Source organism: Mugil cephalus, chromosome 3, assembly GCF_022458985.1.
Source record: "Mugil cephalus isolate CIBA_MC_2020 chromosome 3, CIBA_Mcephalus_1.1, whole genome shotgun sequence".
In the NCBI taxonomy this organism is placed as follows: Eukaryota; Metazoa; Chordata; class Actinopteri; order Mugiliformes; family Mugilidae; genus Mugil; species Mugil cephalus.
Genome location: NC_061772.1, coordinates 20692224 through 20753171, shown reverse-complemented (window position 1 = coordinate 20753171; position 60948 = coordinate 20692224). Strand labels below are relative to the sequence as shown.

Here is a 60948-nt window from a genome sequence, read left to right as displayed (position 1 = left end):
TGACCTTCCCTCCCCCCTGTAAAGGAGAGTCTGATACATGGCAGTTATCAAGATATCACCTTTCCGGGATGTTGACGCCCTGCAGGAGATATTTTAGATTTTAAGATTTTTTTTTTTTTTTGGTGTGTGCAGCTTGAAACCAAATTCTAATCCAAATTCTGAACGACTCATGAATCATTCGATGGCTGCGTGCAAGGAGTCTTGAACCCTCCGTTTTCCTCGGTGGGTTACAAACAGTATGTGGAATAGTAGGTGGAAATTGCTAATAAATAAATCATCGGAGTTATTCCATGTGGATCTGTGTTCGGAGCGAACCACCTTCAGATCAATACAGCTAAAACCAAGGAGATGGTGGTGGATGTGTGGAGGTCCAGGCCCCACCTGCAGCATGTAAGCATCAACTGGAAGTGTGCAGAGGTGGTTCAGACCTATTAGTACCTGGGTTTACATCTGGATCAAGAACTGGACTGGTCTGTCACTGAATGGAAGCTCGTTCTGTCTCTCTATCTATCTATGCACACAAGTCTTCTAAATAGAAAGAGAACTCTGTCTCTGAATTAATATTAAAGACACCTGTGGTGGTTAAAAATAAGCATCACACACTGACTAATTCTCACCCTACGTTGATACAGAGACACCTATAATTATCTTTTTAAAGACACAGAGCATCATTACCATTTCTTGTGTTTTAGTGGTGAATATATACACTTACCGGCCACTTTATTAGGTACATCTTGCTAGTAAAAGGTTGGACCCCTTTTGCCTTCAGAACTGTCTTAATTCTTCATGATATACTTTCGACAAGGTGTTGGAAACATTCCTCAGAGATTTTGGTTCATATTGACATGATAACATCACACAGTTGCTGCAGATTTGTCGGCTGTACGTCTATGATGAGAATCTCCCGTTCCACCACATCACAAAGCTGCTCTATTGGACTGAGATCTGGTGACTGTGGAGGCCATTAGAGTACAGTGAACTCTTTGTAATGTTCAGGAAAACAGTCTGAGATGATGTGAGCTTTGTGACGTGGTGCATTATCCTGCTGGAAGTAGCCGTCAGAAGATGGTCCACTGTGGTCATAAAGGGATGGACATGGTCAGCAACAATACTCAGGTAGGCTGTGGCATTTAAACAATGCTCAATTTGTACTAATTGGCCCAAAGTGTGCCAAGAAAATATCCCCCACACCATTACACCACCACCAGCCTGAGCCGTTGATACAAGGCAGGATGGATCCATGCTTTCATGTTGTTTACACCAAATTCTGACCCTGCCATCCAAATGTAGCAGCTGTTATCAAGACTCGTCAGACCAGGCAACATTTTTCCAATCTTCTATTGTTCAATTTTGTTGAGCCTGTGTGAACTGTAGTCTCAGTTTCCAGTTCTTAGCTGACAGGAGTGGCACCCGGTGTGGTCTTCTGCTGCTGTAGCCCATCTTCTTCAAGGTTTGATGTGTTGTCCGTTCAGAGATGGTATTCTACATTCCTTGGTTGTAAAGAGTGGTTATTTGAGTGATCGTTGCCTTTCTATCTTCTCCAGCCAGTCTGCCCATTCTCCTCTAACCTCTCACATCAACAAGGAATTTTCGTCCACACAACTGCTGCTTACTGGATATTTTCTCTTTTTTGGACCATTCTCTGTAAACCCTAGAGATGGTTGTGTGTGAAAATCCCAGTAGATCAGTCCGCCTGACACCAACAACCATACCACGTTCAAAGTCACTTAAATCCCCTTTCTTCCTCATTCTGATGCTCAGTTTGAACTCCAGCAAGTTGTCTTGATCACCTCTATGTGCCTAAATGCATTGAATTGAAGCCATGTGATTGGTTGATTAGCTATTTGTGTTAACAAGCAATTGAACAGGTGTACCTAATAAAGTGGCTAGTGAGTGTAAGTCCAATTTGAATTTTTGAGCTGTGGTTTGTCCTCCAGCAAACTTAAGAAAAATGTGCCTCTTCAGCTGCTAAATAATGACTATGCTCATTGGTCTGTTTACTGTTTAGTGCTTGTTTTTTTGTAGTTGCTGCTGCTGGAAACAGTAAAGCTCCAAACCATGAAACAAAAAGCATTAGCTGAAATACGGTGAAAAGCTTTGCAGAGCGTGGCTGCGGAGTCAAGGTGGTAATTATGTGGGTTTATCACTATCAGCATGTACCTGTGTTACATTAGTCATTTTCATGTACTTGATCTAAAAATATTTGTTAGTGCCACTTTAAACTTTTTTTTTTTTTTTTTTTGTAGGTGAAAGCACTGATTGATTTTCTTAAACATCTGCTGCTGTCACATAACTCAGAGAGAGGGGGAGGAAAAAGGACTTCCCATCCTTGAGGTTTGAAGGACAGACTAATTTCAACGGACTTTAATGCAAAAAAAAAAAAAAACGCCTAACATATCAACATCTGTTCACTGGGTGTCCTCTTGGTTTGAAGGTGATGCGGCTCTGTTGAACAATTTGTGTGACTTTTTCTTTTCACAGCAGACAGCTTGACAGTTTGTCGCAGCAGAAAAAAAAAGCACAGGTGTAATTTATAACACTTATTAATAGGGCCTCATTCCAGAGCTTTGGATAAGGTTCGTGACTCAATTAGATGTTTGTTAACATTTTTGGTGACGCATGTTCTCTTACTGCTGTCTCTACATATGCAAATCATGTGTGTGTGTGTGTGAATATATATATATATATATATATATATACACACACACACACATACATAATTAAAGGTAGAGGCAAACAGACATCCAACCTGACCTTTTTCCTACTCTCGCGGTGCTACGTGACTGCTTCACGCTGTGGTCGGCATGGCAACTAGCAGTGGTCATCACGATGTCACTTCCTCTTTCTATAGCGTTAAATAACTACTTAAAAAAAATGGACACTTGAGTACACATCGGTATTATATTAACAACTTAAAATTGCTAAAACTATTCATGAAATAATTAAATTAAATAAATTAAATTATGTATATTTTAGTGTTTTAGTTTGGCCTAAATCCCATCCACTAACACGGAAGGGGGTGGAGCTTATGACCTATACTGCAGCCAGACACCAGGGGGAGCTCCTTCGACTTGGTGCGTCATTGCTCTTGCACAGTGAAGGCTGTAGCCTGAGTTTAGTGGTGGAGGATTTCTAAATTCCTTAATGGCTATTGACTAAGAAATAGCTGCAATGTGTGGACATTTCCGAGGCACTGGGGAAGCAGCTGAGAGGATAAGAGGTCCAGTAAAAATCATGTGAAATGATACAAAGAGGAAGAGCGATTTTCTGGACTGATTGCAGCTGAGTTTAGAGACATCGCTGGTGCTGATAAATCTTTAAAGGCTCTGAAAATGTATTATTAAAGAGGCGCTGTACCATGAGCAAGCAGCTTTGGATTTTTTTCGGTTATTTCTTTGCGTCTTTGTAGTTGATTTGCTAGAAGAGTTAGAATATATACATTGGCATGTTTTTGTCATGAACTTGGAAGCAGATTGTGATAAATATTTCCTGTTATCAAGTTTGCATGGGCTGAAAATCTTGAGAATAAGAAACAGAATATCAGGACGTAACCAGATGGAACCACTTTGGACTGTATCTTCCCTTTGAGATCTATGTGTGAAATGTTAATAATAGATGAAATATGGTCATGGATCTGCTGTTTAACTACTGTTTGTACATGATGCTGTGTCAAAAATGAAGAATAAATGCTGTTTTAAACAGTCCTAACACTGTCCTGTTTTCCCTGCTTGGTAGAGCAAAGGTGTGCACACTGATCAGCCATAACATTACGACCTAAATTAATAACTCTGATTATCTGGTTATCACCTGCCTGTGAGTGTGATGCATCAGTCAGCAAGCCAAACTTTTATCCTCAAAGTTGAAGACTTCGAAGCAGGAAAGTGGAAGGATTTGAGCAACTTTTTCTTTTTTTGACAAATTGCGATGGCTAGATGACCAGGTGCTCTCGTGGGCCGTGCCCGGTCTGCAGAGGTCACTGTCTGTCAAAAGTGGGAAGGAAGGAAAGACAGTTGACAGGGTCACGGGTGAATACTTGTCACCTGTCTGGAGAATACATGGTGGCAGAATGCAAAGAACATCCCTCTTGCCGTCGCCATGGGGACGTGTTTGGGCTTCAGCAACATTCAGGCAGCGTACCGTATCAGAGCAACATCCACATCAATGCCTCCGGTGTCCCAGAAGACACCTGAATAAAATCACTAATGTTGCTCACTTCACTGATTGGTGGTTTTAATGTTGTGGCTGACTGGTGTAGAAGTTTCTATAGTTTTCACAGGGAAAATCGTAGCAATTTGAGCCGTGTTGTTTTCCTTTTTGAGCTTTTATAACAGAAAATAAATTAAAAAAAGAAACATTTTACAATATTTGCAGACGCACAAAAACAACTCAGCATGAACCCGGCCTCTAAATTCATTAGATCCCAAACTAATCAAGTATCTGTGGGATGGATCCACAGAGGCCCGTCCTCCCCAAGGACCACCACTAATAACACTGTGTTACCAGACACCACGGGACTCTGATGAGTCACACCTGTTTCGGCCGCACAAGGGAGACCTACACAATATCAGGCAGGTGGTCATAATGTTCAATGCACCTGAATGTTTTGTGTGTCGAGGTGTTCGGCTAAAAATTCCAAGAACCAAATTTAAATAGAAAGAAAATTGGAAAAAAAATAAATATTCAGTGTAAATGTCAAACCAGGGCTCAACAAAAGGCCCGTGTGCCTCAGGAAGCCGACGGGAGAACAGAAATAGCTCAGGAGAACTGGCAGAGGACCGCAGCTGCCAGTCACTGACCGGTCTCCTCCGGGCCCCCGGTGGAGAGAATTGTTACCGAAGCTGGTTTGCGCTGTCATCCTGCCAGCATTCAGGACTGTAACACCTTTGATTCCCTCAACAGAAAAGGGACCCCTATATTCCAATCTGACGTTGTTTACTGCAGATGAAAAGAAATGCGCGCACGGCACAAATTAATGAGGCACTCGAGAAAAACGGAGCACAAGTAATATTCTGCATTTACAGCAGGTGCGATAAAGGAACGAGGAGGAGACCCCGCATGCTTAGTGCGCACAAAGACTGATTTACTGACACATATTTACCTCCCAGTTTCTTTCGCTTTTTTTTCTTCTTTCTTTCTAAAGAGATCTGTTGTAGCTGTGTGAGATAAAATTAGCAAGTTTGCGATAACCATAAACCGGGCCTGAGATGCCGTTTTAATTTGATAAACGAGGTCAACTACAGCGAGCGTGGAGGGCGGCTTGTCGAAGAATGTTTAAATGGTTGCATAACAAAACAGAAGGCAGGATTTGGACGCTAAGCTCAGAAGTAGTATAAAAAGCTTTCACTTGAATGGAAGTACTAAGGCTGTAGATGCTTCACTGCATTGGAAATATTACTTACTTACTATTTAAACATACGCCAATCAGGCATAACATTATGACCACCTTCCTAACATTGTCCAAGTCTCCCTTGTGACTATTCTCGGGGTGTCCTGTGGTGTCTGGAAGCTGAATGATGTTAGTGGGGGCCTTTGGGTCCTATGTGTTGATGGGAGGGGCCTCTAGCGAATTTGGAGGCCAGGTCAACACCTTGTGCTGTTTATTTTATTTTTTTTTAAGTTGCTCCTAAAGTGTTTTTGCTTGTCAGAGTCAGGCTGCATCCTGCTGGGGATGGCTGCTGCACATCAAGGAGTGTCACTGCTATGGGGTGGGTGGTACATGTCTAAGTAACATCCACATGTTCAAACATTGAATTGTCACAAGATGGTCAACGTCATTCAGTGGTTTTAATGTTGTGGCTGGTCAGATCATAAGCATTTAACTTTAATTAACAATCCTCTTAAAATCGTTACATTTTAAGATTATAAGGCAGCAAATTCTCACATTTGTCATCTCAAATGTTTGGTCTTATTATCGGTCATTTGTTAATAGATTAACCTTTGACAAAAGATTCATATAATATCAGCATTTTAATTGTAAAGTAACTGAACCAGATACATTCACATTAATGACGCAGTTGTAGGCTTCGAGCTAAATACTGATGTCAGCCTGCTGCTGTGCTGGTGTTTAGCTGGGTCACTGGTGCAGGTGTAACTCATTATAGTGGTTGAGGATATTAGCGCGCTAACAATTTGTTCATTAGCACTAAACACAGTTTGGCTGAGGAAAAAAAAAAACCACAAAAATAAATTTAGTGCTTAAAGTCATCAAGTAGTAGTACATATGGTACCTTTGAAAAGATTTCACCTGCTTAGATGTTTTCACCTGTTATAATTAGAATCAGTGGATTTGATATAATTTGGCTTTTTTTTTTTACAATGAAAATATTAAAGCAATCATCAGATGCCATAGAAGAAACTGATCTCTACTAAGAAATACCAATTAATTAGAAATATATGAAGTAAATAAATGTTTATAAAACCAATACAAGGTGAAAACATCCAAGAGGATGAATAAATGGGCTAAATGTGTCATTTGAGAACTGTGGATGTATGTGAAAAACAGAAAATGCTAAAATGTTACATAGGGTTTCAAACTGTTACCAGACAAACTTTGGAGACTTTAATACAAAAATCAAGTGAACATGTGTAGAAATGGTTCACAGAAATGCATTCATGGGCTAAAGTGATGCAACAACCAAATGTGCAGCTAAAAGAGAATTAAATGAATCAATTCCCGGTACATTGTGAGATTAATAAAAAGGTCCGAATCTGAGACAGCGGCGTGAACGGTACTAAAGCAAACTTTATTAGAATAAACAAAGAAAACATCACAAAGACAAAATAGCTATAAATCTATCCTCTTCCTCATTTTGTTTCTCATACAGTGTGTTTACTCCGTACTTCAATAATAAACGTGGAAACAATAAATCAGTCAGAAATGACGGGTGTGGAGAAACTAACCTGCCTGCAACTGTCACAAAACTCCCAGAGAATTCTTCTGGCGAGGAAATTTTTCTGTATTTTTTTCCTATTTATAATCGCGCATTATTCCACACACGGACACAATCGCACACACACACTCAAGCACACTCAGACCAATGTCTTTTACTTTGGTCTTTTTGTTGTTCAAACAGGATGCTACGCACTTCGCCTGGAGACTCTTATCTAAATGAAGGCCGCGCCGCTCGACATGGGGCACCTTCAGGGTCTCAACAGTTTATAAATGACTGAAGTCTGAAGGACGAACATGCACACACTGTTTATTTATACGTATTTACAAATCTGCAAAACCCCCAAACCGTTGCCTTCAACGTCGCTTTCACCCGTCGCTCCTCCTCTCGGCCGAGCTCTCGGGCCAGCGGGGATCTGGACGGCGGTCGGGGCTAGTGGATCCTCGTCAGCTCCTCCACGATCTTAATCACCTCGTCCACTGTAGCTTCACGCTTCATGCCGCTGCCGTCATCGATCTGAAACGGAACCACACCGAGCAGTGAGCCTCCGCCGCCGTGACAAACCGCAACGCCGCCACTTACGTCACATTAGACGACAAACGAAGAGAGACGCGAGGCACGTGCTCCAAGACCATTCTGACCTTTTTGAGTTTGTTTTCAGTTGTTTTAGAGATAAGATTATCCGGGGTATCTTTTGTCTCGCTTATGGACATCGCCGATTGTATCTTACTCCCTCAATTTTCTTCAGAGACTGCATTTTATCAGTGTATCTTTGCATCGCTTTCTTCTCTTTCACGTGTTTAATCCTAGAAACTAAATCGTCATCTAGTTGAGTTTTTTGCTGGACAAAAGTAATTCTTTTCTCTCAAGCTGTAAAGCTGCGACATTAATCATGTGAGCAATCAACAGAAACGACAAATATGAGGTTATTCTGCTTTTTCTAATCTTAACATTTGGTCAAAAATTTGGCGTTTGATGGCATCTACACTAGAGATCGGCCGATATTTGCATCTTTTACTGGTATCAGCATCGGCCCGATATGTAGCTGCGTTTGTATTGCAGCAAGATTTACAGGCAGATGCATCCACATGCAGCCCTGTGATGCTGGAGATGCTGTGGACCCGTGCAGCCCATACATTGCCCCTCCCCCACTAGCAGAGTACGTGCAGCTGGAAACTGGAAAATGTTTGTGCTCTACCTCTTTTAATTATTTATGTTGTACCCGTAAGAGCGTTTTTGCTTAAACTGGCACTTGGTAACTGGTAACATTTGTTATCATCGTGTCATTTTTATCATGTAAATGGAGGCAGAAAAAGTGGTAATATCGGCTCCAAATATCGGCCCAGAAAAAATTGTGCGGCCAGCATGTATCAGCCATCAGCCAAGGCTGATATTAAAAAAAATAAAAATAAAAAATCTGTATCTATCTGTCATCTATACGAATTATGTGAATCGATAAAAAAGTTACCAGATCTTGAAATTAACTCATAGTTACAGCCTTAAATTCTTCAATTAATGGGATGGAATAGAAACCGTCTAATGCAGCGCAAGTGAGACAAACTTTTACATCCTCTGTTGAGTTCACAGGTGATTCTGAATGTCCTCCAGAGGAAAGTGGTTAGAGAAAATGAATGAATTTAATTAATGAAATGATCTGAAGATTATGGCATTATGTGAATCGATAAAAAAGTTACCAGATCTTGAAATTAACTCTTAGTCACAGCCTTAATTTCTTCAATTCATAATTTAAAACATGCATATTTTAATTGCAAATGAAGTCCGGATGCAGCAGCATATTTTTAAAGCAATGTTCCAGCTCTAGTAGACTCCTGGCAAAGAGACCATTCAAATATTTCAGTCTGTCTTCATCAGCTTTTCTTAACAGGCAACCTGGGAACAACCTTTGTTCACAAGCTGAAAGTGTGCTTTTCTTTTTTTCTTTAAATGCAATGAGAGCAAAGAGACACAAAGCCTATTAGGGCTATTTGTTTACCTGCCAAACGTGATTTTACCACCTGTTCAGCAATAAATGTTTGTCCCACTCAGAGCACGGGAGCAGTTAATAAAATCTGTCTTTCTAGGTTCAACACAGTTCTAGGCCAAAAACACAAATGCCAGCACAGACTGTTTGTACACCTTCTGTTGAGCCTCTGCTCTAGCAATATGTCTATGTAAATCTCTGTTAATAAAATAGCTTAGCGCCCATCGCAGGTAAACACCAACTGTGCCAACAAGCCGGCAATGAGACCAAGAGTTGAGAAAGCCTTAAGGAGACCGGGAGCGATGACGCAATCTTAACTGATCTCAACTTTGAGACGAGTTGTAGTGTTGACAGACAAAAAAAAGCTGCCCACAATTTTGGTTCCTGTCTCCAAATTTATAGTCCTACAGCAAATAAACTGAGCAAGGTTTGTCTGTGAACTAAAACGGGATGAATTGTGCTCAACAATGCGTCAGCTGACAGGTTCCATACACAAGCAATGCTGCTGGGTTCCCATTGTTTCAGCTGGAAACATTTAGAGGTGGGAAATTAACACCTAGGCAACGAGAGCCTTCAGGTTGTTACATACTCCCTGAGAAGTGAGAAATTATGTCATTTTGTTCTCACAGCTCGTTCTCGACACATGAACCGGGCAGAACCTTTTTCTTTTGTGGTGTCTGGATGCTAACATTCGCAGCTAATATCTGCTAATGTGTCCTAATGTCTCTTGGGTAGAGATACATAATGACTCGTCAAAACTACTGGCTGACATTGGAGAATAATAAGAAAAGTGCCTCTCGTCGTCTCCCACAATGCTTAGCACGTGTATGGAGCAGTGAAAGGGCTCTATGAGGACTTCACCGAAGTTCGGCACTTGAGCTTCTCATGAAGTAAAAATGACCTGGCCAAAACAAACTTTTTTCTTCATCTTACAGCCCTAGGAGCGAAAATACATTTTTATCTTCTGGCGGAGTATGTATCGATTATTAAACAGGATGAGATGTGCCAAGAGGTGCTAAGATCTGAGGCAAAACATGTTTAGAAGCCCAGTTCATCTGAAGACCATCCAGCAGGCTAGCCGTTAGCTACTAGCTAGCAACCAACAAGGAAAGACCCGATACCTAGCCTAGCCAACAGCAGTAAGCCGCACATCATTGGGGTTTTCAAGTGGTCACCTCTCTTCACTGATGTTTTAAGTTACGGCCACGAGAAGAAGACTTCATAGTGAGTTCTTGCATCCTTGACTCCCACTTAAAATCTTTATCTGTCAGGATGTTAGGGAGGTGGGAGCTAAAAACCAAAGGAGGGGTACGTAAATCTTAAGAGAAATTACAAGAAACGACAAACTATTGGGCTTTTTGGAGAAACGGTTATAAAACTTTGGTCGCATTAGTAGTTATCTGAAAAACACACATTAATAAATTTATGTAGACCACTCACCAGGATGTCAGTTGGCATGATTACGAATTTACATGATTTACTCACAGCGCCGCACTGTCCTGCAGCTAAAAGCGCGTAGATGTTGATGAACTCGGAGTTCTCACCTGAAGAGTGCTGACGACCTCCTGCATCTTCGCCCGGCCGAGGTCCAGGAAGCTTTCAATCAGGTCCCCGTCGATGAATCCCGTGGCTTGCTCTGTCTTCCGCTCCGTGTGGAAGGACCTCCAGGTGCCGTGCAGTTAAGGCAAATCAATACAAGGCTGCAGCCATCGCCTGAGGACTGCACCTCAGGTACAATAACACATATTTTACCTCAGGCACAGTCAACAAATATTCGGCCCGACGTGAAAGGAAGCCTAACGAAAACGGCACAGCTGGTGATGTGGAGACCCGGTCGGTCATTCAGGATGGTTCGACTGAACCGACAAACAACTGGAGTGTAAACTGTAGCCGGACTGCAAAACAAAAAATTACTTTTTAAATCATTTTAATAAAGGAAGTACAATAAATATACCACAGATTGATTAGAGGTGAAATAACCCTGAATTCTTCTGTTTTTAAATATCTGAAGTCTGCTACAGCTTTTCTGATTATTTTACCCAATTACTCTCGCATTCAACAAGTGAGAAAAAACAAAAAAAAACGAAACAAAACGCCCCTCACATTTAAATCAGGTCATTAAATGCATTGTTTTGTCTGATCAGGGGTATAAAACCTACTGGGTTCAATTTAACTACTGCAGACTAAAGAAAACAGTTGACATTTACACTGAAGGATCTCAACCGGATTTTAACTGAGTGATCATCAAAATTAAAAATGAATTCGCAAACAAATCATATCATCACATAATGTAGCAGAGTGGCCACAAACTAATTAGTGCAATATAAGGCAATTACCAACTGCTTTTTTCAGGATTTACTGCGTAAGAGACGACCCGGTCCTGTCAGTGTGGGGTCACCTCCGTCGTCACAGATGGCGAGCGCATTTATGAATATATATATATATATAAAGAAAAAGGATATAAGCTGTGCTCGATCTTGCCCACGCTCTTGATGACCTTGTTGAGGCGGTTCTGCAGGTCCAGCAGGAGGCTGTACCAGCCCTCGGACAGAGACGTCACCAGACCTAACACACACACACACAAACAAACAAACAAACACACATCAGAGTCGGCAACACAACTCCGTCTTTTGCTCTGCACCTCACTGCAGCAGATGGCAACGACTTGAGATTTACCATCAGCGAGACAGGAGGAAGGATTTTAGGATCAGATTTAAAATAGAACTCGCAACAGCTTTCTAATAAATAAATTATAAACACATCATTAGCGTGACAGCAATCCTCCTAATGTAAGTTTCATGCTTGTGCGCTACAGTGTGTTAGGTGTTAAATAGCATGATTTTAGTGGTTCATTAATTCAAGACGCCCCTAAAATTCTTCATTTTGAGTGACTTGAGTGTAAACGTTAAGAGTCACAGAGCTGCTGGGGGGGAGGGGGCTGTTCTCCCATCTGTGCTCAAAACTAAAATTTGATTAAACTGAGTGCATTATTGTGACGCTCCGGGGAAGTAATCAGCTCTCGAACTGACAGTACAGAAAAAAAAAACAAAAACAAAAACAAAAAAACTGGCAAACTTGTGAACAAAGAGTTCCACTGATTTGTGATGCAGAGCTTGTTTCTCTGTGAACAAAGTCGTGGAAGTGAGTTGGGGCAAACTGCCTGCAGGATTCAGGAGAGCAGCGGGACAGCAAACAACAATTATTCTTATCAGTTGATCTGATAATTATTTTATTGGATCTGTGGATTTAATTATTGTGTTTATAAAATGCTGGAAAATGTGATTTTTCAGTTGTTTATTTTTGTGTTTTCCCCAGTTTTTTTTAAATTTAAATATGAATACCTGTATTTTTATTTATTTTCCACTCTTTATTTGACGTCATTAGATTTTTTATTATTTATTTCCTCCATTAAAAAGACAAAACAAACAAAAAAAAGGTTGTTAATGAAAACTTTAGCAATAAGGAGGTTGTTTAAAAACTCATTTTAGTCCAGTGTGAAAACACCTCAAAGGGTCCAGTAACACAACAGCTTATTAACTTGTAAATAACGACAACCAATGTTTCCCTTTGCTTTAGTGCAAAAAAAGTACAGCTACACGTAATAAGCAGCAGCAAATTTCTTAAGAAGTGCAAGGCGCAAGTGCAATTTCCTATTTTATGGAAAATTTTCAGCTAATACCTTCAGTGTAATTTTTGTAAATTCATCCCACCGGCCAGATCGGATCGTCTGGGGGGCCCAGTTTTGGCCCCCGGTCCTTATGTTTGACACCCCTGGTTTTAAACCACCTTTGCTTATTAAAACATTTGACGTCACCCAATTGGAGAATTAATTAATTAGAATTAATCTGCATCTATTTTCACCGTTTTCTCTAAATCTAATTAAAACCTGGATAGAAACTTGACACAGGAATCCATTAATTGTCGCTTTGTCTTGCCTACAGTTAAAATCTGGGAACCAAATAATGTCAGTGATTGATGAAACATGAACGCACTGATAGTGAGAGCAGCATCGTGCATCGGTCCAACAGCTGCACGACTAATCTGAGGTCATACTTTCAAAACGAGCTCTGATCCAACGTGACACCACACTGGGGTTACGTAACGTCAGCTTCTCATCGGCTATGAGGTGTTTTCACACGAGGAAGTGTTGCTGCCACAGTTGCTGGAAATCTTTAGTCAATCTTCCTTATAGATATTCAGGTGCAGCTCCACCACCCTAGAAAAAAAAAAAGGCACGACGCTACAGCCTCTCACTGAGAATATTTGCGTTTGAATATGAGCTTCTCAATGCGGAACGGTGGACTGGAAAAAAAAGGCTCTGTTTGAAGAGTTAACCAGAAATGTGAGCTCTTGTGATGTGTTGGCATGAGATGTGTTTCCTTCTGTGGCCTTCCTTCAAAGAGTTCTGACCAAAGGAGCACACGAGAGGAGCGGGGCATCAAAACGGAGACAACCTTGGTGCGGCTGTCAAAAGAGGACTGGATTAGGAACCGTCTAATGCGGCGCAAGTGAGACAAACTTTTACATCCGCAACTGAATTCATGGGTGATTTTAAATTTCCTCCAGAGGAAAGCGGTTAGAGAAAATAAATTGATTTAATTAATGAAGTGATCTGAAGATGTACTCAAGGATATACACTGACAATTTAATGTTCGTTAGGTTAATTAATGATTCTAAATTAACCTTAGATGTGATTGTGTGTCTCTCTGCGTTAGCACTGCAATACACTGGAGACCTGTCCAGGGTGTACGCCGCCTCTGGACAGCTGGGATAAGCTCCAGCCCTCCATCACAACCCTCCAGAGGACAAGCGGTTACAGAAAACGAATGAATGAACGACTTTAATTAATGAAGTGATGTGAGGATGTACTGAACGATATAAAGTGACAATCTGAGGCCTTTTGTCTGTGTTTAAGATACTGTCGCGCTTAACCAACATCACGTAACCTCACTTCCATTGACTGTCTATACTTTGGACAAATCACCCACTGGATTCTGAACCTTGAAAATGAAGCCCGAGAGAGGCAGAGCCCGTGGGCGCCATGTTGGATGAGCTTTGCTCCGCCCACAAATATGGACATAGGGGTCAAAGGAGCTAAAGGAGCCTGGATGTTGAGACCCACCCACCCAACTCTCTGCTAACTGTTAGCTCAGGCTAAAAAACTAACAAATGAAGTATAAAAATATTTACCCTTCGTACAGTTTTCATGATAAAAATAATGTTTTGTACCAGGCTGTTAACATGTTTAATATCGCTGTAAAGTTGGACTTTTTAACATGGGATTTACTCCCTTTTGGAGCCTCAAGTGGCCACTTGATGAACTGCAATCGTTTTGCAGTTCCACACAATCTTCACCACTCAGACCAGGACTGACAAGACAAATGACATTAAATTTAAATTAAGCATTCAAGACTTTGAGAAGAGCTTTGAAGAGGATGTGATCATCTTCCTATGACACAATATTCAAGTTTTTGGGAAAAAAACAAAAAAAACAAAATAAGTTTGTTATAAGTTTGGGGCAGAAAAACTTTGTGGCCACGCAGCTTTTTCTTCCCAGAAACACGAAATAAATCACAACATCTTACAGTGCGATGAGAGCAGTAGCGGTATTTATCTTCATTAAGCCTCAGTTTACCAGGTACTGTGGAAGGTTTTTTATGCCTGAAAGTACAATGGTCGCTCTCAATTCCTGTGAAACTTTCCTCAGAGACATTTTTAAGGAATCGCAAAGGGTTTAGAGGGGAAATAATATGGACCAGGGCCAAATTACTGCCACATCCAAAAGATCTGATTGCCCTATTTTTCACCTATGTCACTGTTACTGCCAGGCTGAGAGTTACTAGCTTAAATCTGATTAATGAGGTGTAAAACTGTGATTTATTTCCTTTTCTCATCACTTTCTGAAATAGAAACATTCGTTTTGGGGAAGCTACTTTGACAGAGCTCTGTGTTCTCACTAATTGGCCTTATAGCAGACAGCTTATTATTGGAAACACTATCAACGAGAGCTTTCTCCGCACAGTGTTACAGTCATTTACTGAATGAATGGCAACTTCTTGGGAGATTTTCCAGGATTCTGAATCAAATTTTTTTTTTTATTATTAGTATTATTATTCAGGGTTTTTTTTTGTGGTCACTGTGGACTATTTTCTACCAAAAGCAAAATAAAACTGTGTGTGGTTTATGCTGAGAAACGGGGGCAGTGTGGCTGAAAACACAAGCTGCTGCTGCAGAGTCTTTAAAGCTAATATTTAAAAGCTTGGAGCCCCACCAACTAAATCCTGTTCATCTCCATTGAATCCAGGTGGAAGCAGAAGCCTCAGCGGAGGATATTAGAAGTAAATACAGAACTATATGTATGGCTGTGAGAGGGAGAGAGAAACTATGCTGCGTTTGTGATTTGGATGAGCTAAAGCTTAGATAAGACTAAAGGGGTTTAGGGCAGACTCATCCTTGAATCCCTCCTCCCTACAATCCAGTTTGGGCTTCCCTCGGTCCCAAGGTTTGGTCCAGATTATTTGGTGTTGTGAGGATACGGAGACCCCCCTTAAAACTGAGAACACACAGTTGATAATGTCGTCAAGGAATGCCAAACATCCAAGCCTTCTCATTACTGCCCCCCACTGGACCGGAGGCTGGATCAGTTAACGTAATGCATTCAATGCTTCCTAGTCTGGCACCGTAATCTAACCAGTATCCTGTAGTGTGAGTTGCTCTATTATTTCAAAACTGGCTGCAAACTCCTGTATTCCGACCCCAGCTTGACAGAAACCTAATCAAAGAATTTGAAGTTAAGCCTAGACAATTAAAAAGATGAGAAAGCTGCATGTGTCAGTTAGCATAGCATCGCACAAAACAGTTCAGCCTGTGGGTGCGTTCGAACTCCACCAGCGTCACCAGTGACACTGTTGCTGTTGGAGCGTTACTCAAGCACTCCGTGGTGCCATCAACGTGGGGCACCAAGTAGATATATAACAACAGGCGTCAAACTTTAAGCGTGTCGCCAGCCTCCATTCAAAATGTCGGTTCTGTCTCTGCGTGCGTGAACAAATTATAGGCGCTTTATAGTTCTGTGTTAAGTTAACGCAGAGTGTTAGGCAATAACGCATAAACTAGCGCCTTAGCTGATGGGCACCTCCCATGAAATGTAACCATGGGAGCAGTGACTGGTTCGCTTGGTATTATTTTATTTTTTACCTTACCAACACCTTATTTTTTTTAATAAAGTATTGGTAAGGTTAACTGACAGAGCACTTTTCGCCAAAACCATCCACCACAAAAACAGTTTCTTCCCCCAGGCTGTTGCTCTGATGACCATTCTCAGTAACTTTTGTAGTAACTTAGACTTTGAACGTGTTAAAATAACAAAATAAAGACACATCAATATAACAAAACAAGTTCATTAACAGTAATTAACTGTACATATTTACTTTTCAAGTTTACTGTGTATATCTACTCCTGACCTTTATTTTTTTCTATTTCTTCTAATTTATGTTGTACGGTTTTCTAGATTTCCATTTTTTTTAACGCTTTTATTTTTTATTTTTACTTTGTTCTACTTTGTTCTACCATTGAGCAAAGAGACCCTTAGTTAAACTTCCAACAAAGCCGATTCCGAGGAGGTTTGAAGACAGACATCTGTATGACTTGTGTCCAGTGAAATTTCAGCAAAAGTTTCAGCCGCTATTGTTGAAAGTGAAGCAGGAAGTGCAAACAAAAATTAACCAGACTGGTGTCGACTAGTGTTTGAGTTGTTGTGCCATAATTTTCTCACATAACTCATTCACCTAAAGCTGTAATTGTGCACAAACGTTTGTCAAGTTGTCATCGTTCCTACCGATCATGCCGTTAACGGTGCCAAAGAGCACGGAGCCCTGAGTGGGCGTTGAGCTCTCGCCCAGGTTCTGCAGCACCAGCGAGCCGTGGCAGAAGACGTTCACAAACTCCCCGAGGTGAAAGACCCCGACCTCCTGCAGGTGCTGCCGCTCCTCGTCTGTGGTGGCCGCACTGTCCGCGGGAAGGGGCAGAGGGAGAGAAAAGCAGAGGCAGGGATTAGAAACATTAAGGGATGAAAACAGTGGGATGAAATGGGAAGTAAAACGGCGTCGAAGGAGGGAACGGTCGGACTGGTGGGTGGGACTTGATCGATTAAGTGAAAGAAAAACAAGAGGGGCAGAGATATCAGAAGCAGTAGAAAAGGTCAAAGAATGATGGAGAAGTAATGGAGGAAAAAGGGGGTGAGAGGGAGTGAAGAGAGCAACAGGGGGAAAAACGTGATACAAAAATAAAGGTCAAAAGCATTGAGAGGTCCAATTTGATGTATTAGGAGAATAATAAATGGAGGCATAAATTGAACACACTATTTTAGAGGTCTCATCTTTCTTCTTTTACCTTAAAGTCGACACTTCAAAAAAATAAAAATAAAAAAATAAATAAAAAGCTCAGAGGCAAGATGAATCTTAATTTCCCAAATAAATGCAAGGACAATGTTCCTGCGCCGCATTTATATCAATAATGCTGCTCCAAAAAATTACCGTGGGACTGTGTAGAAAGCGCCTCCTAATGAGGTAACGTTGGCTCCAGTACATAAATACTGGAGATGAATTACACACTTTTGTCAGTTTGACTGTAAATGAGCAGCTCGGGGGACGGCGATGATTACAGGAGAGGCTGGAACTCGTGCGCAAAAGACACGAGCGCTTCACGGGAGCGAGCTTTCATGATTTCCTCACCTGTCTTTTTGGCAAACGAACAGGTTGAAGGCGTTCTCCGCCCCGAGGAAGTTGTCGTCGTCCAGGATTTCAACCGCGCTCATCCAGTTAGGATTGAAGTCACGAGCAATCTGAGCATGAGACACGGGGACGTGCCGGAGAGAAACCGTAAACACAGAGGTACTGGCAAAAAAAACCAAAACAACAACAAAAAAACAGACGCTCTCTCTTCACCAAACAAATACTGCATTATCTACGAGCGAACAAGTGCTGAAATCCAATATGTTTCAAGGGCAACAGGTTTTCAAAACGCCCTTGGAGACAGACACATTCAAAAGCACAAAATCTGTTCATCGTGTTCTGAGTATGTAATGGAAACCACTTTGTACTGTTAGGATGTGTGAACAAACAGTGCAGACTATCGCTCCGTCACTGCCTGATATTCACTTGAAGCGTGGAAAACGGCGGAACAGTAATGAGGCTGCCAGAGAAGATTGATACCGCTCACATGTCTGAGCATTAATTATCGAGCCGATGTCAGGAAATGATAGTGTCTCAAAATCTGCCAACCAGCACATCTAACGCTCGCTGTTTAAAACGTGTACACCGGTCAGGGAAAACATTATGACCACCTTAGGAGTGTCATTTCTACGTGGTGGGGGTGTGTGGTTTGGTCTGGGTGGGTGTTACGCTACATGTGTAAGTAACATCCAGATGAATGAATGCCAGGTCCAAACGTTTCCCAGCAGAACACTGAATTGTCACAAGATGATCAAAGTTATTTACTTCTCCTGTCAGTGGTCATAATGTTATGCCTGATCGGTGTTTTAATCTGTAAAAAATGTTTTCGCTACTAACGATTTACTCATAGATTTTTTGTTTTGTTTTACGGACAATGAACACAGATGGATGGATTGGTATCGATCTCATCATCTAACTCAGCAAGAATAAAATAAATGCATTTCTTAATATGTCGGGCTATTTCCCCTGATATTATAACCCTTCATTACCGTCATCTTAAATATTGGCAAACTGCCAACACATCAATGCAATTAAATGACCTCTGTTAAATAACGTGTCACCGTATCACGATGCTTATGCACGTTGTCGATTGCACGGCCTGGCACGGTGGAAATAAACAAAATAAGGATGAAATCTGATCTTCAAAAGTGGAGGACCAACGCCGTGCACGAGCATCTTAACACAAATGATCAGACCTTAAAAGACGAGAAGACAACGGTGCTAGTATTTGGATTACTAAAGTGAGTTTTGTCCGATTCTTGGCTGATTTGATGTTAAAATGTTGTCATTATGGGAAACAAAGTAAAGAACTTTCAAAAGAAGTTTAAAAGTTCACGCTAGAAGTCCTATTTATTATTCAGTGGAAGGGGGAGTTTTTGAAATCGAAAAAAAAAAAATAAAAAATCCTTGATTTCACCCCTAAAGCTGTTTGCTATTTAAGAACATTGGCATTTTTGGAGGATATTCACTCTTTAAGCTTTAATTTTGGCCTCTTTTATGATTCCATGCAGGTCTGGTAACCTTGCAACGTGTGTCTGTTTTAATGTATACTGTTCTTAGGAGGGATGAACTATCTCGTTTTATGGTGAAGTGCAATGACAATAAAAAAAAAACTATGGTATTCTGCTATAAATATCTGGCTATTTCCTTCACTAGCTAGTGACAAATTTAACTTGGTGCTGGACAAACAACTGCCTGGTTTACAAGAATGAGGAGAATAAATCAAAACTGTGGAAAGATAAACCAAAATGAGCCACAAACCTGAGGGTGACAATGTTTTTGTTTCATTCTTTTACTCATTTTCCATGCAATATATTGTTAATATGCTATAAATCAATGATTATTTTCAATGCAATATTTTTGCGGCGATTGGAGGTGCGCTCCGTTTCTGAATAAACTCAAGCCTTTTAAGTCTCACACAATTGTTACGAGGAGCACAACGCCACAGCGTGCGCTCAAAAGGGTGCGTGACTTGTCGTCAGATCTCTTCATCTCCCTGCAACAAATCAATTTCAACACTCCACTTATCAAAAGGCTGGGAAATGTATGTCAACACTCGGCGTAGAGAGACAAATAACATTTATACTCCGCAGACAGAGGTAAAAACATTCAAGTGTGTGTAAACAGACACCCGACAAAAAAAATAAAATAAAATAACAGCTATCGCCCACCTTTCAACCCAGCAGCCTATTTTCCTACCAACACTTCTCACCTCTTCAAAGTTGCCCTCCATCGGTTTGTAGGCCAGCAGGAGGACAGACCTCATCAGGTCTCCCACCAGGATGAAGTCTCCTTTGGTCTTCAGGTACAGGGCCATGATGTTGTTGTAGTGGTTGCACTCGGTCCTGAGCTCCTTCTCAGCCGTCCACTCGTACAGACGGACCTGAAACGAGCGGCGTGTAACTGTGTTGTCATACAAGCCGCCAAAGACGGGAGCGTCGGCAATTAGATCCGACGGAAGCTGATGAACTGTCTGACATTTTTACTTCCACCTTGCCGTCACCCTGAGCGCGCCGTGCCCCGGCGACTGCGAGGACGAGGAGCTCATTAACAATGTGAGTTATCGGCTGCCACATTAACGAACAGTGAACGGCTAATTACACTCGCCATTTCACGCTGCTTGCACCATCTAACAAGTTTCAAAAATGGGTTTGAGGCGAGAGACTGATGGAGGAGCGGCGGCGTTATTTCTGTTTACAGGATGGCAGAGTGATAACAGGAGGAAGTTCAAAGTTCAGCAGATTTAACCTTTTAACCCTTTCAGGCATATTTCTTTTTCCTGTGTGTTTTTGTTCCTCTTCCTATTTAAATTTTTTTTCAGGAACCCATTTTCATGAAGTTACAAAATTGTCCACTCACATGATTAGTGACAAATATCTCCTAGTACAAAATAAATATCCAAAAACTTTAACAATTTTATTAATTCTTAGACTCTTTTTTTTTTAAACTTTTTTTTTCATTTGGTGGTGCCCTGCTACTGAAGTATTTACAAAAAATTCCCCAAATACTTTGGATTTCTAGCTCTGTGTCGGCCATCTTGATTTTGAGTAAAAAAAAATGTTTTAAAAAATTGTACTTCCACCGACGGGCAAATTGGTGGAAATGTATGGAGTGATGCACAAGCGTCGACCGTGCTGGTTGATATGCACTTACAACACCAAAACCCATTCATATACAGCTTTTGAATAGTGACCACTATGCATGAAAGCGTTAAAGCCTGAATGTGTCTCTGCTGATACGTTAAACAAATCCCTCCAAACAACTCTCTCTTCCTGGGGCTCCCCGGTGTTGCATCGCTCCCCAACCTGCAGCCGACAGCAGCGACGTGTCATCATAACCGTAATGACACCTTTTTTTTTTTTGTGCAACTTCTCAGCGTTCATCCACACTTAATATAAATAATAATAAATAATAATTCTAATATACATTTTACTTTTGTTTTTGTTGTTGTTACTTTTCTGCTGGAAATAATGCTGACCACTGGATCACTGACCATTTTAAAGACTTTTTAAACGAATTTAGTCGTCATCTTGGCTGATTTACTTTTTTTTGAAGTGCCAGCTGAATTTATTTTATACTAACAAGACAGATTATCTTAGCTAACCTGGTTAAAAAACACAAAAAAACAACTGTAAGCAATTGGACCTGTTGTGTTTTATGTACACAACCTGGAAAAACACCAGAAAGAAATGAAGGCAACTGAAAATACACTGACCTACAAAAATGTTGAGTGTGTGAATTTTTCAGAGCCTGGTTGGTTACCCATTCACCCATTTCAACGTCTGTTTGCTAAATTAAGCCAACCAGCTTCTAACTGTGGCTGCAGAGAGGCACCGGTCTTCTGATAAAATGTACGATAAGAAATAATTATTATTTCTAAACATATCCAACCTTCAAATACGGACACAGATTTAGATCTAAGGTCTAATTATTTTAGTTAATGAGAAAACTGAGGGAACAAAGCCACTCAAACAATGTTTTAAACGATCAATGAGTTCACATCTTCCACTGGAAACGACCTTTTTGTGTACAATTTATTTGTCTATTGCTGCCTTTGAATGGGATCGTGTTTACTGAGCGTCTGCACTCACATGCTCACGTGGACGTTGTGTCGTTTCCAGAAATGCCAGAGATGGAAATCTTTAAAAAAAATACCTGATTCATTTAAATTCAGGCATTTTAGAAGCTAATGTCAAATTATGTCTCTGTGTCTGTGCTGTATCAAAGTAGGAAATTAATATCACTGATTCTTTAATTACTGTTTGACTCAGGTGGATAAAAAGTGAGTTTTAAAAGGGAAATTTATGATTTTGATTGAGTCAGACAGACTAATTAAATGTAACACAACCCCCGTAACTCCACCCAGAAATACAAGGTTACAGCCCCGACAGTCATTTTGAATTATCTCCCAACTAATTTAAAGCAATTACGCTTCTTAAAAGTTAATGAAGTGGGTAAAACTCTGTGGTGAAGTCGAGAGTGAGGCCGCTGAACTGTGTGAAGAGTTCCAACTATACGTGATATCTTAGGATGAAGCTGCCTTTGGAGCTTTTAATCCTTTTTAATCTATCTGCAGCTCAGCGTGGATGAGCGTGATATTACAGGACAACGGGGGCGATGCTGCTTCTTCTTTCACACGGTACGTGTAAGTGTTTTCACATTTATCCACTTGGGACAAATCTACAAAAAATATAGACGACGTGGTTTTTAACCAGTCAAAGAAAAAACGTTGGTGAGGAAAGAACTCTTTTTTCCCCTCCAAGTCCAACATAAATGGGACAAGTCAAGAGGGTCGAAGGCCTCGTCAGACGCCACTCACTGTGCTGTTTATGCTGGCCAGAAGTTTTCCATTGAACTCCACCATAGAGTAGACGGCTCCTTTCACCTCCTTCTCAGCCACCGTTTGCAGCTTACCTGCAGGAAGGAGCACAATGTGTGTCAGTCAGCTTTCGGTTAGCATGCAAAGCTTTGCGCGCGCAAACTTAAGTCAAACTAGCACCTACAAAATCTCTGCGAGCGGCGCTCGACGACTGCGAGAGAGACGTGTGTGTGGGGGAAACGCGTTCGGAATAGGGATGAGGGGTAAAAACGAAGAGTCGAAAGAAGGAGGATAAATGAAAGGCGAGCGATGCACCTTGAGAGGGACAGACTGTGAAAGGAAATGAGGAGTATCGGTGGCGGTGAGGAGAGGATCATCTGATATGGAGCGATAAGAAAATGATTAAGTGTGGAGAGAAACAGGAGCATGGCAGGACACCGGGTCCGTGCTCAAAATAAAGGAACGGAGGAGGGTGGGTGGTGGGGGAGAGAGAAATGAAACCGGGTGAAGGATAATGGGAGCGAAGCCAAATGAGAGGCCTGAGAAGACAAACAGGACAGGGCACAGGAGGAGGAGGAGGAGGAGGAGGAGGAGGAGGGATGAGAAGACGGGAAAGTTTATTTGTTCGCTGGCTACTGACCGTCGGTGTAGTGGAAGACAATGATGCGTCCCTGCTTGGGCTCGGCCTCCTCCGGGTAAACCATGGCGGTGCCGACGATGAAATACACCGACGGGTCCTTTCCCAGACGACACGACACCATGCTGAGGGAGTACTCGCTGGGGAGGAACTGATGGGCATGGAGAACTGACAGACACACAAAACACAAAAGCAGTTTAGGAACGTGAGGGAAACGTTAACGGCTTCCACTTTTATCCGTTCTTAAAGACTGTGGTTTATTACAGTCGGAGAGTTTTATTTCCGGGAGCGCGTCAACGCTGCTACGATAAAATCTGACAAGGCGCAGCGACGTGCCCACAAGCTCTGAAAGAATGAATCTTTTTGATCGATCAAATCAATCTGGACTTTAAAGATCTGACATCAATTCATAAATTGCTCCTTAGATTTTTATTTTTTTTTGTAAAATACACACACTTATATTTTGCTCAGCACCAACCACAGCGGCTGTACTTGTGCATCCTTGGGAGACACAGGAGGACACCTGCGTGTCACGGTGTTATTGTTGATTATTGTTGAGTGCTGGCTGCTGTCCTTGTAGGCATGGGCACCGCTTATTGCTGTCAAACTGAATTGCCTTCGGGACAAATAAAGCTTAATTGAATTGAATAATCTTGCGAGACCACGCAACCAGATTAGTCTGCATGTGTGTGTGTGTGCGAGATCGGAAATCAGCTGCTTTCCTAACGAAGCAAAATAGTTTAAGAAGTAAAACATCCTTAAAATGATATTTAATCAAAATCGAAAACTGAATCCATTTATTAAACCAGGAGTAATACTTCATGGAGAGATAAATAATTTGACTGGGTATGAGTCTGCTCTCTGGCCCCTATCGGTTTATTTCTAATTAGTTGCCAGATTCCCTGATCAATCCAGTTAAGTACAAGTAGATTGCACACTAAGGCAATTCAAAGTATCTCTAAAGATTTCCTGAATCAATTCTAACTCCCGATTTCACATCAATTCTGTGTTTAAGTTTTGAAATGACTTTGCTTAGTTATGAAAGAGATTTACACAAAATGAATGTCACTGGTTTCTGGAATTTGTCGTGTTTCTACAAATGTTTTACCTCCAGTTCTAACAACCGGCCTTGGCTTTGCTTCTGTGCAGCTCTTTTCTGTCGTCACACCCCAAAAAAGAAGCCCAGCCACACATTAGACTTGCATTGGCCGGCGGTGCTCTGAGAAGTTGTGGCTTCTGACGTGCTTTGAATCTCCCTCACACGCGTGGACGAATCTAGTTATGCGCCAGGCTAGTTATGCGAAACCAGACTTTAGACGGGAGGGAGAGATTTCTAATGAGAGGATGCAGGGAAATGGGGCTTATTCTGAAATTCAACCCAAGAATTTTATGAATCAGTGTCAAGTATTTTAACTTGAGACTTAAAAAATAAATAAATAAATAAATAAAAAAAAATGCTCTAATTAGGATAATACAGTAGGACTGAGATGTCCAGGAGGTCGTTTGTCCCCACAGCCATCAGACTGCCTAACGCTACTGTTTAAATGCTTAAATGCTAACTTGTAAAATTGTAAATGGGTCCACTGTACATAGTTTTACATGTTAATATATGTTAATGCATGTTAATTCAGACTTATACATATTTCCAGTCCTCCTCCTCCTCTTGCACTGCTGATTTTGTTGGTGTGTTAGGTTGATGTCTGTGGATGGACAAGCTGCTGGACACTCAAATTCTCCCCAGGAGATGAATAAAGTATTTTTCTATTCTATTCTTCTACTCAATTTGTTTAAAAAAAAAAAGGGGACTTGGACTCGTCATTTTTTATCGCTGTTTTTTCTTATTAACATTAGCCTGATTACATTTCAGAGCCACGCTAACTAGCAGCTACACTCAAAGACGAAAAGTATCTAAAGAAAATCTCACATCTGAATGTGTGGTTTATCTGGTGGAATAAAGTGCACTCAGCTGTGCACATAGTACGCTGAACTCCTTCCTCATCTACATAATATTAACATATAACATGTCCTAATTTATGGCTTGGCGCATTTAAAATCTGCATTGCAAAACAGGACGACGATAAAAAAAAAAAAAACTAGCCAAATTGGTTGGGCTTCGTCATGGAGACGATGCCCAACGCGTTGTTGCCGTAGTTACAGACAAACAGCGCGTGAGATTAAATTAAAGACAGTGTTGAAACAGATGAATCGATTTGTGAAATTGTTTCAGGATTGAATGTCTCCCCCCCACCCCCCACCCCCACACCCCAAAGCTCTGCAAATAATTTCACCATCAGAAGCACGGGGTGAAATTTCAAACGAAAATGTACATTCAGCCGCCTTCACCTTCAAAGGTGTGCTGATCCACGACCAGCAGGCTGTGGACCTCCACCTCTTCACCGAAGGAGGTCTCGTGGGGAGAGGTGCTGCTGGGGAAGAGCTTGCTGGAGCTCACGCTGCTGGAGAGAGCCTGAAAAGGACAGGGGGGGGTTTTATGAGACGCGGAGATGGAGGCAGAAGTAACGCGGGGCATGAAACTATCGGCATCTTCATTTGCGCGTGAGCTGTGAGCGGCGCAGTCGGCGCCATCTGCAGCAGCAGATGCGCGGCATTTAAAATCAGGTAAACATCATCCTGGTCATCACGTGTGAGAGGCTCCGCAGCAGTAAACACAAACACAAATAAAAGCACACACACACACACACACGTGCCCTTGGGGAAGTTACAGAGCCGAGCTAAGGGGCTACAACGCACGCTGCCGCTGTAAAATTGTAAAGGACTTTTTTGATTAGCTCTCAAAGTGAGCTTCGCTTTTAATCGGTGCTACAATTCCTCCTTGGCAGCTTAAACCTCGATTTCTGGCTCAGTCCTCGGCAAATCAAACAAATGATGATTACGTTAAATGCAGTTTAACTTTTACAGAAGCTAAATTTAGCTTGAGTAAGTGAAAAAACTGTAACACACTAAAAAAAAAATGTCCCGTTTCCTTTAATAGCGCTCACATTGTGCCACATACATGCCTCTAAAGGTCTGTGTGTGTTTTGGTCATTGAATTTTCCATTCAGAAAAGAATATTAAAAAACAAAAAATGAGCAGTTATTTGATTTGCATTTTAAAATTCAAAAATTAAAATGGAAATTCAAGGCATTTTGCCTTCATCAAGGTGGAGAAGGGATGAACAAAACTTTAATAACTGGTGGATTTTCATTTTCTGCTTCTAAAAACAAAAAAATAAAATCGTCAGGAGACAGAAACTAAATTTATTTATTTATTTTTTTCATATTTTGAAACCAGAAGTTTCCTGTTTTCAAAGTAAGAGCATGTATGAGGACGTGTTTATGGTAAGAGCACCTAAATATATAACTTCTATGTGATTTCCCTACACAGGCTAAAATGTCTCTGGAACTTTACTATGGCTTGATTTTTGACATGATGTGTAAACAAGGCTTGTCATCTGATTATCAGAGGAACGTTAGCTAGTAGCTAACCCCTGATTATATGTAGTTATTTTTAGCTTTCACCTAAAATATGCAGCTTAGTTTTCCTGCAGTCATGTCCTCTTCCCTGAGACAAACTCTTTTATTGTTTCGAAAAACAACGTACTGATCCATGTCCATCAAACTTCTGTTACACAGCTCCGTCTTCATACGGGCTCTTAATTTGAAAACTTCAACTTCCGGTCGCACAATATGTAAAAACAGGACCTTTTTTTTTGTTTCTTTCTTCTAACGATTTTATTTTTAGAGAGGGAAAATGAAAAACTTTTTTTTTTATCCATTCTCGATTTTAATTTGTGAATTTTAAAACAAAAATCATTTCATGTTTTTTAATGTCTATTTCTGAACGCAAAATCCAATGACCAAAACATGCACGGACCACTAAAGTAGAGCTGAACTGAAAAACTGAGATCTGAGGCTGAACTTTGACAATGGTTACACGTAAATTATATTTCTGAGCAGGTTACAGCTCAGTTATGCTAAAATCATGATTAAAGAGATAAACTTCAAGATTTAAATCCTACTTTGCAATATATTGCTCGTGTAGACTTGCTGGGCGACAAAAAGCACAGGACATATTTTTTCTAGACAAGTCTCCTGTCTCGCGTTGTAAATAATGTCCTTAGTCAGCATGTCTGGCTCGATACGAGCACAAAAATAGAGAAGCCCTGGGGTGGTTATTATCCGAGCACAGCCCCGGAGCTCTGGTACCTGAGTGCTTGCACTGGGCCGCACGGCAGATGTGGTGCCGCTCACATCCTGCATCTCCACCCTGCTGGACAGAACCCCGAAACACTGGGAAACCTCCTGGTAACAAATCCGCCTGACGTGATGCGAGATGAAAGGAGAGAGAGATGAGAGGGTTGAGAAAGAGCAAAGGGAAGACGCTGGTAAACAGGAGTAAGCTGAACAAAAGGCACCTCGGGGAGATTTTTGTTTTCTGACTCGATAACACCAACAGTCCACCTATTAATAACTTATTTAACAACGCAGAGTCACGGCTTTCACATGAAAGTTTGAATGTAACAAACACACACACAAAAAAATACTGAGCAAGATGTGAAATAAAACTAACAGGAGAACGTAGCTGGAGTGTGAGCAAATTCAAACATGGAGAACTAGCAGCACATTTGTTCAGATAATGGATTGGAAGTGTTGGGTGTTTGAGTTAGAGACTGACCTGGGAGACTCGTAAAGAGGAACGGTGCGAATGTGAAGTTTCTGAATCTCATCAATGGTACCGATAGTCAGAGTGCTGTTGTTGGCCAGAGCCAGACTGTGTTGGAAAATGAATAAAAATAAAAAAAAAACACAAGAAGCAGCATTAGTAACAGGCAAAAAAAAAGAAATACGCCCACTTCCTGGAAATCAGAACAGTGTAAATGTCTGCATTTCTGGAATCAAAAGAGAACTGGGTGGAGCGTCTGAGCTCCAGGATCAAAACAAATCGTTTGTGCTTGTGGTTATGAACTCGTCAGAGAAGAAAGAAAGTGATAAAAGCTGAAAAATAAAGAGAGAAAGTTTTGCCGCCGACCTGTCGGGGTAACCCTCGGAGTTGAGTGGGCACATGTAATTGACCTCCTTGAGGTTGACGTTGGAGAACACCAGCTTGTGGTTGGAGGAGTAGATGACGGTGGGCCGGTCGGAGCAGGCGAAGACGTTGGACGTGGACAGAGACCTGAAGGTCCTCAGCACCGTGGGCTGGGTGCCCAGGGTGACCTTCTTACGCTCGCTTAGGGCGCCTGGGAGAAAGAAAGAAAGAAGATTGAATCGCAGGATTAACTCCAGCTCAAAGGGCGGATGTACCGACCGTTCTGAGTCTTTTCTATAGCGCTTTTAGCCAACAGTGTTAGTAAGACCTTGAGACGCGTAAAGAAATGTTTACTGTCAACTTTTTCCATTTGTAAACAACCATATAGTTACAGTAACGTGCATATATTCTGGCTACACTCACTGATCTTAGAAAATTATTAGCACATTTCTAATCATTCTAATTTTATGGTTGTGCTCCTCATACAGATTATTATTTTATTACTTTCAACACTGCCAGGATACGTTACTTGATTATAGTCACATTCCCGCACACACGATTACAATTTAACCGTTGACTTGACTTAAGGGGAATTAATCTGCAGCTACTGTATTTTGGCAATTAATTAATTTCCAACAAATTTCAAGCACAAATTAAAAACATTCTCATCCTGCTCCAGGTTCCACAGCGGCTCACTTGAGCGAAAAACACTGAATCCTAACAAGCTGTTGTGGATAGCAGGCTAGTACGGAAGATCCATCACCACTGGTGTGTGTGTGTGTGTGTGTGTGGGGGGGGGTGTGTGTGTAAACAGCTTTGAGTATCATTAAAGGAGAAAAACGCCAAATAAGAAAATGTCAGTTGAATTTAATACATCATCATCATCATTTAATCTCATCACTTGTTGTTTGGACGTTATATTAGATGAGACCAGCTTAGACATCTTCAGTGTTAATCTAGAAACGTTGAGTGGAAAGGATGGACAGTCATTATATTCTCCAACGATAATACAAACACTGATAAAACTGCTCAAACATGTTGCCTCATGAGTTTGTGTTTATGCATCTATTTAAACACCTAAAAGTCGGCTTGAGTTTGAATAGAAAGTCATTCGGCTTCATATTGAAGTAAACTGCACAGCCGTGCTCTTAACTGACTTTTTTCCGACCGACGTGACTTCAGCCGTTATCTCGACCTGAATGTATAATTTCAGTCGTGTCCTGGCGCTTGGAGATTACACACTTCATACAGAAAGCTTTTCGTAACAAGCTGGAAGTGTGGAGTTTGAAAGAGCGTTTTCGGAAGGCAGGCAGCCTCTAACAAAAGACACTACTGACCCACAGAAAGTGCAGGATCAAACACTTATGGAGCCTGACACATACTTGGACCTATTTTATTGGATACATATAACAGCCTCTGGTGCTTCCGTTTAGACCAGCTACACAGAGAAAAGAAAAGAGTTACTGGTGGAAACTTCAGCTGCATTTCTGCAGGCGACCTTAGAAAAAACAAAAGTTACCAAACAACGCGCATGATTTTTTAAGTGCTAATGCAAATATAATGTTACCACTAATGAACCTGCTTAGAATAAGACAGACACCTGACAGGTGAACACGGTGCAGAATTTCTTCCCAGCCGTCAAATTTAATAAAATCTGCAACAGATAGCTGGTCTGCGAACCCTCCGTCGGGAACCGATTATCCTCTGGCAACGATCTGCCCGGCCAATAATTTATGTTGGACGGACTTTACGTGGCGATGGAAGGAAAGGTAAAAGCCATGCAGTCATACACGTGTTTGAACACCGTGGTGCTGAAAATGGTTTAGAACAAATTGTCTTGGCGGAGTTTTTTTTTTTTTTTTTTTCCTGTGCATCGTTTGACACTCGCCCCAAAATAAACTCATTATTAAACTCATATTCTGATAAGAATTCAGCCGTGAATTGGCCGTGCCGGGGAAGCATTTCACACCGTTGCCAGAAACACACCTGAAATCAATGATTATATTTTTTTAAATGCAAGAATATTTAATATTGTTTCTGCTGCCCTGGATTGGCAAAAAATAACCTGTTATTGCAAGTTTGAGTCTCTTAAAAAAATGGTAGTTGACCACCATGTTATATAATGTACTTCAAACGACTGAAATAGTAATAAAAAATAAAAAAAAAAAACAACAAAAAATGACTACCTACCTATCAGAAATAAAACGGTGATGGAGAAATTACCTACCTACTATATGTGTTCTGTATTAAACTTGGCCTCGTGCTATTGATAAATATACATTATTACTATAATTTTGCATTCAATATTAAGGGAAATAAAAAAAAAAATGTATATAACAATTTCTAATCAACCAAAGATTTTGCAACCCCCTCTGCAGTGCCTCCCCCTAAGGGGTCGCAGACCTGTGTTTTAATGTAAAACATATAAGGCTATCAAAGGTTTCACCACTTTTATAAACAAATATGATCCTGACAGCAAGGTTGGTCCGATAAACGACGCCATAGTCCACTAACGATGTCTGCAGTCACAACAATCCCACCATCCGTGGTGATGTTTCACCGTAGACATTGTCATAATATAATTGGGACCACACCCATCGAGCATTCATGCAATTCTCCAGTAAGTCTGACTTTTAAAGACATGGCCTGGAGGCCCTCGTCAGCCGGAACAGCCCGGGAGGCTTTCATCTGACAGGTGTAGTGACGGACGCGAGGAGGACCTACCTGTCTGCAGGTCCAGACCGAAGTAAAAGAGCGCTCCGTCCCCCAGGGCACACAACAGGTAGTAGCTGCCTTCAAAGGTGGTCATTAGGATTGAGCGAGGGATGATCTCTGAGGACACACACACACACAGATAGATAGGCGATTTATTTCTGCCGCCCTCTGGAGTCAATGGTCCCCGCAGCAAACTGACGAATGTCGCAGGAAAAAAATCAATCATATCCACACTGGATGCAGAGAGAATGGTTATATTTTTTTTTTTAAACAGTAATTAATGAAAAGGAAATAAGTTTAATGTCTGCTTTTAATGCGTTTCTGTTTCCCCAAATGTTGGTTTCTCAGGCTGCAGGCCAATTACATCAGAACAACTTTGGCTCGGATTAAGTGCTTCTTGGCAGGTGCTCTGAAAAATGGCTGCATGTTTCCATGGAAATGTGGACGGTTTCTTTTTGGGCAAGCGTGGGAAAATATTAAAGATCAGACATAGAGGGACACAGAGGAAAAGCGAATAAACAATAACAACATAGCTTAGGGACGAATGTTTAACGTAAACATCCTCAGCTTCCAGTGATTGAGGTAATAATGTCACTTTAAGCAGCATATTTGATTTTTAATTAAAGTTTTCCTGTTTAGAGTGTTGAATGTTTACAGCCAGGTTGTCATTTTCAGGGGACTGAGCCGGTGAGAAAACGGTTGCGCAAAGTGTGAAGCGGCTGTCACTCAAACGCAACTGTAAAATGAAGTGTGACACTGGGGAAGAGAGTGTAGACATATTCTTCCTGATGAAACACTTTAATTGGAGAGTCAGAGTCCTGTCTGTGCCAGTTCACCGTGTTACGAAACTTTGTCTCCAGCACCTGCTGACTTTTTCATGAGTTAAACTAAAAAAAAATAAAATAAATAAATAAATAAATAGTCAAGAGCTGTCATACAGAAACGTTCCCAGTTTAAATACTTCCCGGGAGTCTGAACGTACTTGGGATAGGAGCATAGTTAATGTTCTCCAAGTACATAATGACACGAGGCACTTGGAGTGAGGTGCCACTTACATCACATATTAATGAAACTGGAGACAAGCTGTTTTACTGGAGCAATTACAACACTACAGACTTAGAGACTCATGCATTAAATCAACTACATTAAATCAACTTCAAACGAAGCAAAATCCAGCTGAACGGTAAAATACTGCGGCTAATTCAGTAAAACAGAGGGTCAGCCACAGCTGGTTGTTTAACTAGGAGGTATGTGTAAGATTATTTATTGGCCAGGAGAGATTATGGGTTTTTATTTGGAACATTTCGTGGGTGGTGGGAGCAGGTGATTAATGGTTCCCCAATGGTTCCCCAATAAGGTCCAGAAACTCTCCAGACACAAAGTCTGACTGAGGGGTAAGTCACACGTTCGGAGAAAGGTTCTCTAATTTTACACAGATCGTCAGGTCTGTCTTCTGTTGCTAAAATACCTCACGAACGCTGCCGTCCTCAAAAGAGTGTCCTTTGTCCCTTTTGGGAACAGCCGGTAAACTGCTGAGTCCTGAAGAACTCGCCGTTCGTTCTGCGTTGACCTTTGCATTTCTGGAGTGGTTTCAAGTTTACACCACCCACAGGTGTCCCAAATAAAACCTTAAACTCGCCACTAATCGTTTAGGATTAAAGAAGCCAGTGTGTAATAACAGCCAGTGTGCTAAGCTGTTCGTGTTACACATGAGATATTCCACATTTAAACTCATCTTTTCCACCTTCAGAGCAGAAGCGATCATCGTTATCGGTTCACTGGATTACAGACGGTGGAAATGATTTGATCTATTAATGTGAACAAAAATATTTTATATCTTATTTCCCAGTAACATTTCTCCTTTTCCTTTCTCTCACCTCCACCCAGCATTTCCTTGTGCAGGGTTGTGAAACAGGGCAGATTGAGCACGCGGGCCGAGATGTCCGTCCAGAGTCCGACGGCGCAGAGCGGTGACTCACCACCGGCGTCCCCCAGAGGTGTGATGTCCAGACAGGCCACCTCGTGCTCCATCTCTGTGGTGCTGATTAAAGCGTAGAGGGCGTGAGAAAAACACCGGCAAGCTGTCCTGCCCGAGCGGCGCGTACGACAAACCCTGACACTCACAGCTGACCAAATTAGCAAACAGGATAATTGTGCTTTTGCCACAGCAGACGCTCTAATTGAATTGTACATTTTTTTTTCTTTCTCGTGTGAGATGCAAATTGAGAAATGTCCCACGGTCACTGGGTGAGTGGAGCTGCGAGTTCACACTATTTAAAGTCGTCAGACGAGCATTCACTTCCTACGAATGTGTGGTGGGATCCGAATCAGGGCAAAAGAACAGTCTGAACTTTTTTGATGATTTCACATCAAGACTCGATCAGATTTTCCTTTTTTCGTGTTCTGTTGCAAATTTACTTCCTTGATAACTTTGAAAGAGAGTGCGAGGACACCATTTACTTAATTTAAATGTCCTGATAGACATGTACTGATAGAATAAACTTGGCCTTAAGCTCCGACTATAGTTCAACAGCCCCTGATAAAATGATTATCTGAGTCCAAGACATATTGAATGCAAAAGAACTATGAGGAAAAACCGATAGCTGATAACCTCATCTACTGCAGGAGTTTAGACATCAGCTGCCGCACAGAAAAGCGTTTCAGCCTTGTGCTCACCTTTAATCCGGCTGTAACTATCTAGTACTTGGCGCACATGACGCAAACTCCCAGGGCTGCAAACACAATATGTCTGCAGCCCTGGCAGCCACTTTTATTGACAGTAGTTGTTATACTGAGAAATGTACACAACAACACTGCAGATCAGGAAATAAAAAAATAAAATAGAGGTCAAATAATTCAGGATATGAATGACGAATGTGAGTCAGAGGCAAAGTTGTTCAAAAGAGATGGAGAACAATATCTTGGATCAAGAGTTTTTTTTTCTACCAAAACTTAACTAATTGGTTTTTAACATCTATGTAGCTTCAAACAAATGAAGACATGAGGTTAGACATTATTATTATTTTTTTTTTACTCCTAAACTTGCGAGCTCAATCAGTTTGTAGACGTCTCAATAACAAATGAACTAAGAGACGTGCTAAGCTTTAAAGCATAGGTCTTCAACAGGGGGTCCGTGACCCCTGGGGGGTCCGTGGAGGTTCTGCAGGGGGTCGCAAAACCTTTGACTATTTTAGTAAAGGGGTAAATGAAGTCAGAACACATCAGAGCCGCCCTACTGCTGCAACATGAAATATAAAAATGAATATTTGAACCTGTGTATTATTTGAATAACTTAACACCGAATGCAAAATGATAATAATAATGTATATTTATAAATAGCACTGGGCTTCGTTTAATATAGAACGCACATAGTAGGTAGGGGGTCCTAGACCCTGCTTTAAAGGAATATGTAGCTAAAGGCAGTAGTCGTTCAGTTTTACACTAAGACTGGAAATGGAAGTAAATTCACCAAATAGCAAAATACAGCTTATGGGTTTAATCAGGACAAAGTTTGTCCCGGTGTTCAGTCTTTATGCTGAACTAAGCTACACGATTCTCTTCTACACATTTAAGCTATAAATTAAACAAATAAATAGTAACAGTATTAAATCAAGCAGTTCAGACATCAGGAATACGATGCTCCGGGCAATTATATCTCACACATTTCAAGACAAAGACAATAACACAAAAAATATGTATTTGACTGAGTATCTGTGTCCTACCTGATCTGTTTGAGTTCCCCAGCGAGGATCTGCAGGTAGTAGAGCGCCCGTCCAACAGCGAGCACCACCTGGGTGTGGTTGCAGGCAGCCACGCTGATGTTCCTGCCCTGTGGCTCCTTCCATTCACTCACCAAGGCTTTGCTGTCCTGCAGCACCAGGCGCACAGAGCCTGATGTGATCTGTAGGAGCACACACCATAGTTTATTTATTTTTTTTTTCTCAAAAGACTGACAGCATTTCAGGTGAGTGACACAAGCTGATGGAGGAGCTGGAAGCTAGAAGATATTTCAGAGGATTTTATAGTTTGCGTGCGGTTTCTGTGCCAGGATTTCTAAAGCAGAAGATGCGATTAATCCTTCTACAAGATTTGTGTTTTCGAAATTTAAAATGCGACTTTTGATTAATACACTCCAATGGCTTAACATGGTAGGCATTAGATTCGGAGATAACGCTTGAAAAAAAAATGAGGAGACTTGCAGCAACACGGATGGAGCCGATACATATGTTCACCAGTAAATTAAAGTGGGAGGACAAAATGAAGGCTGCACGTTTTGCTCACTAGAGAATATAACCATTTAATAGGAGCAAAAATGACACGAAATATGGCTCCATAAAAAGAGAGAATAAAGGATAAATGTCCAGCATTTGTCTGATCCCTGAAATCACATTAACGAGACATCAAAATAAAATGTTTTCAAGAGCTCGTACTATCGTTACAAAAGTTTATTTGATTGCATTTGAATTGCACATCGCAGAGAGACTTGTGAATCGCTGGCAAAAGCCCCCGAGGTTATGGGGAAACACAAATTCAATATTGAAAATGTAATAATGAAAAGGGCAGAGCGGTAGAGCACTGGAGAGGCAAGACAAGACAAAGGAAAGAAAAAGAGCTGAAAGAGGCCTCATTAACAGGCTGCAGCAGGTACAAACAACAATCATACTATAAATGGAGGTGTTGCACTGGTGGGGAGCACAGGATAATATGGAGGTGTAATGAGATGTGAAACTAGCACATATTCAATATAGGATCCTAATGGAGTCCTTGATAGCAGGTATGAAGATCATATTGCCCACTTTCTACAGTTTATGTTTGCAGCGTGTTGCAAGTCGGAGCGTATTTAAGCAGGCAAAAATACTTCAACTTTGACCTTAGTTTTGTGTGTGTAAGATCTTGCTGAACGCCCACACAACTCATTATGCAGCCACGCCAGTGGTTCTGTACATACAGCACATTCAATAAGTATTCAGATCCCCTCCACTTTTTTTTTGTTTTGTTATGTTGCAGATACAGAACTTTTGAGTTTGAGGCATAGACTGTATATAAATATGGACTGCGTGTCCCCACTTCCTTGCATTGGCCAGCGTATCCAGAAATCTGAGACTTGAACATCCGTCAACATTTTATTAAGTTTTTAAAATGACTGAAACATTATTGAAAAAAAAAAATAATAATTTAGTGTTTCAGTTTGGCTTAAGTCCCATCCACTAGGGAGGAGAAGGTGGATCTTATGACCCAAACTGCAGCCAGTCACCAGGGGGAGCTCTACTTGCCTTGGCTTCACTTTGGAGGAGCTGTTCCATATTATACTGTCCATGGATCAAGGTGACAACATGTCATGCAAATAAAATGTCTGCGGAGGTGACATCAATCGTAAGTGTAACTGTTAGCATCGAGAAGCCCAAGAAGGCTAACAGTTAGCAAGCTAATGAGTGGTAGGTCAATGTAGAAAATGCAAAGACAGAACAGAAATGTGAAATCAGATTTTGAGAAACTTTCCAGCGATAAGCCTGTGAAAACCACAAGAGTTGTTCATGAGGAGTGTAATTGTTTGAAGGTGGGATTAAGAACAGCTGTGCTTCAAGCTGACATAAACATGCTAAAATGATAAAAAAATAAACTTGTAATAGGCCATTTTAGCAAGCACGATGTTTACAATGGAGTGGTTTGAAATGCTAGTGGACTTTTTCAATTTTTACCTAGTTACAGTTCATCCTGTGGCAATTTCGAGGGTCCTCAACAGTTTTCATGACTTATTTTTATTTCTCTTAAATACCCAAAGTTGGGCAAATACAAAACTAACCAGACACAAAAACAACATCCCCAAAATAAACTACACATAGTTAAATATTGACTTGGCACTGGTGCCTTCAGATGTGAACTTGTGGTTGTGGCATGGGAAGTTATGCGCACAAAATATTTAGTGCAAGTCATGAGAACACAGCTGCTTGGCTAATATTGGCAAATACTGGACGGCAAACATGACCCCATTGGAAGAGGTGTATGCAGATGTGCATGTTGGCATCACAATCATCTCTCTGAAGTTGTGTTTATGGCCAAATGCTCAGTTTGGTCTCGCATTCAGAAGGGTTTTAGCATTGCCTTGGTCTCTGATTCCCCCCAAGAGGAATATCTGGTCATTTCTAGACGCTCTGCACTGTTAACCGGCTGCTTCGTTAGATTGTTGTTTGGTTTTTTTTTTTGGCAATTTTGTGCTGAGGAAGTTTGTCTGGAGCTAAGCTTGTTTACTGGAACTGGCTGCCTACAGTTTTTATTGCGGGGTTAATTAGAACTGCAAAGCTCAAGCAGTATATGCAGGAGAATGGAGCAAAATAATGAGATATAACAAGGATGAAAGCTGCAAAGGGAGGCATTTTTCTAACCAAGTTTAGCACTATGAGCAAGGCTTTTATTCTACGTGGAGTCATTTGATTCACAGAAGAAACATATTGCCACAATTTCTAATGTGACAAGAGCGCATCTAAAAAGGATATTTAAATTGGACAGTGCCACTGAAAAAGTTTGTTGTCTTGTCGTTTTTTTATCAGCGTCCACCCCTGAAGGACAAAGTGGAATAAATATCTACAGCTAGCAGCTCGCGGACAGTTGTGTAATGCAAATCCTCATTCAGTTTAAACTCACCAGTCGAGAGGAATGACAGATTTTTTTTTTACTTTTTAAAATTCAAGCAGAATTAACACAACCTAAACAACAACCTACAACCTAAAGATTTATGGATGTGGGAGGACGTGTCTAACATTTGGCAGGATTCCTGGCAGGTTTGATCCTCATTTCAAAAGAGGCAGGCTGAAACAATCCGTATCTAAATGTAGCGCAACATTAATTGCCTGATGTAAAATACATCAAGTCCTCTTAAGCTCTTCACATTCGAGACTGCCCCTTTCAATCATGCATGATTCAGCTCCAGCAGAGTATATCTTGCTAAATGGAGAAAGGCCACAGTTGAATAATTACTTTCTATAATTAATTTTTAAATTTGTTGAATTAGAGAATATTCCTGCTTTGACTTTTACTGCAAGTCAGCAAATTCTGCGAGAGAGGGCACGGACATAAAATGTGTGTCGACTAATCAAAGCTATCAGAATATGAGTCTGGTAACGTGCCATTGGAAATTCATTAGGGGTGGGATTCAACTGAAGTACCTCCACATGTGAAAGGATGGTCCTGGAACCAATCGGAGGCATTTTGTTGTAAAATAATTCAACTCCACAGCTCTCAGGTGACGTGGATGACTATCTCACTGTTATGCTTTTGCTTCCCCAAGCCAGACCAACTAACATTATGACCACTTTCCTAATATTGTGTAGGTGTTCAATGTGCCTCCAAAACATTTGAGATCCACCAAGAGAATGGACATGGGTCTTCTGAGGGTGTCCTGTGGTGTCTGGAAACAGGATGTTGTTAGTGGGGACCTATGGGTTGAGGGGAGGGGCTTGTTCCAGTGGATCAGTTTGGGATCTAGTGAATTTTTATTTTTAGTTGTTCCTAAGCTGTTTTTGTGTGAGTGTCTGTGTCAGGCTGCATCGTGCTGAGTGTCATTGCTATGGTGGTGTGATGTCTAGGTGGGTGGTTCATATCAAAGTAACATCCAAATGAATGCTAGATCTAAAAGTTTCCCATCTGAACATTGAATTATCACAGTGTGCTATTTAATTCTCCTGTCAGTGGTTCTAATGTTGTGGCTGATCGGTTTAGAGCACAGCTGTGCATGTACGCGTGTGTGTACGAACTTGAATGAGTTGCTGGTGCGCCACGTTGCCACAGTAAAAGGTCTGCTGGTTGTCCACAAAGCCTGGAAGTTCAGTCTCCTCAACCTCCTCTCCACTCAGCATCAACACGCTACGGGGGAAAACACAGCGTTTAGAGAAAAAACATAAAAAAAAACATCCCTGCATTCAGAGTTGACTTCACACGTATTTGTCATTCTGTAAACACTCACCGTGTCTGACCCACAAAAGACAGCACCAGCATGTCATCTGTCTCTCTGCCGGCCTCCGAGCGGAGCGGCCACAAACCTTAAAGACAATTCAACAAATCGTGTTAGAAGGAAAGGTTGCCTCCTGCGCCGTTTCCACGGGATAAAAGAAATACGATACCCAGCCGGGGCTCGATCTTTAACTATTGCATCTGTCAAATGTTAACATGTTGGGAGACGTACAGGTTGTAGATTCCTCTCAGAGAGCCATTGATTGGCCCAGAGAATAATTGCCTCTCATCAAGAGGCCAGGGGCAGGAGCCAGCAGTTGAGATTTTAGGGCAGCGATGGTCAATAAACAGCTGAAGCCTAACAAGTGCAAGCAGACCTTAACTGGCCTGTGTGTCTCATTTAAGCATCAGAGTACAGTCCTTTGAGAGGAACCTAATTTTCTAGGATTAAGAGGTGCCTGCTGTCGGTAAAAGCCTGATGGGATTCTTCAGCTTGACTGTGTACTATCGCAGAGCTCTTTGGTTTACAAAATTAAAACAAATGACTCCAAATCTAACCTTGGCACTTTTCCTATTCTTTTCAAAGGGCCGTGCCAAGACCTGTGACATCTGAGCCATCTGCTCGCGGTCCCATGCCAAGGTTGAACAAGCAACAGCTGGCGTCTTGGCCGGGCGAGGCAGGCAGATGTGCGGGCTGAAGTGGCTCCACTGTCAAGTCAGTGGAGGATTAAAGTCCAGATAGGAATCAGGACTTTAGAGGAAGGCAAGAACACACAAACCTTTGATTCCCGGCAGGTCAATGCTGGCGTGCTCGTGAATCCCAATGCCATTGCGGATGATCCGAAGAGAGCCCTCTTTGAATGCACCTGAGCATGTCACCAGCTGAAAGTGGCAAAGAGAGACACAAAGACAACGTGAAGAGGACGTTTTAAGGAGGTATGCAGTTGATCCTCTTATTTCCTCGTTTATAGATTTTTAATCTCTTTCCCGTCCCTTCTTCTTCCTCGCTACAGGCGACAGCTCCAGTTTCATGCAACATGAGTCTCGTGTTATAGTTCAAGCCATCGTTCACATCGCTAACAATGAACATGTATGGTCACTTATCATTGGTGAGTGAGCATTAACTATGGAGATGGGAACCTGGAGATACTAAAAATAAATCTAATGGGGCAAAAGGAACCAGAGCAAATAGGCGTCGACTCTCCACTTTGCTTCCGAGTGAAGTAATCAGGGCAAAGGTTATAGCAGTGTCTTTCCCACTGATTAACAATTTCGGCAATTAAAGTAGTCTGCTGGATTATTTTCCCAACTACATTACATAAAAGTGGAAAAAACAGAAAAAAGGAGTGCTTGAAAAAACCTTCAAGGGGCTCTTTGATGTAGGCGTGATCAACAGCAGCAAACTAGGAAAAAGATGACTGAGGCACTCCCATGGGTCAAAGTTTAAAAAGCTTTTATTAAAAGAGGCTAATACATTGTAAACATTAAAAAGCATCTACACGTTGCGCAAAGCCTTCATCACGATGACCAACGCGTAGGAGCTTTTTAATTTCTACAATGTATTAGCCACTTTTAATAAAGGCTTTTCAAGCTTTGGACCACAAGAGTGCCTTGGTCACCTTTTTCTTTGTTTGCTACTAAATTACATAAAGGTTTGGTAAAATAAAATTATTAAGAATAAGAATTTTCTTTAGCTTCACGAAAATAAAGTTGGGTAGTTTTGCTCTAAGAACGGTTCAAACAGAGAAATCAAAAGAGTCTTGAACTTAACTTTTCAGTTTAAGGAACAGAAGGCGTTACTTTATCTTAATCTGCTGAGACCCGGCGTCCTCATATGGGGACATAACGTTTTAGGTTTGTTGCAGCTTCTTATTCTGCTTCATTTAGACCTGTTGTCCTCAAAAGGAGACGATTTTGTCTGCCATCTAAAGGCAGCAAAGGGTCAATACACTTGTTTATTTATTCTTAGTAGCTTTTCTATTTTGATATAACATGCAAATTTAACAAATTCCCAAGTACTCGTTTGAGGACGTTGGGATTTCCAATTCTGCTTTTTTATTATTATTATTATGGTACACAATGGTGACTTAAATTGCAATATGCAGTAAAATAATACCTGTGTCCACATAATTTGTTTTCAAAAACCCACTTGCTGTTCCAAGATGTTGTTTTTTTTTTGTTTTTTTTTAAAATCCCAAATACCTATAGATCTTAATCTTCAAGAAATTAAGATGCATTCCAAATAAATCCTTGGGTCTCAGGAGGTTTTGGATTCAGTTAAATTGCACTTTACTGAAATATAACTGTCTCAGGGCACATGGCCTGAAATCTGTTAGGCAGAATACTAATACATTTTTAAAAAAAATGCTGTTTAAAAATATTTAATCATGTCCTTCAGCTAATTCCAGGTTGCTTTGTGTTGGCAGAAATGCAACAGTTTGAGATTTAAAATTGCAACTAGAAAACAAACCACTTCATTCAATCTAGTATTATTTAATAAATCGATGTTATCGTTACTTATCTAAGTCGTTGGGCATGGCAACGTACGCTTCACCACAGTCTGATCGGCACATCCCCATAAATACAACAGCGCTGTACAGGTGTCATTGTTCAAAATGTGTTTCCTCGTTAACGTCTCTCAGTGGGAAAGACGAGAACAGAAAACTCTCTGTCTCTCATTCTGCCTCCTACACCCATCTGTCCAGATGTCTTCTCTCCTTCCCGAGTTGCAGTGATTTCACTAAAAGTACCTGCTCAACATTCATTAGCTCCAACTCCAACATGAGCTCCTCATGTCCAATCGCAAACTGTTTGAAGTAGACGTAAACACAGCTGACGAGGAGAGTTTTAACGTAGTAATTACAGAACGATGTCGACACACAGGTACAAATGTTTGTAACAGCTTAGGGGCTGATCCACAGCGAGAGAATAAACCGAGCTTGGTTATCACTACGGACAGTTTAAGTGGTTGCCATAAACATCTACCAAGTTACGGTGGACGTAGCAGAGCCTAATCAGTTTAATGGCAACGCCATTAAGAACTGTGATTCTGAGGATTTTGTGAATCAGTTCATGGTAGAGCTTACAAACACGACAGTGTTGAGATTCAGCACCCTGGAGGTAAATAATTCTGGTGTCTGACTGGAGAGCGCTAGAACGTTAATAATTCATCCAGTCACGGTAGACTAACGAGATTAATACCAGAACTCACATAATCTCAGCCCCTACCACCTGCCACCCGACAGCCGCATTGTTAAGGATAAAGCCATTCAGAACCTGGCAACGGCCTCACTCCCACGTGTATGTTCTCAAGTGCCCTCACACATTCCCAGACTACCTGCCTCCTGATAGGCTTCTCATATTTGTGTATTTTACGCAGGTTTAATCAGTGTGGTTTACAGTGGCACCTCAGCGAAATAGCTGTTTATTTTCTCTGATATGACTCTTGACTGTGCTGTTGTGGGACAGGGCAGGTTATATTTATTTTTTAAACCCTCCAGCTTGTGTGTCCATCCTCTGCTACTATCTCAGCTGTCTTTAAATGTGTCCGCATCAATCCAGCAGCCCAAATGATCAGTGGATTTGCAGCAAATGGCAAATTAAAACAACTGTGATTGGATTTAGCTCTGGTTTGACAGGCTGAAGAGAGTTAAGAGTGTACAGATGAATGCAGTCAGTGCCTGATGGAGTCCTGGTCCACACCCAGGAGAGAGGCTCAGTGCTCTAGTGGACCGATGCCTTTGGAACCACATCAAGTACCCTGAGGCCTGGTGTCAAACCCTGCCAACAAAACCTTCTGTACTGTTTCTATCTCTTTCCTCCACTGTTTCATCTCCCTCTCGTCTGAGCAATTCAACACAAAGGAGGAAAGTGCTCAATTTAAAATGCTCTTTTTTGTCAAACTAATGTATTTCTGAGAGTATGGTCTTACAGCGTGTCCCAAAAGGAGATTTTTGCAAGAGAAAACAGTAAGTTATGTCTAGCTTTTATCCTGAAATGAACATGCAACGTGCCTTATCTGCATTATATTAAGAATAGAAAGGGTCTGACATCTGCAGTTTAAAAAAAAAACAGTGCTGAAGATGGATTGTTGTGACATGTGCAGAAAGGAAAGGACAAAGACGAGGCCTTCACTTAAGAAGTTTACAGGAAATAATTTGCCTTTCTCAAATAGAACGAGGAAGCTGATACAAAGGCTATTGTGTACCAAAGATGCATTTTAGGTTAAAAAGTAACTGCAGCTGTCCAGCTAAATCATTTATAGATGCAAGTGGGATACAAGGTGCATGTTAATGTCTGGTGCACAGGTGCAACAAAAAATAGGCTAGACAAAACACTCAGACTACCGAAATAAATCACAGGAATCTCCTAATTAGACATAGTTATATGTTCTGGCCAGCGGCAGCTTTGTGCTGTGGTATGTTGTATACTATAAGCCGAGCTCCCTGGAGGCAGATGCACACTGATGTATTTTCTGTAAATCACCATCAGTGCCATGTCTAGATTATTGGATTATTAAAATAAACGCCCAAAGCTACGTCAAATTCTATCTCAATTATGTCAATTCATTCATGGAATGGAATTACCTGGCCCTGGCCTTGTCTCTCCAGGTCTACCACACACATGTCCACAATGGGTCCCAGATTGGTGAAGGTCTCCATCACTGCCACATACGAGCCCTGGTCGTTGCTGTCCACGTTGAGCTGCAGGAAAACAAAACTCTCTTTACAAAAAGACTCAAGGACGGTACACTGCGGTCCGTGGATAAACGCACTATTAAATCAAAATGTAAATTTAAACATTACTTCCAAAAAGTTCCAAGACAATGACGTCCCAAACATTTCAAACAAAACCTTAAAACAGTACGTTTGGAGTTTAATCTGATTTTGTTTTAACTTTGTTTAAACAACTAAAGGTCTAAAATTCATCACTTTCACATTTCAAACTTTGGTTTTCTCGGCGCTTACCTTCACTAACTGAGAGTCGCCCAGTCTGGAGCCCACAAACACCACACCATTGTCCAGGTAGGTCAGACACTCAGCAATTGATGTCTGTCAGTGGAGAGACACGAACAAATATCAGTATTTCCTCACCCATGTCCTCAATAGTGTGGCTGCAACTATCATTATTTATCTTTGGATTAACATGCAGAGGCAGAAAGCGCCAACATCCAAACAAAAAGACATTTACTTTACAGTCAAATAATATAAAGAAAATTTAAAAGTGATTTGCTTTCTTTTATGTTGTTTAAATAAAACCAGTCAATCCAAAAAAAAAAAATCACTAATAATTTTCCACAACGAAAGAACACATCTTTAAATACACATTCAACTTTAGCATCCATCCATATCAAGTCAGCTATTGTACAGGAAACACCAACACTCTACTGTACATAAAAGGTCAAGGGGTTCCCACTTCGACACCAACACTTGATCATGTTGCTGTTACCCCATTAATTCCTGTCTCTCTCCAATGATTACTATCCCACAAAGGTGGAAAGAGCCACATAAAATAATTGTTGAACGCCTCAGTCAATACGGCTGACCAAGCATAAAACCAGCACTAAACAGTGATTTAAGATTAGTGCCAAAAACGAATCGATTCTCAATTTTGACACGTGATTTAAATCCAAATAACAAAGCTTATACAAACAGAAGCCATAACGCACTATTCCGGCAATTCTGCCATCCTCGTTTTAAGAGTCGTCCACACAGCGAGTAATTATGAGAACTTAATTTAGGCACCAGTAATTTCATATAAGCAAATAATTGTTAACGCTGACCTTTGACACATCCGAGGAAAAATAATTGTGTGATGATTTGACATTGAAAACAACCACTAAGTCATCTCACTGCAGCAACAGAAAGGTCAGTGAATTTCAATATAAATGAACAGTGCTGGTTTAAGTCGTAATTATTATTGCTTGTTTGCCAAATATAAAAGAAGAAATGTGACATAATTGACCTCTGGGTCCGTTTACTTTTTAAAGCAATTTGAAAAACAGACATAACTCCGTTTGACACGTAACCTCATCAGCTCTGAAGGTTTGAGCCCCTGTATAATATTACGTTTGATTAAACAAAAAAAAAAAAAACCTGACCAATCAAGGTAAAAGTGTTTTGATACCAAGACATTTCTAGCGATCATTTAACCCTTCAACCTTCTGCTGGCTCATATATGGGACAGCAGTAACTTTTTGAACCAATCGGATCTCTGTTTGTGTCTATGTCAACCTTTAATTCATTGTTGTGTTCCTCAAACCATTACTGACCCATGTTTCTTTGCAGCAAGATGCATTAACCAGCTCAGAAAGTCTATAAGGGAACAAGACCATGAAAGGGTGCACATCTGCCACAGTGCTTAGTAGGTAGGTGGTATGTGTCATAGCAACATCAACAACAGGACCCAAGGTCTCCTTGTTTTCTTTCTGTAGTGAACCCTGGTGCAATGTCATTCCCGAGACATGTGCATCCACCAAACCACCTGTTTGATGCAAAAGGAAATATGATTCATCAGACCAGGCCGCTGTCGGTTGCTGCTCTGGTTCTGATGCTCAGATGCTGACTGTAGATGTATTCTGACATCTTTCTATCAGAAAGCGTTTTCATTCTTCAGCAATTTCAGCTACGGTGGCTCATCTGTTGGACACACGGGTCAGTCTTGTTAGTTATGGCTAATCGTTGTCAACTACGTTTTAAAATTCCACCTCCTTAGTGTGAATGTGGTGTTGTAGACACAGTAAATACAGGGCTGAGTTTTTGAACGCAGAGCTGCTCTTGTTTATACCAACTGAGACTAATGCCTAATTTAAAGGTCTGTGCAGGGCTACACAATGACCTTGCGCATGGACCCTCTGTCGGTTTTAGACACTTGAGCTCGTCAGTCTGACTCTGTACCAACTCCACCCAAACGCTAGACAGCGCCGTGTCTTTTTTTCCCCAGTCATGTTTATCTTTGTTTGTACTTCCTGCTCCGCATTCAACAGTGGCGACTGAACCTTTCGCTAAAATTTCGTCCAAATTCCACCAAAAATACCAATGTCTCTATCTCCAAACCTACTCTGTTAACCTTTCCGATTCTTTACCGACCCAAATAAATCAATTCTAAAATTGCAGAGATGGAGAAGCAGCCGGAAATACTACAGAGAAAACATATAACTACCAAGCGGACCAATCACAGCTCTTGCGCTCTGTGTCGCATCTCATCAGTGTGACTACAGAACAAATACAGGCCTGACTTTTTAACGCAGAGCTGCTCCTGTCTATACCGACCGAACAGACTGGGCCTAATAGTGTAATAGTTCAGATGTTTTTGAGAAGCAATTTGTTTCCAGCCACTTCTTCTTCTCTGCTTGATTGTTTCTAGCTTCAACATCACTCTGAGAACTAGCAGGAAAACCACTTATTTCCAAAGTCTTTGGCGAACCATTAGCGAAAGGCGCTCAAACCAAACGCTGCGCCTTTAACCTGAGGTTTACCTACAAAGGCTGTGCTGAAAACCAGTCAATGCCTAAATCAACTTTAAAGAGATAAGTGACGCCCTGGCAGGCCAGCAACAAAGGAGTGGGATCATTTTTCTCATCTTCTGTACAAGTGTAGACAGATCCATTAGCGTCTGCCAGGGACATAAACCATTAAAAAGTCAATTGTAACAAAAGAGGATAGAGGAGGTAGCGGGAGAAAAAGACAGCAGTGAGAATAATCAACAAGCAAACAGAAAGGGCGGTTAGGAACAGATGGGATGGACGCCAGCGGAAAGGCAGGTGGATAAACAGAGTGGAGATAGACAGCGACAAAGAGATGAATGTAGGACCTCTCCGAGCAGCTCCACGTGCAGGTCTTTGAGCGTCACCGTGCCGTCCATTTGCTCCTCCTTCTCCAACAGCAGCATGAACAGACGTCCCTCCATGTCCCCGAGCAGGTAGCGGGAGCCGTTGGGGTCCACCCGGTTGTGGCAGACAATGGTGCTTTGCTGCGATTGAGAGCAGAGGACATAAAAGAAAAAACAATCTTTAGAAAACAGCGCTCAACAGCACCTTGAACTAAATGCTCAGCCTGATGCATTAACTAAAGCGTATGAAAAAGTAAAGAGATACAGCCGGAGTCCTGCCTTCGGTATGTTTGTTTTATTAGCCCTCATCATGTTTTCTTAGGTACCTGCAGCCCCCAGGAAGATGTGTGTACTACGAGAGCACAGCTAAGAAGCTTTATACCCAAAGTGAGGAATCCAGCGTCGTCTCATCCCAATCTGTGTTTTATAAACTACAATTTGAATACAAATATATCCCAAACCATATAGCTATGTTGTCTTTGGACCGTGGGAAGAAGCTGGAGAAAGTTCACGTAAGCACAAAGAGAAGGGCCCCAGAACCTCCATACTGTGAGCCGACAGTGCTAACTACTGCTCCACCCACACAGTGCTATTAGTATTAAAAACTGTGTGGCACACTCACAGTTAGAGCCTGACAAAATGTTGGACGAAGATTTATTTTCATGTTTGAAACTGACAATTTATGAGCTATTTATACTCTGTTTTTTAAAATCATTATTTTAAGACTCATTTCGGTTTGTGACACAAGTTTTCTCAGTCTATGTGTCAAGAAACCAAACAAAATATGGTCCAGAAAATGTTTTTCTTTAGTAAAACTATGTGCCAAACATGTGTACTGTAACAATACCCTGTATGAAGGGGTCGGTGGGAATAAAAATAAGATAGTTTCTATATAAAATAAAGCGATACTGCAAGGTAGGAAATGGAGAAACAGTCACAATTCACTGTGCAAAGACAGGTTGAATTCTCCAGTTTGCTCGCTCACTACAGCGTGTGCATGTTAAGTGAACATTATTCTCCTATAATCGACATCATCTTCAGGTCTTTGCAGTTAACTGTCAGGTTGCGTGTTTCTCCACAGATCCATTATTGAGTAAAACAACGTCTTCTTCACCTGCAAAGCAATCTTCTCTTGATCTACAAACAAAACATCACGGCCTCCACTACACAGTTGCTCAGGTGGTTCATACTTGCAAATCGTTTAACATCTCTACAAACACACGGTTTCGTGACCACGTTTCAAAACTTTGGTTTTGGATACCACGTCCTTTCACTGTTCTTGTCCTTGTGGAAAATGAAGCAGCTAAAGTTTTCTTCTTGGTTGTGGTTTTGAAGCCAGCATCAGAATTCACATTGCTCCCGTTCATTCTTTAGTTTCAGTTGCTGCTGCAGGTTTGTCGTGCTGCAACTTTTATTTTTTTGACAAACTCCTTGCAAACTTTAAACTTATCATATCAGACGATGCAAAAAAAACAACCTACTTCCATATCGGTGAGGTAACACAACTATCTTATCTTTATATCTATTCAGTATTTTGTCATCTCATAGCTGCCCTTATTCGTGTTTGTGCCAGCAAAACCTAAAAATACATCGATACTGAGATTGTTCAGTAATAAAAATGTGAATTAATCAATGGGGAATGCTTGGTTGCTTAGACACATTTTGCATATTTTTTTAATTTTCTCACAGAAATTCAAATTTCTTTTAATACACATCAACATGAATTGAACATATTTTAGTAAATGGATAAGGGATAGCAAAATATTGAATGCAAAATTATAATAATAATGTATTTTTCTAAATAAAACCAGGCCCTGCTTAATCTCTCCATCAGTTTGTGGGTCCTTGGCCGAAAAATGTTGAAGACCCCGGGTTTAGGGCATTTTAAAGTTGAAAAAGTAACTTGGAAACTTCTTCAGGACAAGCAAAAGCAAAAGCAACACTGATTTTTCATCTTGTGACGTGTAATCTGTGACATATAGTCAATGCTGAGAAATCTGTCCTGCACTCTGATTTACTGGTCATATTAATATCTATATAATGATGCCTGACTTTAAAGGTCTAATCATCTTATCGACAGGTTTTCTTTCCAAATAAGGCTCCAGAGCTGGTTAAATGAGTGAAGGGAAGAAACTCTACTGTGGCAAAAGTATCAACATCCCGGTTTCGCTCAGCCTTCAGGCCTGTTAATAATCTGGCCTCTTCAAAGAACCAGAACCGGGCTGCACCGAAACTTCTTCCAAAGTCTCTATTTTTCCCTTCGCTACAACCATAGGACACGCTGCACAGCTGGATAGAGTGGAAGCCGTGATTGGATTTGGCATTAAAGGCACATGGTGTGACTCAGGCTGCTCTACTTTTCCTTCAAAAGAGGATCCTGTTGTTATCGTTGTGTACTGTACTGGCTGAGTCAATTTCTCACTTGATCAAACCTTTACAAAACTAATTTTCACGATCCTCTCGCCTGTGGCATTGCTTACATCTTTTGTCAAAACGTAGAGCCGCTTTCATTTTCACAGCTTCACAATCCGCTGGCATTCCTCTCGAATATGTGGCAGGCAATTAGCATTTCAGGAACCAGTCTACTGGTCCAACACAGTCTAGTCTATCAAACAAACAAACAAAAAAAAAAGTATTTCGCTGGCGTACATACATTCAACAGGACTCCACGCTTTCAGTGGACGAAAATTCGCGGTTTCCATTCCGCCGTGTTTCCTCGGCAAAGCTAAAAGGAGCGTGCGTTTTTAGCTGAATGCAAATATTACATTAGGCGTGAAAAACAACTCCTGAGTAAAAAAAAACTCGCAATTTCATTTCAAACTGGGTTTCAATCGTCACAGAGCAGCTACAGAAGCCCCACCGCCGCTTTCCTCTCCTCACCCTGAAGAATGCGAGCAAAGCTACAGAGACAGAGGGAGAGAGATCTGTGAGATGGTTAAATGTGGAAGCAGCTTGAGGCTTTTAAAGACAGAACAGATCAGCGGGACACAGATGTTTGCGGTTGATCAAAGTGCAGCGTCTGAAGCCATCATTGTGCTGCTTTTCTATTTTGGATTATAGCTTCACGGTAAGGACAACTTTGCTGGTGCAGCTAAATAAAGCCAGACAAAAAGTAATGGAACAAGTATGAACGCTTATTTGCCCACTTGAATACCTGCAGCGTTTCCGTGCTGGTGTCTGATGAGGTTACCCGTTAGCAGGGCTAGATTTCTGAGACGCTGTTACATATTGTGTTCAAACATCGGAGAATCCGGCCACGTTTTAGTTCAAAGAAGTATCTTATTACAAGACATTTTATTAACAATCTCAAAGTGGAACTTCAGTCCTGTCATCTGCCGTTTAGTTCTGGGTCTTGCTGTTTTTCCATTACCCCTAGAGATGCGAAAAACCCAAATACCGCAATAAAAACACTTACATTTCGAAAAAACTCTCAAATATCGCTAAAACACTTTTACGCTCTCATGATGTGGTTTATCAGACGTATCGATACAGAAGTTCATTGCAAAAGTGCGATGGAAACACTTTTTTTGTATGACGCAGGGGGTCATGTGACCAGTCCATCTTCCTCAAAGTGAAGTCTCACGTGGCAAGAATTTAAGAGAATTATGGGACTTTATGAGAGTTATCGGCTCATTCACAAAACGTTTTTCTATAGAAACACGTACACAGGGGCAATTGTACTTTATCAAAACTTCAGAAATATAATTTTTATTTTTGTGGAAACACAGCTAGTGATGTTTTTATGTTTATATTACTAAAATAATGCAGCACTTTGTGGACAAATTAGGAACACGTGTCAATTTCCTTTAAAAAATTGCAAATTTCCTTTTGCAAATTCATCGCGCGGTTCAGACTGAACCCTCTGTTGGGCCGTACGTTTGACACCTCTCATCTAGAGCTTCCTAACTTTGGCGAGATGTTACAAAACTACTAAAACTGTCACTAACACAGTTGTGCCATAACACCGACTTAATGAACACAGTGTGTACACCCACTAAGCTTTGCTACAATTCATACTTTGAAAAATGGGCTCTGTCAGTCTTCACCTGGTATCATGCATTTGGTTTTTATCAAGTACATATGTAGCATGTTTGCTTTATCCAGGGGCACGTATGAACTCATCTGATCGTTTCTGATTCTCTCTTCTTCTCTTTATCCTCCAGTCTCCTCGCGGCAGGCCTCAAGCAGATGGGTTCTCCTTTATGAGCTTGGTTTCTTCTTGTTAAAAAAAGTGTTTTGCCGCCGCTGCCTTAGAGTTTGCTCTCGCTTTCAGTATTTTGGTTCGGTTCAGTGTCTTGAAACCATTTTGAAATTTTAATTTGAACTGAAATAAAACAACTAAAGGGGGGGGGGGGGTGCCAAAGACCACAGTTTGGATTAGTTTGCAGCTGATGAGCTCACCCACATTATTCCAACAGTTGATGCAGTGGCTTGTAATTTGGATTACATTTCGGGGGAGGAAAAAATATCTCTCCATGCAACTGGACGGTCCTGCAACTAATCAGAGCCATTTTGTTGTAAACAAATTCAGCCGAGTACGTCACTGTTACCCTTCTGTCCTTCACCTCATAAAGGCCTCCCAAATGGTTTCCGCCCTGCAGATCTTTGCTTAATCAGTTCATAACAGAGGGGAACCAATTTTCCAACAACACAAACAACATGTGAGAATCAAAAGTGCGAATTATGAAAAAAAGAAAGTCAGGTTATATCTCCAGTTGCCTTGAATGTGGAAATAAGCGAGCTAATAACAGTGTTGGATCAAAACAAATCGTACAAGACGCACTGCAAAGACGCTCTTGATGCCGTCATATGCAAAATGTAGTGCAGATTCGTGTCTCTGTGTGTGTACTCAAGCGGGGGTTAGCTTTTCTTAGATACAAGCAGGGCGTTAAAGAAAAAAAAAAAGGTTTTAGACACAATGGTAACACCTGAAACTTATTCAGTTTTCAGTGGCACTCACGCAAAAGTGCATCCGAGTGTGAGCAGCTCAATTTAAACAAAGGAAACTTTTCTATTTCATCACACCAATTTTAAGTACCTCACTCTTTTTATCTACAGCACGTGGATTATGAATTATTGCCTGGAAGCCGCTGAGCGAAAACAACTTTTTTTTTCTAAATGTCAAATGAGAAAAATCCCCCAAAAAATTTGATAATGAACCTTGAAAAGGCACAAATCAATCAACTCCATATCAGATTTACACGCTACTTATCGGCTCAGCCAACAGCTCAGGCGCAGACGTTCGTTTTAACTCGAAGTGACAAGATAATAAAGCTACGCGGCTCCAAATTAGAAGCTAGCACATCCGAACAATTTGATTGTTCTTTTCCAAAACGTATAGTACGACAGGAGAGGACGGTATCTAATTATAGAAGCAGGAGGCTGCTGGGGAGCTCCTTTGGGCCTTGAGCTCAGTTAAATATAAGCAGAGCGGCACAGAAAACGACTTAAAGTTGATGCCGTTAAAAGAGGCGCTGTATCGAAAGTCATCATCATAATAAACCTGCCAATATATGCAGCCTTACATCAATCAAGCATGCACCTCAAGGTTGCTGTTTCATTTACATGTATTAAAACACTATGCAAAACACTGCTTAACACAATTTTCATTTTAGCCTCTTTCGCTATGACAACAGCCTCCATGCTAATGACGCCTCTCTGAAATAGGCTGGCACCTCCGATGGTGCACCAGCTCTGGAAATGACTTTACACAACTTTACTGAAGTTTTCCTCTGCACTGGGATGTAATGATGTGTAATATTTTCACATAGATAGAATGTTGTTGCATCCTATTTAAATACAATTGATTAGCATTGAAGTTAGCAGCTTTACGTGTGAGGTAGATAACGTTTTTTGCCAATTTGGTCACGTAACCAGAAGGAAAAACAGAATGTTTCCCTAATAAATTTCTTTACTATTATATTATAATCCCATTATTTTCTGTTTTAGTGTAACTCAATTCTACTCCGGTGCAGTTAAAAGGTTTAAAGGAACAGCTGTAGCGTAGACTTTTTAATGAACGTACGGCAAAACAGGCCTCGATCAACACCTCTGGGTCAATGTATTTACCTTGATAGTGGGCGGTGCAATGGCCAAGTATTTGTCTCCATTGTGGTAGGTGATGGACTCTTGTCCTATGATTATAGCGCCACCAAATGGCTCTGGCACTAAAATACAAGCACACGGGCGAGAAAATCTGTGTTAAACCTGTGCAATTTCAGACAAATTGTACATTCAAGGCAAGTATACCCGACGGCAACAACTCATGCTTTCTCTTTCAATTCATAACTTATGTTTTCAGTTAATCAAATAAATCATTACGCTGCCTCAACTTCGACTCAGCCAGAGAAAAGTCTGAGAGGTGAATCAAGGAGGAAATACAGTGCGGTGTGGTCTAAAATGATGGATCAAATCTTAACATTCACACCAGCTTGTGTCAAAAACAAATAATGACAAATAAAAATTAATAATAAACTACTATGTCTCAGCCTACCTGGGATGACCATAGATGCTTCAGCCTCCACGTTCTCCTGTTTCCAGGGGCCCTTGTTGAACTCCTTCTCCCTCAAAGAAACCTCGTAGGTCTTCACGTGTCGTCCCTGAGGGTCCTACGATACACAACAGAACAGGAATTAATTTATTATTTAACGTAAATTAAATAAAAACAAATGCCACTGCTCTGCTCAGGTAATACTTGGTTCAAATAAATGCAAACGTCCAACTTATATATATATTTTCAAGTACGGCGCTCGCCCTACAGTACCTGGTAGATGAAGCAGACAGTTGGGGCCTGGCAGCCGTACAGGAAGTGAACGTCGATGACCTGCAGCTCCTCCAATCTTATGTTGAAAGCTTTGAGCTCGCGGTTGTCCCGGTCCAACGGGATCACCTTGAACAGCCCGTCATACAGCCGCAGGCCAATCATGCGGCATTCAGGGTCCACGATGCCGATAATACCCGTCTCCGATGGACGTCCAATGCGATCCTGCAAAAGGGGCATTCGGTTTGGAAAGTTTTCAGAATGACAGAAATAACATTGGGTGAATTCTCAGAATACTACTGCAGAATATGGAACTGCAAGTTTTGACAGCTTTTAAGTTACAGGCACACAACACCTGAAATAAAGGGCAACTGTGGCGTCATGTTACTTGGGTCTGAGCCAAATGTACTGGAACACAAGGCAAAAACTACAGCAGCTACGGCTGGTGGGCACATAAGTCTGTGCTTGTGTTAAGGGGGGTAAACCATAAGAGAATCTACAAGTTGGAAAGCTCAGCGACTAGGAAGAGCTGCGAACTATTATATAGAGCTGACCTCTGCTAGATAATGCTTATCAGTTTGTCTACAGTTTATTGTAGACCAACCTCAGTGTTTTATTGTACTCAAATACCAGACTGATATGACGACCTAATTTCTCTTCAGTGATGAATTAAGTTATTTATCTATCTATCTGTCTATTTATTTTAGATGATCCTATCATCAACCACATGACTACAACCACCTGTGTAATATTGTTTATCTCTCTCCCTTTTGCCTCCCGCAAAGTTCAGGTGCGTCAGGATATAAACAACAGACCTTCTGAGAGGAGAGTGTCCTATTGTGTCTGGCACCAGGAAATCTTTGAGTACTATGGGTTGAGGGGGAGACGTCTCTGTGAATCGGGCTCGTTCTAGAGCAACCCACAGATAATTGATCAGTTTTGGGGTATGGGGAGTTTGGAAGCCAAACCAACAGCTTAGGTTGTTCTTATTTTATTATTTTTTAGCTGTTCTTAAGCTGTTTTTGTGTGGGAGGCTTCACTGTCCTGCTGGGGATGGCTGCTGCAATTAGATAGGTGTTGCTCTGGGCTGGAGGTGCCTGGTCAGCAATAATGTTTAGAAGTTCAGTATGTGTCTTTACAACATCAACATATTGTATGTCGTCTACAGTGTCTCCAATTTAAACTAAAATGACTGATGTAATTCTTTTTTTTTCTCTTTTTTTAAAATTCATTATATACATGATCTCTGTATTTTACACATGTAAATTGGTTAAATTGTTTTGACATCTTTAAAATAAGTTAATTAATAAACAAATAAACATGAATACCAGGAACACATTTCTTAGCAGAACATTGCCACAAGATTATTAATATTATTCACTTGTTAATGTTGTGGCTGATCGGTGTATTTGTGTATTTAAATGTTAAGACTTCATGACTTTGTGACTACCATCACTTCTGTTCTTTTGTTCTGGTTCTCAAAGATGAAGCACCAATCAGAGTGAGTGCCATCAGTGGAGGCCAGGCTAACTTAAATTTTTTCTTATTGTATTAAACAAAGAAAATCTAATGTTAAATGTATATATTTTTTTGCTAATTTAGATTAAAGCAGATTGCTACGAACATGTGTCATAACTGCACAACGAGCCAATGAATTTAGACGATCTAAATTAAGTTTGCGTATTTTAACAAAACCAAGTGACATTCATGTTTATAGCAGAGACGTTAAGGTTGCCAAGATGCCGTCTCACCCACCTGAACGTTGCCATGAGCCCGGGTGATGATGTCGATGCTCTCCCCGGTCTGTTTGTACTCAAGGATGCAGGCGTTGTACTTGGATGTGAGGATGAACAGCAGATCCTTGCTCTCACCCTGGAACAGACACACACACAGTTCTCATTTTTAACAAAAGCCATGTCGTTAATGCCAATTATTATTATTGTCTCATGTGTGTTTGGGTGAATGTGGCACATGCATCTGCCAGACACAACACAGACTTGTGTGAAATAATCTGTCACTGTCCAAACATACACAAATGTCTAATAAATGAGTGAGTGCAGCCAAAGTCAAACATCGAGGAAGACGGACTAAAAGCCTGCTTACAATGTATAAGAAGTTTCATTTTGTTATCACACACAAACAGCACTCACCTTGGGCCGGAAAAGCTCCATGACGGAAATTTTGCCGTACATGCCCACTTCTTTGACGGGCCTCAGCCCCTCTGCTGTGACCACATAGATCTCCAGGCGTGTGTTTTTTGCTATGAGCAGATTGAGGTCGTCCGCCGAGGTGAAGTGACCTGTAGACATTTATAATATGTTATTAACCATGTTGTTGAGGTGAAAGTAGTGGCTGAATAGATGATTGACATATATATCTAAATGAAGGATCTAAATAAGTACTAAACACACTCCTAAGAAATACTATTAACAACACAAGCTACCTGAAATAAATTACCTTGAGTATATTTTAAATGTTAAAAAGTAGTTTTAGCTAAAATAACCAATCACACCCACTTAGCCATGAAAACAAGATCCTTTTATCAGATTTATTTTTACTTTTTTTTGCTTGACTAGAGTCTCAACGTCCAAATTCTCACCTGCAACTGGAGGAATGTGTTCAGATTTTCCCAATAAATGCTTCAAATGTTTTCCTAATAATTATAATAAAACCTAAACACCCCACCAGTCATTAAGAACTGTAACTTGTAATAGTTTCTAATTTTATACCCGTAAAATAGGATCCAAATATTTGTGATTCACAGCTATACTTGCTGGCCAGTTCATTAGGTACACTAGTAAAAACAAATGCAGACTAATATAAACAGTCATGCACAAAATCGTAAAGTTAAAGGTTATGGTATTCAGCATTTATTTAAAAATGACAGAAATCTGTCTATTTAGAAGTGTTTTCGTTTTGGTAGCTGTGGTTTCTCTATTGAATTGCATGGTGTCGTACATACACGTGTTTCTATTATTTTGTCTACCCCATTTTTATGGTTAAATAACAGGAACGCGTTTGTGCACCACAATAACTACAGAGCACACGAGTCACGTCTGTCTGATGCCGTTTTAACACAAAATGAACACTGTTAACAGTGATGACGCAAGGATTTACTGCTATATTGGAACATAACTACTTCCACCAGTGTACCTAATGTTTTGGCAAGTGAATGCATATCAACACAGTAAAGACAGAGACAACGCATGTCATCTTAAAATCATATCACGACTACAAAAAAAAAGAAAAAAGAAAAAAAGAAGAAGGTCTCTATACTGAATGATGCCGATCTAAGTGTAATAACTGTTTAAACACGTAGCAGTAGTAAGAATTGGTTTCTTATCTAAATCATCTACTATGCATCTTGTTCCTTTTTCCACGAGACGAACGTGTTGTTGCAGCTTATAAACGAGGGACACAGTGTGATTTGATTTTTGTCAACAGGAGGAAACGCAGTTTAATATACGGTTTAATATATAAGTAAACATGCACAATAACAGCTTCGCTGGCTGGATCATATTCACTTTACAACAAGCGGGACATCGAGAGTTAAGAGGCGTCTGCGTCAAAACTTGAACACGCACAAGTCGAGCAAGTAAACATTTTTTGAGTTAGCAAAACAACAGCTAGCTGCCACCACAGGCCCGTCTGCAGCACTTTGGTTGTAGCGCGGGAGCTCAGCTAGCACGCAGGTGGAAAATGTTTCATCAGTGCACGAAAAAAAAAACAAAATCACAGCCCGTGCTTACCTGTGATGCAGGCGCTGACCGCCGTGGGCTTCTGGGCTGTTACCACGTAGTTGTACGACATCTTTGACAACAACAAAAGACAAACACCGGAGGAGTGTTTAATCCCGCACAACTGACAAAATCATTGATAATAAGACTCACGGAAGTAGTTAGCCGAGCCGTTGGGGTCAACGGATTAGCGACGAGCGCCATATTGGAAGCGCGCCCCGTGCGGCCCGGAGGACACATTGCATGGTAAATTGTGTAATTTGTGTAATTTGAGGCCCACGGTACATTTTACGTAAAGCCAGACAGGGGTATCAAACTCATTTTGTTAGGGGACCACCAGACAGCCCAGTTAATAGCCCAGAAGCAGTGTCGACTTCGGTTTGGAAATTCACAATAACTACGCTGGGACAACTGATGGAAATTAGCTTCGGATACAATCTGGCATATTTACGTTATCTATAATGTTCATTATGCCCTGTCACTAATGTTCTGCCCCTTCAAGTCACCCTAAATCACCTATATTAGCTGCATCGAATGCAAAACATCAACCATATATTGCATATACATCCATAATTATTATAATGGATACTCATTTTTCCACATCTTAAAACAGAAGTGTAACTAGACACCTATTTTGAATTTTATTCTAATACAAATACATTCTTCTTTTTTTACCTCATAAAATACAAATGTAGCAGACAATTAATTATATGGATTACTAAACAATAAATAAATAAAACTGGATTGACATACTGTCTATCATTGTTTTTCCTTTTCTCTCAGAAAATTGTGACTGTCATGATAATACTATGTAACAATTGCTTCCTGTTTTTGTGTTTATATGTAAATATATCGTTTAAAGACAAGAGGTAATAAAGCGTAATTTTAGTCCTTTTTAGATACTACTGTATTGTTTTATTGGACAGTTTTTATTATACAAAATATGAAAACTCTTAGAAATGACTTATATTCATGATCAACATCATGTTCTTTGCAAGTCATTCCTTAACACTCATGGTTCCTTCTGTCCTAACTCATCTGTAAAGTGGCCAGTGAGTGTATATTAGCTGCATCAAAATGGCTGCTTATTTTTACACATGCATATCCTAAATCAGAAGTGTAATTTAAAGAACTAGACTTATACACCTATTTCGAATTTCATTCTAATACAAATATATAGTTTATATATATTTTTAACCTCAACAAATACAAATACTGGATACTATGTAACCATTTCCTCCTTTGTTGTTTTTTTTTTTCTCTTACTCTTGTTGGGTTTATATATGAATAGTAATATTCAAAAAAGTAATAAAGCGTAATTTTAGTCCTTTTTAGATTATGCATGTATGTATATTTCATTATATAACCAGACACAAAGGCAGATTTTTTTTATTTTATTTTTTTATTGTTTTATTGTGGTTGTTTTTTTAATGTTTTTTTTTTTTTTTTTTTTTTTTTTTTTTAATTTTATTTAGTGTTCTGGGAAAAATCAAAGTATCTCAGAGTAAAGCCATGACCACACAGGGAGATTGAAGAACCCATGTGATGGAGGTGGAGGAGTTTCTGTGAGGCTGAGCCACCGCGTCAGGGGGTTGGAGGGAGGATGGTTGGATGGCAGATCATGAGGGATTGAGAGGGGAGGACTAAGTGAAGGAGGGTATCGATGAGGAGAAAAAATGGAGAGGTGGAGATAGGAATCTTCGAGGATTTTCATAGACAAGGAGGAAGAGTGATTGTTGTCGGGCCTCCGCCTAACAAACAATCACCTCCACCACTTTGTCACTGATGTCACAGGTTCTTTTCGGAGAAGACCTCCAGAACATCCACTTCCTCTGCACCTTGTCCTCCTTTTTATTCTCCTTCTTCTGGAGTTTGGCTTTCTTTTTAAGCTCTTCTCTCTCTTCTTTCTCTTTCTTTTTAAGCTCCTTCCTCTCTTCTTTCTCTTTCTGTGCCATCACTTTCTTTTCTTCTTTCTCTTTCTTTTGCCTCTGTTTCTTTTCTTTCTTAGTCTCTGTCTTTGTCTCTGTCTGTTGAGCCTTCAGCTCGTTGTTCTCCTCAGCTTCTCTCTTTCTTTCTGACAGGTCTTTCCTCTCTTCTTCCAGCTGTTTCTTGGCTTCAGTCACATCTTTCTTCTCCTCCTCCAGCTCTCTTTTCTCCTCTGTCAGATCTTTCTTCTTCTCTTCCAGCTCTCTTTTCTCCTCTGTCAGATCTTTCTTCTCCTCTTCCAGCTCTCTTTTCTCCTCTGTCAGATCTTTTTTCTTGTCTTCGAGGTCACTCTTTTCCTCTTTGAGATCTTGCTTCTCTTCTTCCAGTTCTTCCTTTTGCTTTGCCAGAGCTTTCTTCTCCTTCTCCACTCCCTTCTTTGCTTCTGACAGGTATTTCTCCTCCGCCGCCAGTTTCTTAATCTTCTCCTCCATTTCTTTCTTTCTTGACTCCACTTGAGTTTTTTCCTCTTCTAGCTCTTTCTTCTCTCTCTCCAGCGTCTTCTTCACTTCCTGGAGATCATTCTGGGCCTCCTTCAGCTCCTTGTCTTTCTTTTCTTTCTCCAGAGTGTTTTGTCCAGACTCTTTTTCCTCCATGAGCTGCTTCTTTTCTTGCTTCATCTTTTTCTTTTCTTCCTTCAGCTTTGTAATGGCCTCTTTAACTTTTTCTTTGGTCTCATCCAAAGCTTTCTTTTCCTTCTCCAGTTCGTTTTTGTCTTCCTGGAGCGCCGCCTTCTCCTCTTCCACCTCTTTTCTTAATTTGTCCTCCAGGGCGCTGTATTTTGCGGCCTCATCTTTGCGGAGGATTTCATTAAGTTCATCGGAGAGACTTTTCTTCTCAGTGTTGAGGAGCAGGATTTCGCTTTCTCTCTGGAGGAGCAGCTCCTTCAGCTCATTTAACTCCTGCTGGCTGTCACTGGAGTTGTCGTCGGTCTGTGAGCAGGCGTCTGTCTTCAGCTGGTTGTCCATCTCTTTTGGGAGTGGTGGTACCTGCTGTTCCTGCTGCTTCGTGTCCTCTGCCTGCATCTCTATTTTCTTCTCAGCCTCACTCAGCTGGTTCAAAAGATCTGATCTTTGTCTGAGCAGGTTCAGCACATGTGAGTGCAAAAACTGCATGGTCTCCCTTAAGAAGTCATTGTCATTTTTAATGACCTCCATTTCGCTTTGCAGCTGAATGAAGTAAGGGTTGAACCTGATTGACAAAGGATGTTGGGCATTGACGGTGCACTCTCCTTTGGGTTGGGGAGCATTAGCCACACACCCATCCATGGGTTGGGGTGCATTGGCTGTGAAAGCCCCTGTGGGAAGTTGGGGAGCGTTGCAGGCAAGTGCTCCACTGGGTTGGGGAGCATTGACCACACACTCCTCCATGGGTTGGGGAGCGTTGACCACACGCTCCTCTGTGGGTTGGGGAGCTTTGCTCTGAAGAGGATTGTTTCCAAAACCTCTTCTGGGAACATTGCTCACCCTCCACACTGGTGCTGGGTTGAACGTGTTGTCCATTGGATCGGGAAACTATTACAGTAAAGAAATGTAACAGTAGATGTCTGCTGGAACAGATTAGAAGTTGTCTGTAGTAGACAGCAGTCCCTTGTTGATCCTTGTAGTTGTCTGTAAAGACGGGGGCTTTGTGTTGACGTATGTCGTTGTCTGTGTAGACTGGTTTTCTAGATGCTTCTTCACGGTAAACTGTGATGAATCAATCCGAACTTCTAGTAGATACGAAGTGTCTAATAGATGAGTCTGACTGCTGTGAGGTGTGGGGTATATAAAAGCTCTGATGATGACTGATGATGTCATCATTCTATTGCCTTTGAAGATTAAAGGAAGCTCCGCCCACAGAAAACATTCCATTCCACTAGATACAATATACATTTAAAAAAAATTAAAATG

General features: G+C 40.9%; 1 protein-coding gene across 1 annotated transcript; it reads right to left on the bottom strand.

Moving 5' to 3' along the window:
• Window positions 1-6724: 6724 nt before the first annotated feature.
• Window positions 6725-57242, bottom strand: ddb1 (damage-specific DNA binding protein 1). Its single transcript, XM_047580333.1, has 27 exons — window positions 57086-57242; window positions 55487-55635; window positions 55092-55208; window positions 53340-53561; window positions 53070-53184; window positions 52646-52743; window positions 46559-46717; window positions 43714-43797; window positions 43333-43449; window positions 39526-39628; window positions 38760-38835; window positions 38551-38659; window positions 34522-34700; window positions 32677-32840; window positions 30809-30916; window positions 28088-28295; window positions 27734-27829; window positions 27265-27376; window positions 25403-25526; window positions 23063-23227; window positions 22423-22517; window positions 19816-19986; window positions 17604-17713; window positions 16709-16878; window positions 11334-11436; window positions 10416-10539; window positions 6725-7406 (listed from the first exon to the last, which is right to left on the bottom strand). The coding sequence occupies exons 1-27, from the start codon at window positions 57144-57146 to the stop codon at window positions 7323-7325; spliced, it is 3423 nt and encodes a 1140-aa protein (XP_047436289.1). The 5' UTR covers window positions 57147-57242; the 3' UTR covers window positions 6725-7322.
• Between the last annotated feature and the right edge of the window lie 3706 nt (window positions 57243-60948).

What these genes read in the sequence shown, in the direction of transcription:
- ddb1 (XM_047580333.1), bottom strand. Translation starts at nt 57,146, where the DNA reads ATGTCGTACAACTACGTGGTAACAGCCCAGAAGCCCACGGCGGTCAGC. An exon ending in TGGAGGGCAACTTTGAAGAG is followed by an intron (nt 17,714 to 19,815) that starts GTGAGAAGTGTT and finishes TCTCATGCTCAG; the next exon opens with ATTGCTCGTGACTTCAATCC. An exon ending in CACCGTTAACGGCATGATCG is followed by an intron (nt 11,437 to 16,708) that starts GTAGGAACGATG and finishes TGTGTGTGTTAG; the next exon opens with GTCTGGTGACGTCTCTGTCC.